The 72,089-nt window shown below is 36.1% G+C and overlaps 1 pseudogene; it reads left to right on the top strand.

Moving 5' to 3' along the window:
• Window positions 1-33,468: 33,468 nt before the first annotated feature.
• LOC122105846 lies at window positions 33,469-35,004 on the top strand (annotated as a pseudogene).
• The last annotated feature ends 37,085 nt before the right edge of the window (window positions 35,005-72,089 follow it).

Here is a 72,089-nt window from a genome sequence, read left to right on the forward strand (position 1 = left end):
ATCGCTTAGTTGATTGGTTATGGTTTCTTTGGGCTCCCATTCCTTCTGTTGGGTTCCATTCAGCATTCCCTTTGTGGTCTCCCTGACTTCCTTCAGCTCTTTGTTAATGGATTCCATGAATGCCTTTAGTGATCTTTGTGTGTTCTCTACCTGGTCTCTCAATTCCTGTATTACTCTTTGATTAGCTTCCTCCCGTTCGTGGGATTCCTGCAGATCTCTTTGAGTGTTCTCAGCCTGCTCACGCCATTCCTCCCTTTCTCTTTGAGTATTCTCAAGTTGTTCACGCAAATCCTGTATCAGTTTTTGAGTAGCTTCCTCATGCTTATGATATTACTGTATAAACTTCTGGGATGCCTCCTCTCTCTCCCTATCACGCTCATACAGAGTCCTTTGTACGTTGTCAAACTTTTCATTTATCATGTTTGCCAGCAGTGTTTGTAGAGCTGTTTGGGAACTCTCCTCTGGATTATTCATTATCTGTTCTAACCCCTGATTATCAAGATTGGGAATTGAGATACCCGAATTTGCCATTTTTCTTGTGTTTTTCCGGCTTACTCTGCCCATTTGAGATGAAGATAGCACCAGTTTTGTGCTAGAACACTATCTTAAGGCAACCATCAACCAAAGTTTGCATTTGTACAGTCAATAGTCTACAATCTAGTTCAACAGATACATCTATTCGACATCAAACAACTATATGTTAAAGGGCTTCGAACCGCAGAGAAGAATTTGGAAAACCAGAAATTATTAGGGTTAGGGAGAGATGTGGGTAAAAAATAGGAATAGATTGGTGTGGGGAGGCACAGGGAGAGTTAACTATGTCCTAATCACAATGCAGGAAATAGGTTGGGTAGGATGCAAGTAGAGAGAGAGTGAAAAAGAAGAAAGGGAAAGGGGAATGAAAAGAGACCAGAAACAAAAAGAAACGTAAAAATTAATGTTATTTTAGAGATTAAAGGGCCATCTATTTATAGAGGAATATGAATATGTTGAGAGAAAGGGAGGGACATAGAGGAGATGTGAAAAACTTTAAAGAAATGCTTAAAATATTATATAGGTATAAAGAGGTAGTACTGCTATTAATGAATTTAAGTCTCAGAGGTTTTGAATTGAGTAATAAGTTTGTGGATTAAGTGTGTACACAATGGGGGATAGGGTCTACTGGTTAACTACGGGTTTATCTGAGGATGTGCAGGACAAGAGTTAAGTCATATAAAGAAGAACAAAGAGGAAAAGATGGAAAGGATAGGAGAGTGAGAAGAAAAGATCAGAAATTCAGTAGAGCTAGACAAAAGACAAAAAGATAATTAAGAATGAAAGAAAAAGAGAAGGAAGACAAGAAAAGAAAGGAAAACACACATTCACGTATTCCTAAAATAAAAATTATAAGAGGAGAAAGAAAAAAAAAAAGTTAATGGAAAACAATTATTTTTTCAGAAGAGGCAAAAATTAAAGATTAATAAAAGTTTTAGAAAAGCAAAAAAAAAATTTTTATATATATATAAGGTAACAAAAGACAAAAAAAAAAAACAAAACAAAAAAAGAAAAAAGAAAAGAAGAAGAAAAAAAAAAGTTCTTTGATTTTTTTTTTGTGGGGGAGGGGTGGGAAGAGTCCTGTATCTCCCTTTTGTCTGTAACCAGAGTCTGGTTGGAGTCTCTGGTCAGCTTGAGGTCCTGTGGCTTGATTGGTTTCTTAAGTCAGTTTGTTGGAACAGGCAGAAAAATGCTCTGCTTTACCCAAGATTTTGAGATCCCCCTCCCAGGTTAGTTTACTGGGAGGGTGATCTGCTTTGAGAATCACAAAAGAGGGGGATGCAGTGATGAGGCTAGGTTCTGGGTAGAGTTGAGGCCTTTCAACAAACAGTAGCTTTTCCCTGGGGCTATTTTGTGAAAAAAACTCACAGCACCCAGCCTGGAGCCATTCTCAGGGTTTCTGTTTTTCAATTGATTGTGGTGGCTGCTAGAGGGAGGGGCAGCCTCTGGCTCTGGTTACCCGGTGAGGAGAGCCACTCCAATGGCTTGCGCCTGAGCTGGGTGACTTTTCCCTGGATGGAACTGAGTCTGTGAGGTCACTTCGCCGTTAAGTTCTTGTGACCTGCTAAATGACTAGTTTTATTCCAAGGCCTGAGCTGGAGCTAGCCGCTCCTCCGAGCTTTGTCGGTATCCAAGATGGAGATCACCGGTGCTGGGGGGGGAGGGGTGGCCTTCCCTCCTCTGCTCCCAGAGAAGGAGTGAGGAAGTGGGGCTTCTACTCACGCGGAGTCTTGGATCCCGGGTCATCTCTAGTCTGCAAAGTGCAGGATGAAGTTGTCCGCTCCTTGTCGGTTCTTGCTGGTGTTGAGTAGAATCCGCTCGCCTGCTGCGTCTGGCTCCTTCGTCCCGGACTGTGTCTTAGGTGTGCCCCCGCGGCGGCGGTGGTCGCTGCCGCGACCCTGCCGCCGCAGCAGCTGCTGGCAGGCGCTCAGATGTGTCTGCTTGGCTTCCCCTCTCTTGACTAACTCTCTGTCCTGTGATGGCACACTTGGTGTGATTCTCTGGCTTGGGACTGTTCACTGGAACTCTGAAACTGTTTTCTATGCAAGAGCTTGTTCAGATTCCAGCTTCTCCTCCGCCATCTTCCCGGAAGCCCCCTACAAAAGATTCTTAAAGATGTCCTGCACATAGAAAACCAACAAGACCACAATAATGGCCAAGAAACTGCACCCAAACTGAGAATCCAAGAACCAGAGGAAGAACCCAGTTTTCCCAGCCCCCAAGAAGGTGGATAACATGGCAGGAACTCCCAAATACCTCTCAGTCCTTTCTATCAACATTAACGGACTTAATTCTCCAATTAAGCGACATAGACTGTCTAGTTGGATTAAAAAACAAGATCCTTCTCTCTGCTGCCTTCAGGAGTCACATCTTGCCCGTAAAAACAAACACATTTTCAATGTTAAAGGCTGGAACAAAATCTACCAAGCAAACATCCCCCATAAACAGGCGGGAGTTGCAATCCTAATATCAGATGAAATAGACTTCAAATTAAAATTCGTGAGAAGAGGTAAAGAATGTTGCTACATACTAATTAAGGGATCTCTCCTTCAGGAGGATATTACAATTCTAAGTATCTATTCGCCAAACAATAGAGCACCGAAATTTATCCAAGAAACACTACTTTCCCTCAAATCCCACATAGATCCAAAGACATTAATTGTTGGGGATTTTAACACAACACCCTCCCCACTAGATAGATCAACTTGACAAAAACTCAACAGAGAAACTGCAGATCTAAACAGTTGCATAGATCAACTAGATTTAACAGACATCTACCGAATATTTCACCCAGCAGCATCAGAATACACGTTTTTCTCAGCAGCACATGGAACATATTCTAAAATAGACCACATTTTAGGCCACAAAGCAAACCTGTCCAAATTCAGAAACATTGAAGTTCTCTCTGACCACAAGGGAATAAAATTAGAACTCAACACCAAAAGCCACCAAATAAAGTCCAGTAACACATGGAGGCTGAACACGGAATCACCAGTGGGTCATGGAAGAGATTAGAAAGGAAATTCAAATGTTCACGCTATTCAACAAAAATGAGCACACAAATTAGCAGCTCCTCTGGGACACAGCAAAGGCAGTACTCAGAGGCAAGTTTATAGCTCTGAGCTCCTACATCAACAAACTGGAGAGATCTGAAACCAACAATTTAATGACACATCTAAACCTCTTGAAAAAGAGCAGCAAAATAAACCCCAATCCAGTAGATGGAAAGAAATAATTGAAATTAAATCAGAATTAAATGAATTAGAATGAAAAAAAATAGAAAGAATCAACAAAACAAAGAGTTGGTTCTTTGAAAAAATTAACAAAATTGACAGACCCTTAGCAAATCTTATCAGAAAAAGAAGAGAACACACCCAAATAAATAAACTCAGAGATGAGAATGGAAACATCACCACGGAAACAACCAAGATTCAGAACATTATAAGGGAATACTTCTCAAAACTTTATGCTAATAAGTTTGAGAACTTGACAGAAATGGACCTTTTCCTAGCAAATATTGACATGCCAAAACTAAATCAAGATGAGTTACACCATCTTAACAGACCCATATCAAGCATTGAAATAGAAACAGCAATAAGAGACCTCCCAGCTAAGAAAAGTCCAGGACCAGATGGTTTTAAAGCAGAATTCTACAAGGCCTTCAAAGCAGAGCTCACACCAATACTCCTCCAACTCTTCAATGAAGTTGAAAGAGAAAGTTCACTACCGAACACATTCTATGAAGCCATCATAACCCTCATCCCAAAATCAGGCAGGGACTCATCAAAGAAAGAGAACTATAGACCCATTTCTTTGATGAACATTGATGCAAAACTCCTCAATAAAATTTTGGCCAATTGACTTCAACAATGCATCCAAAAAATCATACACCACGATCAAACAGGATTCATTTCAGGGATGCAAAGCTGGTTCAATATACGCAAATCAATTAATATTATTCATCACATCAACAGGAGCAAGGATAAGAACCACATGGGTATCTCAACAGATGCAGAAAAAGCATTCGACAAGATCCAACACCCCTTTATGATGAAGGTTTTGGAAAAATTAGGAATCCATGGAACATTCCTCAATACAATAAAGGCTGTATATGACAAACCCACAGCCAGCATTATACATAATGGTGAAAAACTAAAGCCATTTCCTTTTAACTCAGGAACAAGAGAAGGATGTCCACTCTCTCCACTTCTTTTGAATCTAGTATTATAATGCCTAGCTACAGCAATAAGACAAGATGCAAACATAAAGGGGATCCAAATAGGGAAAGAAGAAATAAAACTCTCCCTCTTTGCAGATGACATGATCTTGTACTTAAAGAATCCTATAGACTCCACTCCCAAATTACTCAAGCTGATTCAAAACTTTGGCAAAGTAGCAGGGTAAAAAATTAACCCCCCAAAATCAATGGCTTTTCTGTATGCCAACAATGAGAAAAGTGACTGAAATTAGGAAAGCAACTCCATTTGTAATAGCCCCACAAATAATAAAATACCTAGTAATTAACCTAACCAAAGAAGTGAAGGACCTCTATGATGAAAACTTTAAAACCTTGAAAAAGGAAATCAAAACAGAACTTAGAAATTGGCAAAACATCCCATGCTCCTGGATTGGAAAGATCAACATCGTGAAAATGGCAATACTTCCCAACGCTATCTACAAATTCAAAATTCCAACCTCATTCTTCAAGGAAATAGAAGAGGCAATCCAAAACTTCATATGGAACAATAAAAGACCCCGAATAGCAAAAACGCTCCTCAATGGAAAGAACACTGCTGGAGGAATATCAATACCAAATTTCAAACTTTACTACAAAGCCATGGTAATCAAAACAGCTTGGTACTGGCATAAGAACAGACCTCAGGACCAATGGAATAGAACTGAAAACCCAGAAATGAACCTACAGACCTATAGCCAACTGATCTTCGATAAGGGAGCTAAAACAATAGAATGGAAGAAAGACAGCCTCTTCAGTAAATGGTGCTGGCAAAATTGGTTAAATACTTGTAGAAAACTAAAGCTAGATCCTTATATATCACCCTGCACCAGAATCAACTCTAAATTGATCAAAGACCTCGGAGTCAAAGCAGACACTCTGAAAACATTACAAGATGGAATAGGAGAAACCCTAGGTCTCCTTGGCTCCAGCCGAAATTTTCGGAATAGAGACCCGGAAACACAACAAAGAAAGCTTGGACAAATGGGATTGCATGAAGTTGCAGAGCTTCTGCATGGCAAAGGACATAGCTAGCAAGATCAATATAAAACCCACAGATTGGGAGAAGATCTTCACTAGCCATAAACGGACAAGGGTCTCATATCTAAAATATACTTGGAGCTCAAAAAATTAAATCCCCAAAAACAAATCCTCAGAGAAACAACTGCTCAATAAATAAGTGGGCTAAAGACTTGAAGAGAAACTTCTCTGAAGAAGAAAGAAGGATGGCCAATAGACACATGAAGAAATGCTCAATCTCCCTAGCCATAAAAGAAATGCAAATCAAAACAACATTGAGATACCACCTCACCCCAGTTAGAATGGCAAAAATCAAGAACTCTAACAACAACAGATGCTGGAGGGGATGTGGACAGAAGGGAACCTTACTGCATTGTTGGTGGGAGTGTAAACCTGTTCAACTACTTTGGAATGCAGTATGGAGGTTCCTGAAAAGACTTCACATAGAGCTCCCCTATGACCCAGCAATCCCACTTTTGGGCATTTACCCAAATGTTTACAAACAAGACCACACTAAAGCTACCAGCACAACTATGTTTATTGCAGCATTATTTACCATAGCTAAGATATGGAACCAACGCAGATGCTCCTCATTAGATGAATGGATCAAGAAAATGTGGTATATATACACAATGGAATTCTATGCCTCCATTAGAAAGAATGACATTGCTCCATTTGTTAGGAAATGGAAAGACTTGGAAAAAATTATATTAAGTGAAGTAAGCCAAGCCCAAAGAAACATAGGTCCCATGGTTTCCCTTATTTGCAATATCTAGTATATGTATGAGTCAAGTAGAAAAGGTCAGATAATGTGATGTTAGGAAAATGAACCCTTAGATACGTATTTAAATGTTTTTTCTTTCATGCATTTGTTTCTAATGCATTTATAAGATTATTTCTTTGTTGCTTTGTATGTCTCTCCCCCACAGTGTAACCCCGGCTTTCACTATATTTGATGTCTGTATAATTTGTGGAGGAGATGGGGAAAAACAAGTCGTTTAAGGATACAGGTGGACCCGTTGCAACAATGAGAAGTACAAGTTGTCATGTCGAAAACGAACTTTACAACTTTGGTGGGGTTGGTAGAATTGGGTGGGTGGGGGGGTAGGCTGGGAAGTGATGGGAAGGGTAAAAAAGGAGGAGGCCGCAATGCTTGATAAGAAATGTACTCATTATCTTGCCCATGTAATTGTAACCCCTCTGTACAGTGTGTTCACAAAAAACAAAAATAAAAAAATTATAATAAAAAAAATTAAAAAATTTAAAAAAAGAAAGTAGGGACCTGAGCAGCCACCAGTGTTGTGGGAATCATTGCTGAAAATGAGGTGTAGAGAGTGCTCCTCAGATCTAAGTCCCTAGTTAAAATGTGGTTTAAAACAACTAGAGCAGATTCTGTGTCATGCACTAAGCTCTGATACAGAACACCAGGTAGGTAAGAAAAAGAAACCTACAATAAACCTGTTTAATTGATACTTTCTATCTTTTTTTTATTGTGAAAATACTGTACAGACGGGTTACAATTACATGGGCAAGGGGCAAGGTAATCAGTACATTATTGTTGCTTCCTCCTTTGTTTCCCCTCTCCTGCTCCCCCCTCCAAAGTTGTAAAGTTCGTTTTTCGACATAACGACTTGTACATCTCATTGTTGCAGTGGGTCCACCTGTTTCCCTATTTAAATGATTTGTTTTTTCCCTTCTCCTCCACAGATTATACCAACATCAAATATAGTGAAAGCAGGGTTATACCGTGGGGGAGGTACATGCAAAGCAACAAAAAAATCATTTTATAAATATGTTAGAAACAACCGCAAGAAAGGAAAAGCATTTGAATACTTTTCTTGGGGTTCATTTCATCTAACATCAACTTATCTGACCAGTTCTGGCAATCCAAAAATTCATATTGATATTTTCATTGTACTAATAAATAAAGGAGCCTAGGCAAAGAAGTCACCAAAGAGAGGAAATATGAATTTTAATAATCATTTTTTCTATGATACTAAATAGTGGGAAATTATGCATGTCCCTCAGATTTGTAACCCATAACTTCATAAAAATGGAGGCGCTCCCAATAAAGAAGAATGGTGGCTCCTGGTGTTTTCTAAATTATTCCCCTTCATAATAATAAGTATTCTTTGGCAAATATACGTATACTTCATTTTGAAGGGAAAAGTGTCATTTCAATAGAACTTACTAAGAAATGAGTTTTAAGGACACTCAATCATATTTGCCCCTTTTGTAGAGTTACTGACAATGTCAAACCCACGAGCTACCTACGTACTGATGATTAGTCATGTAACATAATAAAAGTAGCTTCAGGATAGGTGTCAGGGCTCAGACTCATTCATGGTCCTTTTGACAGCAACAGAATAGGGGCGCTCTTTGTTCAAGCCCAGGGGTTGGGTAACATCCTTTTGATACCTACTTTCACAGTCCTAGGCCTTAGCTACATCACATCTTAAGTGGAAACATTCTCAGAAATGTGAACTGTACATAGTAAGGCTCCCAAGGTGTCCATCTAAAGCTGAGGATGCACATGTACAGTTGAGTGTGTGCCTGTGTGCATACATATGCTCCCATGTTCCTCGGTAGCCATATTTTATGGCTGTCTCCACTCTTTTGCTTTACTTTGAGATCATGGAAGGTTCCCTGTTGCTTTTTACTATTGCTTATTCCAAGACTGGAATGTCTCTAGAAGTTTCTTCAGCTTTGATGATGATGTTGAGTTTTATGCTCCTATATTATCATCTGCTTTCTCTCTCTATGAACTCAATTCATCTAATTAATACAAAATTTAAATTCTACTGAGTAGTTTCATGTTTTGTCCAGTAGTAAGCAGTGAGAGAATCATTGTTAAGAAGTACATGGATTGATTAATGAGCCTGCCAAATGTACAATATGTGCTCTTAGTCTTTTCATGGTTCTGACTAACACATTTTCTGTCACTTCAGAACAAAAAAGCAAAACTAGTCAGATTTGTTCCACTTTTTTACAACTTCTTTTAGTGCTCAATAGCTGTGTGTATTAGAAGTTATAAATTTTAGCAGGGACAATTCCTCAAAAATAAAACAAAAGGATTTCTGAAAAGGATAGCATTTCCCTATTAAACTTGAGTCATCTGCCAGAACATATTTTATTGGGTTGCTTTGCCATGGTATGTTCAACTGTGGTAGAAATTATGGCTTTAATATATTTTTCATTATTATATAGCATAGTTAGTAATGAACTAGTGTCAGCCCTTTTGCTAACTTCTTTTCATAGACCTATGATCTTAAATCTAAGTGGATAAGGTATGTGGAAGCACATGGGATATTCACTTTACAAAAATGTTACTCTCTAGAGCTTTTGCTAATTTACAATAGCACGATAAATGAATGACTACTTCTGTTTTCCAATGTTTCCCAATGATTATACATAACTGAATTATATAAATTTATACATATGTATGTACATACACACATATGTGTATATATATATATATATATATGCTAACACAAATAAAGATAAAGGCTGGAATTGTCTGATTCCCAGGCATAGGGCAGAGTTTAGTGTGGCATGATTTTGCTTTCTTATATATATATGTATATATTTTCTATGACTATCTAGTGCATAAAATTAGTGATTATAGATATAAAAGTATTATTTTTATGATAATTATTTCCATACATATGCCTTTATCTTTTCATATACTACTTCTAACCTGAATGTCTGTTATACAACTTGATCAATACTTTGGGTTGTTTTTTGTGGGCTTTTCAAATGGATCAGGTTCCTTTTCAAATGGAGATGTTCCTTCTGTAAAAATCGAATATTGTATGTAAAGAAGTGAAGCAAAAGGATGAGGTGAAAAAATGAAAAAAACTTATGGAAATGTCAAAATGGAAGCTGGGTGCTGTTGGTTCCCATCTGTAATCCCAGCTTCTCAGGAGGCTGAGATCTGAAGATCATGCTTGGAAGCCAGTCTAGGCAAGAAAGTCCATGAGCCTCTTATCTCCAATAAACTATTCAGAAAAAGCCAGGAAAATTTTTGACCTATTGGGACACAAAAGATATTTTTGGAATGTGGAATGATGCTATATCTTAACGTATGTGATGGTTTCATGGGTATCTACAGAAAGAAAAAAACAATTAAGGTGTATATTTAATATTTGTGTATGTTTGTGTGTTTATAATATATAACAGTACAATGTGAAAACAAAAAATTGAGAAGATTGAAATAGTCAATTGATATTTCTTTTCTTTGTTCTAGTAATAAAAACATAAAGTACATGCAAAGTTTATAGCATTTGGATGAAAAGATAAAAATAAAACTGGGACTTTTCTAAATTTAAGTTTTACTTTAATACCAGTAAATTTTATCTTTTTCATTGTTTTTCCTAGGAAGACATCTCAGGCAGATAAAACTACATGATTTACTCTATGGGATACATAACATAAAGGCACATAACATGGTTCCAAAACATCCCAAGTTGTTTGAGTAACCATATTGCTTAAGTACACGTTAGATCTTCTTTCTAACTGGTGTTTCATAAGAGATTAATGACAAATTGTCTTTAATATCTTGGAATATTTCCTGATATTGGTCATCAATCATAATAAAGCTCTATTCATTGCTTCATTTTACTCTGGCTTTTTAAGAGTTTGGTTATTTCATTTAATATTGTTTTATCATTTACATGGTTCTAGGAGTTCATGTCAACAAATATTGTTTTATATGATCACATACACACCGAGTATCTTTGATCTCCCACAGTGCACATAAAATATCTTCCTTTGATCTCACTGTGTGAATTTCTAGAGTCCTGCACAATTTGTTATCCAGAGTGTTTACTTGTAGATTTATTGGCATAGTCTAGCTACAATAAATGGAGAAAACATGCAGCCTTTGTTTCTTTGGGTCTGGCTTACTTTGCTTAAATCGAACTCCAAGAGATGGAAACGAGAGGGCTTTTTGTTTTTTGTTTCGTTTTGTTTTGTTTTTATTTTCCTTTGATGCTGCTTTTGTTTTACCTTTTGTCCTGGTTGTTAGTTTATCTGTCACTGGGAGGGTAAGGGGTACACAGAGAGGTTGGGTCAAAGGGTGAGGAAAAGCTGCAGTGATGCTTACTAGACACTTTTGAAAATGAGCCACATAACTTGTGAGGTGAACAGGAAGGAAAAATGGGAAAAGCAAAGGAAAGGATGACACTGTATAAAAATGTGCTCAATACCTGACTTACGTGGCTTATGTGGCTGTACCTCACCTTTACAATAACAATTTTAAAAAATGTACATGGTTCTAAACTCACATCAACAGCATTAGGAATTTTAATGAAGTATCTTTCTCCCCAGTACTCCCAAGGTAACCAATATTGAAAATGATTCATTTTTGTTTTAATTTGCCATTGTTTCATTTTAATATAGCCAAAATGTTCTACAATTTGTCTTTTAGTAAACAATAAAATGGAGACATGGCAGTCTACAGAGATAGTCTTCTTTCATTTAACAAAACTGAATAAGTCATTATGATTTTCTTTGTATTAATTATTCATTGTATAAATATGAATTCCTTGTGACTAAGCATTAATGTTGTTTCTAGTCTTTGCAACTACACACATCGCTGTACCAAACAGTATATGCTCAAGATGATTTTTAGTGTTACCTGTATGCCATAGGGTTAAATTTCTTGATATTAATGCTGGAAAAAAGAGGAACTATCTATCTAGGTATCTATGTATCTATCTATGTATCTATTTGCCTGTCTAATATGTAATATTATATATATATATATATATATATATATATATGTTTTTCACCTTACAACTGAGAATAATTTCCAGTTTTACTTGTGTGGTGTGAAGATTACAAATTCAGCACAGAACTTGTATAAATTTTAAATCTATGGATTTTTGCCAGTCAGAAAAGTGCTAATTGGCTCAGGTGTTTTAAGCTACACGTTTCTTACTGTGGCCCAGTAAAGCATCTTAGCATAAATGTAACAGCCACTTGAATTGATTTTGAATGTATGTGTGAAGTACTATCTTTATTTCTTTCCCATTTGGAGGAGATATTGATTTTTTTCTTTCTGACTTTTAGGAGCTATCTGGAAGGAATGTTAATTTTTTTTTAGTGATGTGATTTGTAAATAGATGAGACCTTTATACATGATTTTATTTAAGGAGTATTCTGAAGTTTAGTATCTTTCACTAGATAAGTGCATGTGTGTTCATGTTTATGTGTACTGACTGATACTTTTAAAATAGAGCAAAAGTAAAAGGTGATATAATAATGATGTTTTAAAACATATTGATACCATTATTTTCCGTAATTAATATGTGTTTCCAAATTTCTTTCTAATGCATGCCTGTAGTTCAGAACATTTCCCTTTTCTTATTTCTAAAAGTAATTTTGAAAATGACCAGCCTGATCACTTTACACCTCTGTGCAAAATCTTGCAACATTCCAAGGCTATAGAAAACAATGAAAAATATATTCTTCTCACAGTCAGGAACCTTTGCACACATTTGCTGTCCCTTCCCAATCTCAGGCTACCTCAATGTGACTTTAATGTGCTGAGATTCCCAGAGAAGAAATTGCTCTCTCAGCCAGGGTTTCGTCCTGCTGTTCCTCCTGCTCCCATGACAGCTCCTTCCTCTTCACCAGGCACTATGGAAACCTACCTTCACCAGCCTCCAGAGAGAACCAATATCTGAAAGAGACGTGTTGATCATCTCCATTCAGAATCAAGATCTCACTGATTTTTAATGAATTGAGGATGTACATGGTGGGCCTTCAGAGAGCAGGGTCCTTTTTGTATGCCAAACATAGTGCTCAGCTCGTAGTGTTACTGACCTCTCTCCCGAGACACGGAGGACAGAGTGATTATAAAGAAAGACTCCATTTCTGATTCTAATCAATGCCCAGGTCCTGGTCTCAGTTCTTTAGGTCGTAGTTTTGACAACTCTCAAGGGAAAATCTTGGATTAGATTTACTCTTGCCCAGTAGGACCGCACCACTTGAGCCACGCCACCTTCTCCACTATTTTTTTTTTAAATAAACCTATTTCTGAAACAGGTATCCCCAATTCTAACCAGGCTGGTCTCAAATATTCCATCTTCCTTTCTCTCTCCCTCAAGTGGCTGGCATTACATGGTGGGTGCCATGAAGCCTGCCTTGTTTAGAATGAAATATGCTTTCAACAGTAACAGATTGCTGATCGTTCTCAATGACTTCTCTGATGAGAGGTATCTTTTCTTATTGATTTATGCGGACATACTTTAAGTTATAATTACTTATATAAGAACTTATACATTGGTGTAGTAAATATTAATGCATACTGTTCATTTGGAAGTATTTGCCATTTACTTAGTTTTTAATTAAATTAAATTTAAAGATGAATACACCATTTTAATATTATACAATGAAAGTAAAGCCTTTGAAAAAGTGCTCTTTTTTTGCTAAATTCTGGAGACATTTCGTATATTTATGATTCTTTTCCAAATATGACTTCTTAAATGATCTTTTTTCTTGCTGTTAAGTATCAATAGATTGATTTTCACTGTTACCTTTATTCTCTAAGAGTTCCTAAGAAATTTAGATAGGGATTTATTTTTACACTATGAAATATTTTCTGCAGAGAATTAACATGCATGAAGTGATACACAGCAGTTTGTGCTTGATAAACTATTATGTATGTTAAGGGGCATTGAATGTACTATCTACTCTTATCATTCTTCCTCCTGTATTTCTTCCCCCTTGTTTAATTTATAGATATGTGTTTCAGTGGTCTACAAAATTATTTCAAGTACCTATTTGAAAGTAACTACATTTGTTCATATTGCTATTTATTACAGATGTACTGTTTATTCAAAGTGATACATTTCATTTCCATTTATATTAGCTTAGTTAGGCTACAGAGACATTCAAATTTTACTGGGTTAAATGAGGACATAAATTATAGTGAAATTGGAAATTGTTACTTATATTCAAAATGCTCACTTGTCCACTTGATTCCGTGGCATAGTAAAGAAAACTGTCTTTTTGTTGGAAAATATTTTTCTTTTGATCAGTTTATTTTATTATAAACTTAATTCTAATGATGATGTTGAAATCCATCTAATGCTTGCTTTTGATAACTGAAGATTACTTACAGGTAAGTTTTGGATAAAATTATCCCAACTACTTTCATTAGGAACATTTCTTTATAGTAATAAAATGGTTTATGCACACATCCTTTAAAATGTATCTGAGTACATAAATTTCTGCGATTGAATGTTTTTATAAAGATGATAGTAAAATATTTCCTCATATTTTAGGTTGTTATTTAGTATATATGACAAGGGTCTACGTCATGTTTTCTGTCTGACTTTATTTTAGGAAAACAAATGAAAATGCTAAGAAATCTGAGGGGACAGAGTAAAAGACACTATTATCTTTAAATATTTTTAAATAAGTTTTATTGTGAAAATACTGTATAGAGGATTACAGTTACATGACTAAGATAATGAGTACATTTCTTATCAAGCATTGTTGCCTCCTCCTTTGTTTTTTTCCCCTACCATCCCTTCCCTCCCACCTTCTCAACTACACCCCCCTATCCCTATTTAAACATTTTGTTTTTTCCCTTCCCCTCCCCAAATTATAACAACATCAAATACAGTGAAAACAGAGGTTATACCGTGGAGGAGGAACATGCAAAGCCACAAAAAAATCACATGGTACATTATAAATACATTAGAAATCATAGCAGAAAAAAAAAACAAAAAAACACTTGTGTCCCTGTCTTGGTATTCCTCTTTCTTGAGGTGAAAAAAAATTAGAAGGAATTAATATGTAGATAAAGAAAAATGGAGAATTTAGTATGATACATTGAAAATGTGAGATTAACACTGCCTTAGAGAAAGATGTATGTTGCCTTCTTTCATGATGGTGAATATACAAAAAAAAAAAAAAACATGAAGGGCTTAACTAATTTAGAACACTAAATAAATCAATATTACTACTGATTATCATGATCTATGGGTTGAAGCTACAGAATTTAAAACTATTGAGGTTTTTCTCTAAGTGTAAGTTGAGCTCTATCAGGCCACCCTAAAGAAAGGTTGTAAGATTATTCCTCATGATGCATATATCCAATGCTCTTATGAGGAGAAATGAACATCTCTTCATGCACTGCATTGTTTGTATGAAACTCAAGTTGGTATAAACTTATAAGATTTTCTATAGCAAGCAGGGAGAATTTTTAGCAATGCTTATAAAAGATGTGTGACAGACAAAACTGAAATTCTAATTTATTCACTTAGGTGTTTATTTTAAATATTGCAAACACGGAGAATAGAAGTGAGACCGGCACAATAATCACTGCTAGCACCCCTGTGAAAATTTCAGAATTAGCATACAGTATTTTCATCTCTTTTGCTTTTTGTCTTTAAATAGATAAGAAACCACTTAAAATAATTGCCAAGTATCATATAAATTTACCATTGGAGATTTTGGAATGCATTCACCAAGTACATACAATCAAAATAATATGTTATTATTGATAAGTCCCAATCATACTCCTTATTTCTCTCTGGTTCTCTCTCTTTCTCTTTGTCTGTCAATCAGAATATATGAGGAAATAAACCTCCAGGAAGAAGAAGAAGAAGCAGACTCAACAAAGAACTGAATATTTCAGACACCCGAATATGCAAATAAGAAATTAAGAGGTGTTTTGGTTACATGTAAAATAGCAAGAGAGAATGAACAGAAGAATGAACAAATGAACAAAAATGAGACAAGTATCTGTTCAAAGAATGAAATAGAACTAAAGCATAAAAATACTTTGTCATTGAATTTTAATTGAATGGAAAACATAAGGTAGAAATTCAGCTGAAAAAAAAAAGGCGGATATGACAATCCAATCAGTTAAACCTACACCATGTGAATCTTAACAGGAAAATAGAATTTGAAATGTGAAAGAATGTTTGGAAAAAAGAAAACAAAAAAAATGAGAATCTCAAAGAATATGAATAAAGGGCATGATAACTGAACAAAAATACTTTGAAAAGGAAAGAAAGGAGAATGTGAGAGGGGTAAATTTAGGGACAGTGTGATTATATCTAAAAAATAAGTAGTCTAATAAATATTCTGAAAAGATTATAGAATTTACACTCATATATTTAGATATTAGTTACAAAACTTTTCCTCTCCCACTCCAAGTCGAAATGACAGGGGAGGAAAAATAAATTAATTGGAGAAAACTGACAATTATAAAAAGATAGACTCCAATGTGATAACTAAAGCCACAGAGAATGGAATGTTACCAGTAAATTGTGCTATCAGAGTATTGCTTTATAACTGATATAAATAATGTTTAATATGTTTTTGTATTGTTTATCGGTATCTTACTATATAACCCATGCTGGTCTCAGATTTCTAATGTAGCCCAGGCCAGAAAGGAGCTAATGCTTTCCCTACCTCAGCCTCTCAAGTTGTTGGATTTTTATCAAATTCAAACTGCTGGAGTTAATTTTTGAGGAAAAATAGGAATTTATGACATTCTCAAATAATATGAATTATCCCAACTAGTGGTTTTACATTACAGCCTTACTAATTAAGATTTCATACAAAGCATTTCAGAAAGAAAAAAATGTATGTTTCAAAAACAAGTATAAAGTGTAAGTAGGAAAAAAGGATGGTAGAAAAACCAACAAAGAGACTTTCTGAAATAAATACCAATATTTTCCTTACTTCTGGTAAAAAAGATGCATACATGAACATATTTCAAAAATAATTATAGTTTGAATGTTTCCAACAAAATTCAAATTGATTAAAATAATTAAGTTAAAGGCACTAGAAATAGCATAAGTTGATAGAAAACATAATAGTATAGCTAAATTTTAAATATTAAAATGGTCTTACAAAATTACTAAAATAGATCCTGGATATCTGAGGATATGGATTTATTTAATTAATATTTCCCAGCTAATAATTGTTCAGTTTCACACATTTCTGATTTTATAATTCAAATATTTTATAAATGAATAAATGACTGAGAAGGAAATGTATATATTTGCATATCTACATTCCTTATATCCTCATGTGTTTTAAGTTCCTACAAGTTATAAAAGGATACTTTATTATATATATTTCAAAGACTCCAAGATTTCACTTTCTGCTTTCTGTACATTGACCCAGCTGCAGCTTAAATTATTTATTGGGAGTTAGAAAAATGTTAAAAGCAGGGAAGGGATAGATGGGTAGAGAGTGAGCTGTTGCTTGATGTTTTCAAACTGGTAGTTCATGTGTAGAAATTCCTTAGAAATGTTTAATGATATTCACTACTGTAGACACTCAAAGTACAAGTTTGCTAATGAAAGCATTTCCTTTAGCTTTTTGTTAACTTTTCAGGGCAAATAATAGGGGATAAGAGAAGAACATTTCATTATTTGCATTTCTTCATGAATTTTCATTTTTTGAAAGAAACAATAATTACAATTACATTTATTCCCTCCTTTTCCCTGAGTTAATAAAAACACACTTCAAAATATGAACCAGTAAATTTAACCATGATCCACACATGGTCAATATATTTCAGGTAATTTTATAGTTTCTATATGCACTTATTGATTTGATCTTCAAAATACTGTGACCTCCAATCACCAGGAAGGAAAGGGTCAATTGGAGTACACAGGATTCATCCAAGTGGGCTTTAAAGCACAGAAAGACAAATATTACCCATCCTCTTATATGCAGAAAATAAAATAGTAATGGTAATAATATTATTAATGGTAATAATACATATAAATGTAAAGGGAGAACTATTCAGAAGCACATATATCAGAAATATGCATGAAAATAACAGTGCAACTCAGGCAAATCTTATCTCCAGGGAGGAGATATGAAACTGAATTTGTTGGAAATATACTATATACATGCAAAGAAGTATCACAATCTTACATGCTAACACAACTTTTAAATCAATCATCTTTATCTATCCATCCATCTAGCTATCTATATCTTTCTATCTGTCCCTCTATCTATGATGAATTCAGGAACACATCCAGAGAATTACAATAGAATGAAATCACAGAACATGGTACAGAATAGAATCCTTTGCATTCAGATAAGCAAAACTGAAAGGGAAAGGAATATTTTATACAGAGGATGACTGAGGGATACAAGAAAGATAGAAATGTAGGGACTGGTTGCTGATGGATAAAGTACAGGTGATGTTTACTGAGTATTTACATAATTTATTAGATAATTTATAGTTAATAATTTATAATTATTACATAATTTAGTTACATAATTTAATGAAAGTCGTGAGTGTCTTACAAGAAGTCCTTGGCACTATGGTGCTGCAAACACACATTCACTGAGAGCTGGGAGAAAGATGAGGGATTGCACTGTTCAAAGACATATTGGGGTGGTTTGTAGTCATTTGGATGTTGTTGGTTTTTATGTAAATAAAAAGGCAAAGTTCTAATCTCAGAAATCCCAAAGTATCAGAAGACAGGAAACAAGCAGATTCACCAAGATATAGGGACTGACAGGTTTGATGCAGAAGATATACCATAGAAAGCTATTCATCATGTGAAAATCCATGAACTAAGCAACTTAGTCATAAACTAGGCAGAGACAGAAATAGCAAAATCGTTTCATCTATCATTGACTGCCAGGACACATCTAATGACAGAGCAACTCTAAATGATCACATCTGCATTATGAGATGAACTTTCATGTGAATTGTAGCCAAAGGTTGAATAATTAAAACAAAATAATGGAACTAAGGACAATCATAATTATTCCATTTTATTGTTTTGTGAAAGGAGAAGTGTAGTTTCTTTTGTGTATGTGTGCTCATTCCCGGACTTGAACTCAGCCCCTCATATTTGCTTTGCTTTCTTGCCGATGGGTGCTTCTCTACCTACGTGTGAGCTACAGCTCCAATGAAGACTTGGCTGCTTACTTAGAGATGAAGTCTTTCAGACTTTTTTGCCTAAGCTGGCTTTGTACTAGGATCATCTAGTGCTTAGCACCCTGGGTAATGAGGATTGCTGGCACAAGCTAGCAGGGCCTGGCAAGTCTGAGAGACTTTTTGTGCCAAACTTGACTTCAAATTAAGATTCTCTAGATCTTACAATCGTACACTTCTAGGCATGAGCCAATGGCACGTGGCTTTTATTTTTATCTTCTGGAATGATGCAAAATGCATTTAGTCTTTTGCTCATGTTTTAAACCTTCATTTTTTGTTTCTTTTAAGTCTCTCATGATGAATCCTTACTTTCTTCAGAAATTTTTCTGTTATGTCATTTCAAATAATGTCAGAGATTCTTCTGTTGTCAACAATTCATAAAGCCTAAACATTCAATATAAGATGATGTGATGTTACCAAAATGAACAACTATTATTTCTTGTCTTATGTGTCTGATATTCTTTAATGCTGTCTAAAATCTGCGTGTTTGCTTTCCAAAATATTATGACTCATAACAAATCCCCTAGCACATTGCTGAACAAGCAGAACACCAAAGCACTTGTTTTGTTTCCCGTGCATCATAGAGCTAAGTCTTGGTTGCCATCTTACAATTGACAATTACATTCATGTTCCTGTGTAAATGTCATCTAATTTTAACTCATATTGTGCCTTTGTGTTTTGCTGTCCTTCCCAATTCCTTGTAATTGAAAAATCAGTTAAGTGAACCTTCAATCTTATACTTGAAGAATGTATATTGAAAAAATGGGTATTTTATGACTAGAGGGTATTGTGGAGATAAAGCTAACACAATCTATGTGGTGTCACAGAGCAGATGAATGAGATGGAAAAATAAAGAAGGAAGAATTATGTTATAACACAACTGTGATGTCAAACATAATTCTCTATTAGATATTTTTGTTGGCAAAACTCATTATGTTATCACTATTATATGTACCTATTTCTAGGAGACAGAAAGGAGGATGGGTTAGGGAAGGAAAAGTTTTTTTTCAGCTTTCTGATGAAGATTGATTTTTTTTTAAATCTGAAGCTTATTTTTATTCTCATGGAGAAATATATATATATATTTATATATATATATATTAATCAGAGTAGTACCTGAATTAGGTGTTAAGATATGATCAAGCCAAAAACTAATATTAGATAATATTCCAGAAATAAAATATAAGTCAAAGTAATTTTCCTTTATGTAATTGAATTAATAATCCATGACTGAATTTAAATTTTTATTTGTTCATTTTATGATGGCTCTTTAAATTGACTTTTTCTAGCTGATGTGCCAAAAATATTTAATATCCCAAATTTCCCTATTATAGGACCATTTTTATTATCTAACTTTGAAATCAATAGGACTATTATAGACAAAATATGAATGATACTGAAATACTTGCAAACGTAAGTCAATTTATTGAGATCATCTTCATCTTAACGTAATTTTATAATTTGATATAGACTATTCATGTCACTCTGTTAAATATTAAGGAGTATACAAATAATTAAGGATCTAGAACTTATCTCTTGCCTATTTGAAATTGCATTGGACAGAAAAAATACAATATTCATCAATTTATCATTTGTTCAACAAATATTGATAGAATATAGTCTGCAAAATGATTGCATTTGGAAAGCATTCATTTTCCAAACATACCTTCTCATCTTCAAAATGTTGTAGCAGTCATAGATAGATAAGTTACAGTACATGGCTGGGCACTAGTGTTTCATACTTACGATCCTAGATATTAGGAGGCTCTGATCTCAGGAAGGATCAAGATTCAGAGCCACCAAAGACAGAAAAGCTTGTAAGACTCCATCCCCAATTAAGAAGTATTGAGTCAAAGGCAGAGGCATGGCTGCTCTAGTCCTGAGAGACAAACTTGCTCTTACTCAGCAAGAGTCAGAGACCCTGAGTTCAAGCCCCAGTCTTTGCAGGTTTAATGATATATTAATTAAGTGATATGCTAGGATATTATGACAGTACTATTTACAAAATAGGAACATGAATGGCAAGTACCTTACTGGCAGTGGGAGGGGAAAAAGGCAGCTGCACACAGGATTGCTCTGGACACTTCATTAAGAAGGAGACATTTAAGAACAGGTTGAAAGAGCAATGGGTTAGCCATGCAGATCTGTGGAAGAGGGCCAAAGAATGGCTCATAGGGAAACGTATAGCAAAGCTATTCTTGGTGGGTTTAAGGGACCTGTGGGGGTCAATGTGATAGTCGGGGCATTGTAAACAATTGAAGTCCGAACAGAAGACAGGAGAAGGAAGATCTTAAAAAGCTGTGAACACTGTGGTGACCTGATTTCCATTTCTGAAGGATTCTTTTGCTTGTGGAGTTGGTAGAAGACAAGTTGAAAAAGGGCAAAAAGACTATTGAAGTGAGGTTGTGGAGCTATGTATGCAGACAGTGGTATCAGAGATGGCGAGAAGGAATAGTTAAGCTTTTCCTGCCTTTTGAATAGCAGAGACAGTGGTGTTTCCTAGAGATAATGTTTGGGTTGTAAAGAAAAAGTTGAGTCCAGGTTTCTGGTTTTTTGATTTTCTATTAAACTTCTTTTTTTGTTGATTTTCTATAAAACTTCTATTTTGTGAGTAACTGAAGGATTGAGCATTGTCTTCTCCTGGTAGAAAGCAAAAGGCAATCACTGGAAGGATTTTGAAAAGGTAGATCAGCAGTTTAGACTTGGATTGGGGGGTTATGATTTCTATCCACCTGGAGGTAGTGATCAATTAGACAAATATGTCTGGAGCCCAGGTCTGGCCTAGTGATGTAAATTTAGAAGTAATCAGGGCCAAGGACTAAGCCTTGGTGCCATATTTGAAGATGCTGAAGAGAACTTGGTAGGGAAGAAAGGCTGAGGGGACACCTGGGAGATTGTAAGTGGCATGTGATGTGCTGACAAACAAGTGAGCTACAGTGCAGTGAACAATGTGTAGACCACCAGATTAGCAACAAATACTTTCAGGATTTATGGCAGAATGAGTTAATTAATGTCTGTGTGTATGGGGTGGGTTGTAAGTGTGGGAGAGACAGAGAGAAAGACAGGTATGGAGGTACAGAACAGAAAGAGGGTTGAGTTGAGAGATAAAATCCCTGATGCAGTATGTGTCATAGTCCCTGATTCTCTACCACCTTCCGCCCTATGTAATCTGCAGAGCTTGAGTGTGGGATGACTGCTCTTAACTATTTCTATCTGGTAACAGTAGAGTGTTAGGATGCCAGAGTCATGACTAAGTGACAAAAGTCTGTTTTAGGTCTTTCTGGTTAACTCTCCTTTTCTGGAATTCTCTCTTGCTGTCCTTGCTGATCTAGGTCTTTCTACTTCCTTATGAAGGGTAAAATATCTTGATCCATTCATTTATTAAGCAGCATCTGGGTTGATTCTATACAATGGCTATGGTGAATAGTGCTACAATGAACGTGTTTGTTCTGATAACTTTACTGTTTTCTGATTTGTAATGTTTGGGGTCAATACACAGGAGTGGAATTGCTGGATAATGGAGTTGTACTGAGTTGTACTGTGTTGAATTGGATCTCCATACTGTTTTCCAGCATGAGTGCTTATTATTGCTAGGTTTCAGAACTTTTTTATGTATGGCACTAGGAAACTAATGTAAAGGAATATTAGTAGATGCCCAAAGAAAATAGCGCTCAGCCAGTTTTTAAAAAATCTTTTTTAAATCATTTTTAATAAGTTATTGAGGGGTTACAATTACATGAGCAAGGTAATGAGTACATTTCTTATCAAGAATTGTTGCCTCCTCCTTTGTTTTTCCCCTACCATCCCTTCCCTCCCATCTCCACAACTACACTCCCCACCTCCCCGCCCCGCCTAATTTGTAAAGTTTGTTTTTCAATATAGCATCTTGTACTTCTCATTGTTGCAAATGGAAAGACTTGGATAAAAATCTTTAAATAGTTGTACAAAGTAGTGCTATTTAACAAAGCAGTTAATGAATAAAATGCATCTTGATCAATGTCACCTTTCAACATTCTCAATCTTCTCTCTCAATCCATCCCTTTACTTTTCTGAATTTTGCAGGATATACATTGAATTTGTTACTGCATTCAGTCACCTTTAAAGGAGAACAAGAAGAGTACTGAGATTAGAAAAGTTACTGCCCTGGTTTTACTTGGAATGCTAAATCTAATGAGAATATACTCAGAAATTTAGACTTGTTGTTTATGATTTTTTAACCTGATATTTGTTATTTTAAATCGGTTATTTTAAATCCAGAGACTATCATGAGCTTAATTCATTTCTATAATAGAAAATGACAAGCTATGTTCCTTGAACAAATTCCTAAAGTATTTTCACTGTATTAACTACAAAAACCTTCATGTCCTATTTTATCATGACTCTTGATATATGTGTTATAATGATAGCTAATACGTATATATGTCATTATTGTATAACATCTATCTATCTATCTATCTATCTATCTATCTATCTATCTATCTATCCATCTATCTATACACACATAGGCTTTCTATATGCCAGTCATTGCCCTGAATGCTTCATATTAAATCACTTATGTAATGTTCACAATAACCAAAATAAATAGTATTATTGTTTATATGCATAGAGAAAGAAGCATAATTTCTCTAAGCTCACATGAATAGCAAGAGACTATCCAATACTCCCTCAGGAGATAATTTATCTCATTGAATTAAACTATTTTTCTGTATTGTGTGAAAATTTTGTCAGACACAAAAGTATAGATGCATCTTTTATTATTTTGGCTATTTTTAAATTAAAGGAATATAAATTTCATCTCTTGTATGCTTCATTACTATATTTACAATTAACTACTTCCCTTGAAAATCTGAATAATCATAGTCAATCATGATATTAATAAAAAACCTGCTATTCTTTGATTTGTTTATGTCCTCTGACATCATGCTGGGTTTATATCTGGGTTTATATTCAAACTCTTTATAATTGCTTCTGTTTCCCTTTGTTTCAGCAATCTTAGCTGTAAAATGAGAAGGGTAACATTATTACAGTATACAGAGATTCATAAAATTCAATGCCTATCCTTCAACATTAAGAAAATTGAAGGAAGAGGTAGAGTTGGGATTGAATGGGATGATTGGGAATGATTGGGATGTTGAAAGAGGTGACATTGATCAAGATACATTGTATTCATAAACTGCTTTGTTGAATGGTAACTCCTTTGTACAACTACTTAAAGATGACTATATATATATATGATATTATAGCCTACATATAGAGTATATTTCTTATGTAAGCGGTTTTGTGCTTAAAGCTAGTTCCATGTCACTCTTCTGTATGTATTACTGAGCATATCCTCTAATCTTTTCCTTTTCAGCCAGCTGAGATTTCAACAGAATTCACTCCAAGCACCAGAACATTCTCTTACAAGATGCATATGATTTATTTCATTCCAACCAAGAAACATTTCCTCATTCCTTATTTTCCTGTTGTCTTCAGAGATCGGGGGACAGTTTTTCTGCCTCTTGAATTTAAAAATGTGTTGCTCCTTGGCTTGTGTGCATTACCTTTTGCTGTGACCTGAGCCAGCATCTTGGTTCATTCTGCCCTCTATCACCTAGGAAATGAATAATCAGTCAGGAATCAAGTGTCATTAGCAGACTGACTGATGTCTGGGTTGGGTAAATGCAATCACAAGTTTGGAGCCTTTCATTTCCCCAGGTTCTGGGGCTAGAACAGTGACTACCTACTTGTAAAAACAACACAAGTTCATTTTAGGGCGCATGTCAGTTGAACAGCACCAGGTTCATTAATGTACAAATGAGAGCCCTGGGGCCCATTTATCTCTCAAGGTGGTGAAAAGATCTACCCAACTTAGTCTCTACACTTTGATCGTGAGGATTTCAAATTGCATTATTAAGGCCAGCACAGAACACCTCCACACCATGCTCCAGGAGCCAGAAAAGAAGAATAATTTGACACGGCGTAAATTTGACTTCAGAGCTATCTTTCCACATAGAACCCAGGATTTGAGAGGCGGGCAGCAGCCCCACAGGTGATCAGATCACCAATTACTGCAGCTCAAGCCTGGCCACTTAGCAGGATCGATGGCTCTAAGTGCTTGGCAGGAAAAGACATGTCTTCCTAGTAGACCTGTTTTCAAAAGAAACAGAAAGGAGAAGTGAACCCTTTTCTGGGGGTGGAGGATGAAGGAGGGAATCAGACAATAAACAATACATGAGGAAAAAAGTAGATTTGCAGTCTCAATGGTGAGGAGCTGCTCTGGGGACACCAGCACCAGCAAAGACGTTTGGGTTTGCATCCAGAGGAAACCATACAAGTTTCTAGGAAAAAGTCTTTCCAAGAGAAATAGAAGCAACAAAGTTATCATGATGAAATGCCTGTCTGATACAGAAAGGGAAGGAGAAATATTGCACAGGAGCCCCAGTGGCTTAGGAACTAGAGATAAATATAAAGAAAATGAACACTAAATTCTTCTCCTGGTACAAGATCCACCCTCTGATTAGACAAGTATTTATACTCATATTTGTTCTGGAATGTTCTTTGGTTTTCCAAAGTCTGTCTATGATGTTCATTGAGAGATTCTCAACTAATTCACCTAATCAAAAGAAAAGCATCTTTTTGTACTTCCTTCAGCCATTTCAGCCCTCATGAAATCATGAAATACTCTTGCTGCACACAAAACTCATGAGCTCATGTTCCTCAGCCGTCAGCCTGTGAGGATATGGTCGTGAGCCACAGTATCCGGCTTGTAATACAGTAAAAACCATCTTTTCAGGTGTCATTGTTTTCATTATTAATGATGCTTAGGATGAATCATTTGCTGTATTTTCTTACCACCATGTATCATTCCAAACATAGTCATCAACTGGGCCTTTAATCATGACTAATTCAAGTTAATCATGTTTGATCTCTCACGTGGCTATTTTATGCCTTTCTAAATATCCTAGCTGCAGACCTGTGGTGATTATTTTGTAAAGGTTAAGGTTAAGGTTTGAATGTCCTGGTAGAGGTATTTTCTGCCTCAGGCCAGCCCTGAGGGCCAACAGCTGTGTCCAATCTCTCTCTTGAAGGAGGGTAAGGGTGACATCTTGATGTGTCAACTGCAATTTGAGATACAAGGATTTAGAGTCTCTAAGGCCCCTGGCCATAGACTTATCTATATGTATTTCCTTATATCCTCTGGTCTAAAATATTCCAATATTTCATCTTTTACACTCCCAGCCTGAACAGTTGTGCTATTTTGATAGTGCATAGAAATCTGAGTATGAAAGTGAGTATACACTGCACATCTCTGGTCTCTGCTCACTGGGAGGATTGTCTTTTATTGCTATGACCTAATAATTTGAAATCTATTACTGACAGACCCAAGATGTTACATTAAAGCTGCATGCCAGGGTTGCGTGATTAACTCTCCAGTTATCTCATTATAGGAAATGCTTCACAACAGCCAGGACTATGAGTTGAGGGAACACAATTAGTGTGAATAAAGCTAGTGACTGTGGAGCTTTAGCCAATGAATTCATTCATTGAACTTATATAGGTTCTTCAGTTTGTTTTATTCCTAAGTATGCCATTTCCATTCATTGGTAGGTTCTCCTTTGTATCCCTAGAATCATGTCTATTTGTCTGTGATCCAACAGAGGAAAGGCAATTCTTATCACAAAGTTACTTTATATCCATCATCTTCAATGCTCCCATGATTAGCTGAAAGTATACCACAGCTCACTAGCATGTCAGAAGTTTTCAAAATGATCAAAAACTAGTATTTAACATATAAGTATTGTTTTGGCTTCAGGGTTATATTGGATTGAATTCAACATCCCCTTTTCCCTTTTCTACAGACTCATGACTTGTAGATAGCGCGCAATTCAACCACAGATACCTCTGTCACTAAAAGACTGTCAGGTTACTTAGGCAAGACACATGGCTGCTTCATACACAGCTTCCTCCCCTGTTCTTAGATCATTCCAACTGGGCATCTTTCAAAGTTCATGATAAATGGGAGCTTTCGAGAGTTGTAGGGGTGGGGGCATGACTTAAGTGGTAGACAGCCAACCTAGTAAATAGGAGGCATTAAATTGTCTTCTGTTTTAGTACAACAAAAAAAAGTTGTATATGTTATCTCCAAATGATTCTATCAGCCCTGTTCCTCTTTCTTAGCACATATGTCATGCATAATTACCCTTGTATACATTGGAAGAAATTCCTCAGGATAGCACTCATCTGCAAATATTTACATATAGTGTAAAGATGCACAAATATTTACACATTTGCCATCCATAACACATACACCACTACATCACATCATCATTTCTATAGCCTGAATGAGTTGGTGTGGGATGATCATCGCCAAGCTTCCTTTAAACTGTGTGGAGACAGAGCAAAGGATTTAATAAGACCATGAGCGCAAGACAGCTAACATTTGCTGCTATCCACTCATGTAAAGGTTCAGTGCTTTTGAAATTCTCTATTGATACTGATAGTAATGGAGGTTTGCTTTGGTAATTCAGTGTCTACCAATTTATAGCATCACAAAGTCTTTCTTTTATGAATGAAAGCTTTCCTGACAAACTTAGGTCCTTTATTCTGGTATTCTAAGGCATTAAGCAAAAACAACAGTTGGGGCCTGCAGGTGATTTCAGATCTCTCCATTTTATAACTCTAGGGACAACAGCCAAGAGACTGTCTCTGATTTTCTTGGACAGATTGATTTGTGAGCGTCATGGCATTCACATTGCCAGTTTGGCTCCTTCTGTCATTTGAGATTCTTGAAGAGGAAGGGTTTTCTGGGCTCAAGTCACAAATGAATGGTATCATTTCATTTTTTTTTTTGCCTTTGATCCTTTTGTCAATATCCTGCTAAGACATTTTCAGTACCTTCTTATGTACCTTCTGCCATCGTTAACTTCCAGCTTTAATAGCACCATCCAATAGTGTCTTTGGACTAATTCCAGTGCCTCTTGGCAAGAGAATTAATCCTGAGGCCTGGCAAAATATTTTTCAATTCATACTCAAGCCTATATTTATCTAGGTAATATACTCTCAAACATATTGGCTTACTTTCTTTTAATTGTTTCAATTTAATTTTGAGATTTTTATGTGAAATTGCTCTAAGTACTAATTTGTTGCCTCTCAGCCCTGAATTCACCTCTATTTGCTGAGATCATTTGGCGAAGAAATTATCTTAGAAAAAAATTTAGAAAATATTCCTTCTTGGACCTGGAATAACAAAAAAACAAAAACCACTTTCTCTTTGTTGATCAGCAGGTCTACTGCTAAGCTTTGTCAGTGGGGGTGGATTCTGATTCTGGACTATCTGTTCTCCTTATACTCTGGTGTTGGAATCTGTACTGTGAATGTCAACACTGCTTGGCCCCCAGAAAGTTTGTGCTGGCCAGTCTTGCCTCCTGGTTTCTTAGGTGCCTGCTACCATCCTGGCAGGAAGTTTCCTGCTCATCAGGTTTGTAGGTTAGCTGTCAGCCAGCTCTAGTGATGGCCAGGCCAGGCCACCAGAGTTATCACTTCATTGGTTTCTTCCTAGCCAGACTTGATCCCACAGCTATGAACCAAGTTTGCTGTGGCATCTCAGTTAGTCTCTCCACCAATGCGATAGCCACCCACTCTTGTGTTCCTAGCTGTGTTCTTTGAGTCCAAAGACACTCCATAACGTTTTATTTGATTCTCCTGAAGTAAGCATACTAGTGGCCCTAATCGGTGTTTTCTATTAAAATTTCCAGATTCGAAACATGCATGTGTTCATGATGTGTCCGTACTGGTCTGTAGGTAGTACAGGATAGGAATGGGGAAGTATTAGGAGGCAGGTTCTGAGAGGTGTTCTTTCCAAATTCAGCCATCCTTTTCCTACTGGACTTAGTACAGTGTAACCTGGGATGCTCTTTGTGACTGTATATGCAGTGCAACTTCAGTATGTCATACCTAGCAATTTTCCAAGTTGGGTTCTTGCATTCACTACTTCTTTGTGAATATTTACCATTGTATCTCTGTAAATTTTAGTCACACTATTAAATATCGAGTTGTATTTACCGGGTATTTTATTTATTTTTAACATTAACTTATGAGGCTTAACACCTTTCCTATGCTTCCTGGCCATGCAAGTGTCATGTTAAATGTTTCTTCTTCAAATACTTTGCCTCTTCTTTCATTGGCTTGGCTCACTTAGTTGCCTATTAATTTGTAAGGGTTTAAAAAAGTATCCCATAAAAGACACTATTTGTTAGTGCTGTGCATACTTCCTCTTGTCTTTGGAGATACAATTTAGAAAAATATCAATACCTAGGTGCGAAGAAATAAAATTAAATTTAAAATTAAATTAAATTTAGAATAGAGCACACACAACTATAAAATTAATGTAGGATTTACATGAATTATGCTATGATTAAAGATTGGAAAACACAGTACAGAAAGATACTCAATAAAAATCTCAATCAAGCTGGGCGCCTGTGGCTCATGCCTCGTAATCCTACCTACTCAGGAGGCTGAGATGTGAGGATCATGGTTAAAGCTAGCTCCAGCAGGAAAGTCCTTGAGACTCTTATCTCCAATTAACCAACAGAAAACAGGAAATAGTGCTGTGGCTCAGGGGCAGAGTGCTAGCCTTGAGCTGAAGAGCTGAGGAATAGTGCCCAGGCCCAGAATTCAAGCCCCAGAACTGACAAAGAACAATTCCATCAAAATATCAGCTGGTCTTTTTTGGAAACCAAAAAAAAGCTAACTCCAAAATCCATTTGGAAACATGGCAATCTTGAAGATGGGTTTACCGTAGCAGACACAAAGACTTATTCTAAAGCATCATTAATTTATACAGTGTGATTTTGGCACAAGTTTTTATAAATGGAGTTATAAAAACAACAGGGTTTATCATATGAAGGCCAATGTTCTTTTTCATAGAGTAGATTCCATAGTTCCTAAAAAAATTGAATTGCAACTCTTTGGCCTCTGTTTACATAAAAATACATATATGCTTTATTTCCAAAGAGAAGTTTTGGAATTCTGATCTCAAGTTCCAAATTCTGATCTTGTGTTGGCATCTTATAGCAGAGTCTCTTCTATTCTGTGATTTTTCTCTAAATAGCACTAATTTAAGGAAGGTTTGAATAGATCTTTGCCTATAACTGTGATTCACGGCAGGGAGTTTTCTTTGAAGTCTAATGCATAATATTTATTCTTGCAGGAATTTCCATGCTTTTTATTGCTTAAATTGCTTCAAGACAGAATTTTAACATGTCAATGTCCAAAACTCAGTGTATTTCATCCACTACTTTATATACAAATTATTTCTTTTTCAAGTCATGACCATGATGGCTTGTCAGGAATTAAATGTAGATTCTCTCTATTAGTGTAGTGGTGTAATGGTAGTGAGTGGGTGAATAGGGGAGGCCATTTCATTTGATTAGCAGTGTTCTTAATGAAAACCAAAGTGGTTTGACAGGCTCATGTGCTTCCCATGAAAAGCATATTTAATTTCCAACTGCTAGTTTTATCAAGAATATTATTGTCCATTCACAGAACACAGCAAGAGTCTCTGTTAACAACATGCTTACTTATGAAGATATTGCTCGGTATTTGAGCTTACTGGAAGTGATCATCCTGCTCCCAACAGGAGAAATTGACAGCTCTGTGACCATGGTCATTTCTACCCAGATCGCGCCTCCTTCCCTGCTGATTAACGTAATTAATCTTAAAAATTGTTCTGTATTTTTTTCTGTAACTAAAAAAAATGCACCTCTGAAGCAATCCTAAGTGTATTAATTCTTTTAAGCGCCGTAGATAATTTTTATTTCTGAGATGATCTTTCCTTCTAAATGCTCACGTTAATCTAGAATAATTCCCTTTAAAAGAAAGCAACAGAAGTTTACTTTCCAATGAACCAAATGAAGGAAATCACCTGAAACGTGAGCTGCTCTTAAATTAAGTAAGAAATAAATTATGGAAGTTATTGAGATGTCAGTTTTGCAGAGGGCTTCTTAGTTTACAGGACCAGAATGGCTATAATTGGTGTAAGTGATTGCCCTTGTGTGAAGGGAAGGGTCGGTGGGATGCGATGTCCCAAACCACTGCCACCCCTTGTCATTTGTAGGTTATGATGTCACTCTTCTTAGGAAATTGACCAACGGTGACCAAGAGGGAAGTTTTCAAAGCTTAGCTTCTCCCAGGTGTCTGAGCAAGGGGGTTTTATAGGTTGTTAGGCATTTCTTCCCACTGTAGGACTTTCCTAATGGGGAGTACGTATTCTGGCACTCCTGTTGGGATGAGCAGACTTGAGCTAGCCTTCACCCTTATCCGGCAGAGCTTCTCCAGTCCTCCTCCACCCTGCATTCCTTTGCACTCTGAACTCCACTCACCAGTTTCCTTTTTGAGACTGTGACTGTTAGAAAAGGAATATTTAGGAAGATATAATGTAGCCTCATGACAAATGGCATCTAAGGCACAACATGCGCAAAAAGGTGTTATACTATTTTTCCTACTCAAATATATTTCTTTGAAACATCATAGTAATACTAATTACTATTAACTAAGAGCCTTATCATTATAGGGCAAGTAGACAAGAGAAGAAATTTTTTAAGGCAAGTGCCTAGACATGACAGATGTACATGGAAATTCACAATTTGTTCTCAGTGGGATTGTGATTTTTAGGTAAAGGATGATTATTAAAAATTACATATGATATTGATTATTCTGAGCACATGTTCATGAAATCTTACCATGGAAACAACAGGAGATCTTGTAACTATGTTTCATGAATGACTGATGAGTATAAGCAAGGAAGAATACTGTCCACAAACCAGTAAAGTGAGAAACAATAAAATGTAACTTATGGGTTTGTCTTTTTACTTAGTAAACAGCTGTAAATACAGCACTAGATTTCACCTACACAAGAATGCTTGCATTTTTAGATCCTAGTTTTCATCCCAGGAAGCTAAGTACAGAGATTGCATAGATAAATCAATATCTATCTCTACAGTATTGGAACAAAGCTATATGTCCAAGATGTTAATTCACAGCATGGGAGAATATTACCTCTTAATATTCACAATATTCCTAGCTTGGTCTTTAGAGGGAGTAATTGGGGAACTTCAAATAAATATTGTCATGTAAGTTTCACATATAGCATTGGGAATATAAAGCTGTCTGCTGGTTGCTTTGAAGGAGGTGAAGGAAGTCCCAATTTAGACACTATGGCCTGACCTACAAATATAAGTGCTTTTTTCTCCTGTACCTCCTGGTGTTTTGAGCTCTGTTGCATGGTAAAGAGAATTTTTCATAGGGAGTGCTAAAAGCTTGGTGCTTTTCATTTTTGTAAGGTTTAGAGTCTAAGAGAAGTTGTTTCTTAGAGTAAAAAATATTCTTTTCTTTTTCTGGGCAGGCAGCAGCTTCTTCCAATACCTCTATATACTCCATAGCTTGTGCGCCTCTGATGGGCTTCCCTCTCGTTCATTGACAACCTTTTGTTTATTGACTGCCTTAGCTGTTCTCAAGATGCACTATTTATTTCCTTTAATATTTGATTAGACGACTCTTGCTCTATTTTTCATTATTCTTTAATTTAAAAAACATATCTGATAGGTTATTTCCCCCAAAAAAATATTTATACCTTCTCTCAGGGGTAAATAATTTCAACATTTATTTTGAATCTAATTTTTACCCCAAGTAGTGTACTTGTGGCAGAGATGAGTGAAGTCACCTATATAAACATCCATGAGTGTGTTTAAAGTTTCATAACTCTTTGATTAAATTGAACCCCCAGCTTCTAGTCTTTTCACTATTATTGTAAGTTAATATGGCTGAAGGAATGGAGTGAACCATTCATGGATAGTGAATTACATTTCTATTAATGAAATTCAGTACGTGTGAGCAATGGTCCACTAAGATATCTGAAGATTCAATAAAAGAATAAAATAAAACACATTTATTTGGTCTTATCACACTGGATTTTTTCAGAGCTGCATGTGGAAAGTATTAGAAATGTATTGTTTTCTTTAATTAAGAATATAGTTTCACTTCTTGTCCTCCATCTCTCTTTCTCTCTTTTTTGCCGGTCGTGGGGCCTGAACTCTGGGCCTGGGCGCTGTCCCTCAGCTCTTCAGCTCAAGGCGAGCGCTCTACCACTTGAGTCACCGCACCACTTGCAGCTTTTTCTGCATATGTGGTGCTGAGGAATCGAACCCAGGGCCTCATGCATGCAAGGCAAGCGCTCTACCACGGAGCCACCTTCCCAGCCCCATCCCTCTTTTATCATATCCCTACATTCCACTGTTGGTATAAACAGGATGGCCAGCATTGCCTACCTGTTTTTTTTTTTTTTAATCTCTGATTGAAGTAGTCAAGTAAACTTGTGGTAGTCACTAAACTACGATGGGTTTTCTCTTTTGAAGCAGAAATTTGTATGTGCACATCATACTTTTGCAGAATTTATTAGAGCGATGTTACTTTTTGATATTGTTTCAAAAGCTTTAAGAAGTCCAAGAAGGCTGATACGTGATTAGAGATAGAACCCTTTCCTACCAAGTCTGAATTCTTGGGTTCAATATCTAATATAGAAAGAGACAGAGAGACAGCGTGGTAGAAAAGGGCTAATAAACACTGGAAGTAGATTCCTGGTAACCGGGGCGCGGGGACAGGGGCCGGCTGTGTGTACCTGAAGGATGGGGCTGGTGCTGAGGCCGAGAGGGGTGGCAACTTTCCTACTTCGTCCATTCTCCCAGCCCTAGATCTTCTTTGTGGAGCCATGTCAGAAGGAGTGGACTTGACTGATACATATACCAGGACACAGAGTTCAACAATACAGGTCAGATTGGCTTCCCAGTTGTCAGACGACAGAAGCAGCAGCGCTGAGCCACCACCTCTGTTGCCAGGAGCCATCTCCCCAGCCCAACAGCAAGGCGCCTGCAATTCTGTAAACCTGCAGTGGTCCAAGGAATAGAGGAGCAGCGGTCTGTGTAGGCAGCTTCTCCTGGTCGATCACAGACCTGCAGCGGATCCAGGTTATTCGCTCTCTAGGAGTCTATGATGTGGTGGAGTTGAAATGTGCACAGAATCGTGCAAATGGCCAAATCCAAAGAATATGCAGTCCACCAGTCATGGGAACCCCTGCCAGGAAATGTTCTTAATGGAGAAAGAGTAGGTGTGAGGCGGGCTACCCGGGAGCAGCTATCACAGGCTGAGGCACGGGCCCCGGAAACGTGAGTGCGTCTGCGTCCCGAGAGCGGGCACCCCTCCACGGGCTCCCCAGATTCTAGTGATTCTGCTGATGGACGAGCCACACCCTCGGAGAACCTTGTGCCCTCGTCCACTCCTGCGGACAAGCCCCCCAGCGTGCTTCCTTACTTCAATCGCCCTCCTTCAGCCCTTCCCCGGATGGGTCTGCCCTCACCCCCAATTCCACCCCCACCACCTCTCTCCCCAAGTTTTGGGGTTCCTCCTCCACCTCCTGGCATCCCCTACCAGCATCTCAGGCCCCCTCCTCCTCGATTACCGCCTCATCTTGCCGCACCTCCCCCTGGGGCCGCCCCACCTGCCCTGCTCCTCAATCCAGTCTTCTCCCCCACTCCAACCCCCAATGCTACTGTGGGGCCTCCACCTGAGATTTACATGAAGGCCTCCACACCCGATAACCACCATGGCAGCTGAGAGTCGGGGCCCCCGCCTTCCACAGTGAGTGAAGCGGGATCTGAAGAGATCATGAAACCGAACAGAGCAGTTTCTAGCAGTGCCATTTCCAAAGCTGTATCTGCAGCCAGTGCAGGGGATTGCAGGAGGTAATCGCGACACCGCTCACAGCCATTGCTGTTGTTTAACAGTCCCGGTCTCCAATGATGAGCATTGCCCAGTCCTCGTCTCCTGCTTAAAGTGCTGTTTAATGCATCATGGCCTCCAGGCCAAGTCCTCCAGTGTGGGTGCCAGGGGGAGCTCTTCCAGGAAAAGACATCGGGCCAGAGAGATCAGCAGAAGGCACCGGGATCTGCTTCGTAATGATGATCGGCATGATGATTATTGCCAAGAAAGGAACCCGGAGCATGAAAGACAGGAAAAGAGCAACATGTCCACTCCCCTGGTCCCCATAGAGAATGGTGTTTTGTCTGAGGAAACGAGTTTCTTCAGTTTTCAGCAGTGCGGTAGGAAGGTCGATGGAAAGACTTATTCCCAGAGGAAGTGGATCTTCCACGTCGGATCCAGGAGAGGGACTGGGTGTGCCAAAATAGCCCAGGGCCCTGCCCTCAGCCCTAGATTTGATGGGAACCAAGAGGGTCTGAACCTCTGCTAGTGTCCCATTTCTTTAACTCCTTGATCTTCCCACGGGAACCACGGGAACATTAACTACCTTTTGCAAAGCTACTGTTCTTGGTTTTGCCCTCTCACAGGTTGATGGTTTATTTTACTTTCCTCCCAGATTAAGCTGCTTAACCCTTTGACTCCGTGCAGCCCAAGCTCCTCAGTGTATTGTCCCTCTAAAATAGAGCAGTCCAGTAGGTTGCTTTCAGCTAGGAAGGCTGGCAGGCCAGTTACCACCCTCTGCGGTGATTGCCTCTTGCAATAACCAGTTCTTCAATGTTTCTTTCCCTAGAGTTCTTCCATGTTACAGGTAGGGCTCTTCCTCAAGAAGAAGTACCAGGAGGACTGGGGAAGGAGGCGGCTTGGGTGGGATGTGGCCTATTTCCATAGGCTCTTCTGTCTTCAGGTTTGATGGGAGCATGGGCTTGCATCTCCCAGGTACACACTTTTGCTTATTACCAGATAATCTGGCACTAGTACGCTGGTCAAGTCAAATGTGTTTTCTTTCCACCTTTTGACTATTGACTCCATACCTTCCACATTCTGCCTGGCAGTCCTTCCTACCTCTCATAAGGAAAGAGCAAGGAAGAAATGGAGCCCGGCTTGAGTGAATTCATCTCAGAGCTCTAAGGACCAGCAATCTGAAGGTCATTTTCTACACAGGCAAAAGGAATTGCTTGGTCCCATAACATGCAATTTGTGATGATGATGCTGGTGAAGGAGGTGTCAGGAGTAGGGTCCTGCAGTGCCCACATGGGGCATGACTTTTATATGTATCTGTTGGGCATATGACATCTAAGGTGAGGAGATGGGAGTGTGAGGCATAGGCCACTGGAGACCCTGCTGGCTCAGTGGGGAGAGACTGAAATGGACCGAACAACCCTTCCTCTGTTTCCAGCACATTCCTAATATGCCCCTCATTGAGAATTTGTTGTTGGGGGATTTAATTTTTTGAGTTCCAAGTATATTTTAGATATGAGACCCTTGTCTGTTGTATGGCTAGTGAAGATCTTCTCCCAGTCCGTGGGCTTTCTATTGATCTTGCTAGCTATGTCCTTTGCCATGCAGAAACTCTGCAACTTCATGCAATCCCATTTGTCCAACCTTTCTTTGATTTGTTGTGTTTTCGGGTCTCTATTAAGAAAATTTCGGCCTGAGCCAAAGAGACCTAGGGTTTCTCCCATTCCATCCTGTAATGTTTTCAGAGTGTCTGCTTTGACTCCAAGGTCTTTGATCCATTTGGAATAAATAAGTGGGCTAAAGACTTGAAGAGAAACTTCTCTGAAGAAGAAAGAAGGAAGGCCAATAGACACATGAAGAAATGCTCAACCTCCCTAGCCATAAAAGAAATGCAAATCAAAACAACATTGAGATACCACCTCACCCCAGTTAGAATGGCTATAATCAAGAACTCTAAAAACAACAGATGCTGGAGGGGATGTGGACAGAAGGGAACCTTACTTCATTGTTGGTGGGAGTGTAAACTTGTTTAACCACTTTGGAAAGCAGTATGGAGGTTCCTGAGACTTCACATAGAGTTCCCCTATGACCCAGCAATCCCACTTTTGGGCATTTACCCAAATGCTTACAAACAAGACCACACTAAAGCTACCAGCACAACTATGTTTATTGCAGCATTATTTACCATAGCTAAGATATGGAACCAACCCAGATGCCCCTCAGTAGATGAATGGATCAAGAAAATGTGGTATATATACACAATGGAATTCTATGCCTCCATCAGAAAGAATGACATTGCCCCATTTGTTAGGAAATGGAAAGGCTTGGAAAAAATTATATTAAGTGAAGTAAGCCAAGCCCAAAGAAACATAGTTCCCATGGTTTCCCTTATTTGCAATATCTAGTAAATGTATGAGTCAAGCAGAAAAGGTCAGATAATGTGATGTTAGGAAATGAACCCTTAGATATTTATTTAAATATTTTTTTCTTTCATGCATTTGTTTCTAACTCATTTATAAGATTATTTCTTTGTTGCTTTGTATGTCCCTCCCCCACAGTATAACCCCCGCTTTTACTATATTTGATGTCGGTATAATTTGTTGAGGAGATGGGGAAAAACAAATCGTTTAAGGATACAGGTGGACCTGTTGCAACTATGAGAAGTACAAGTTGTCATGTCGAAAACAAACTTTACAACTTTGGTGCGGGGGGGGGGGGGGGGGGGGGGGGGGCGGGCGGGGGGTTGGGGGGAGAGGATTGGGTGGGGGGGGAGGCTGGGAAGGGATGGGAAGGGTAAACAAAGGAGGAGGCTGCAATGCTTGATAAGAAATGTACTCATTATCTTGCCCATGTAATTGTAACCCCTCTGTACAGTATGTTCACAAAAAATAAAAATAAAAAAAAAAAACAAAAAACCTAATATGCCCCTCAGTCACTGAGGGAGATACCTCAGGGATGGAGAGTCACATTCCCATGGGGCAGAGGCTACAGGATTGGAGCTTGTTTCCCCTGTCCCCCCCCCCCCCCTCCTCTTCAGAGCAAGGCACCCGCCCAACTGGCCAAGTGTTAAGTGAGCTGCTTAGTGCTTATCTTCCAGAGCAGCTCCGGTGTCTTTTTAAAATGTAGAGAAAACCAAGTAAGGTGACAGTTTAAAGAAAACAGTATATAGAATATCAGAAAAAGGGTTTACCCTGAGAGTTATTTTCTCTCCATTTTTGTTTTGTTTTTACTCAAGGACCCAATTTTTAGTTTTATTTCCTGATAGCAAAAGGAAAAAGAAAAAAAAAACCCTAAAAAGGCCAAGTCCCTGTCTCCCTGTTGTCAGTGATTTGTTTGTCTTTCTGATAGGTTGAAAATCGTGTAATAAACTTGATGACGCTGTCAATCTTTTATATTGCATTGTATTTTTTTCCTTTTGTAACAAAATATATTTGAATAATAAGTGGGGTGTGAGCTGTTTTACAAAAATAACTGGAAGTCTTTTTTTTAGATATTTTAATACCAGTGTATGAATAAGCTTTGTTTTTAATTAAATACAAACCTAAATTTCATATGCTCATTTTGTTTAGTAGTTCATTATAGATGCATAGATGATTTAATAAGATAAACAATTTTACCTATGCTCACATAACATTGTATAATTTTTACTCGTGAAATAAACACAATTAAGTTCCTTTTATGCAAAAAGCACTGCAAAAACTCTTTGAATGCAGAAATGAATAAATGAGAGAAACTTTGCTTTCAGAGACTTAGTTGTTAATATTTTGAAAATACAAAATGTTACAAAAATTTGCATATATGCAGGTATTTGTCATAATTGTAGATGACATCGACCCATATGAGAAACCTTTTTTGCCACATTAGTCATGTTGTTAGCCATAAATGTGGATTATGTTAATTGACACTGAGATGTGCTATTTACTGGGTTCAAATCCATCTGCTAACAATTGATGTTTTTACCCTACACCTAGTATCTGTGGGTAACATAGGCAAAAGCATTTGTAGGTAGTCAAGAACATGGTATTATTCCACTAATATTTACATCCTATAAAACTGCAAGGGGGCTAAAACAATTGATGGAGGGATATGGAGACAGATATGTAATTTCCATAGAGGGCACATAAGCATGTGCACAAACTCTCTGATTGCATGTAAATGCTTCCATGTGTCCACAAGCTGATTATAGGGATAGAAATTAGACTACGGAACTGTTCTTTTCTGGGAATTCTCCACTCAGGTACACAAGAGTGCTGGCTTACAGCACAGTATATGAGGAAAGTTGGGATTCTATTCCTTCAGGAAGATTGGTGACAGATGCAGTGGGAGAAAAGAAGATGGATTCAATACAAATATTTCAAGAAAGTTGTCAGCTTTTGTTACTTTTGTTTAACGGCCTCAGGGGAATGGAGAAAATGCTAACAAAAAGAAAGCTGTAGAAATCAACACAAAACAAAGAAAGAGGATTCTGTAGCACCATCATCAAGCGCTCCTCTGCACAATTCCATTAATGAGAAAACCATGCTTAATTAGTAGTAGCTTAATGTAGTCTTCAAAAACTTCCTTGTGCTTAGATTTGGAATCTGTCAGTATTCAGATCTATTCTGTACAAGTCAAATAAAATAATAGAATAACTGAAATACCCAGAGAAGTATAAAAGATTTGGAAATAAGTTGACTATTAAGAAAGAAAATCCTGCTTCTGTTGAAACAATGGCGAACATGAATTAGCAAGTTAATACCTCAGTTTCTCTTCTAGTTTTTTTCAATTATTACAGAATGAGTTCTTATTTGGGTTGCTCTTTTTAACAGTAATAATATTTAGGCTTTATGCATGCTTGAATATGTATTTGTTAATTCAGTATTTTTCTTAAGCTAAGCTTTTTATAAATTTGAAACACCAACAACAAAAATTGACTTACTAATTGTAACCTTCTGTATGGAATTTTCACAATAAAAATTGATTTACTTGTTTCTTTTAATCTGAGAGGAATGCTCAGTGATAGATTGTTAGTCAGATAAATCAATTTCATATTTTCAGGACCCAAAGATACTTACACTTCTACTGGCTTGCATGCACTGGACTATGCAGCTTCATAATTATTTGATTGAAATAGAAAGTTGTATTTTGGAATACATAATTTTTGTCATAAAATACTAATTGAAGTGTGATATACAAAAAAAACACATGGCATTTGAAGAATTTCAGAAGTTAATCTTCATATATATGTATACACACATATATACAGATATGTATGTGTTAAGTATGATATATGCATATTATTACGAGAGTGTAGCAGCTCAGGTTTTTTTCCATTTAGAGCAGCAATTGGCTATTAGTGAGATTGTGATTCTTAGATAAAGGATAATCATGGTTAAAAAGTACATTAGATGTTTCATCATGAACTTTTCATATGTACATATAATTCATTTTGATCACGTTTTCTCACCCAACCTTATTTCCACCTTCCACTTCCCATAGCTCCCTAGTAGTCCCATTTTTATGGCATGTTTCTCTTCTTTTCTTTTGTTTTTCAGGTCTAGTTTCTGCACATGGGAAAAATGTGGTATGTATTTGTCTTTCTGAGTTGGCTTTATTTCACTTAACATGATGATCTCCAGTGCTACGTATTTTCCTACTAACTGCATAATTTCACTGTTTATGACTAAATAATGTTTGATCCATGAGAATGCTTAAAAATCTAATTTCAACCAGGTAGTAGTGCCTCATCCCTATAATCCTAGCTACTCAGAAGGCTGAGATCTGCAGATTGCAGTTCAAAGCCAGTCCAAGCAGGAAAGTTTATGAAACTCTTATTTTTAATTAACTGCCCCCAAAAAGCTAGAAGTGGAGCTGTGGCTCAAGTGCTAGAACACTAGCCTTAAGCACAGAAACTCATGGACAGTGCCCAGGCCTGAGTTAAAGACCCAGGAATAGCACCCACACAGGGAAAATGCTCAGAAGCCAATGTTTGCACTGTCTGTGTGTTGCTTAGAATGCCACTTCGTCTACTCTGAAAAACATAAGGAGTTTCAGCTACTTAATTAAAGTTTTTTTTTATTGTTGTATTGAAATGAAACTCTGGAAAAAAAATTAAATGTTTTCTAAAACAAAATGTACATTAGATGTGACACGTCAATCTCTTCACACTGTGAATAAACAAAATAGGAGAATTTAACCAATGATATAGAACATGAAAAATTTCCAAATAATACTAGCAGTTCTCTGAAGAAGTCTACTATATAATTTAATCATACGGCATGGAAATAAAAGATTCTACAACATTGATTTTCCTGCTTCTAGGCCTAGAACTACATATAATTAATTCACTGTTTTGACACCATTCAGTAACTCTATTTTGGGGACGTTTATCAGGGCTTGAAATTACTTCAAAATGCAATATATATTTAAATATAATCTTAAAACATAGTTTATGAGAACTATTCATTCACTCTTCTAGTAAAAGACAGCTATCTTAGAGTTTAACAAAATCAATACCAGTTGAAAAGGGGAAAGAGGGCAGATGAATGGACAAAGAAAAGGCAGTGAACAAAGCCATGGTGTTCAAGGTAGAGGTTAGAAAGGGAACCAGGAAAATTGAAGGGCATGGGGCATTGAGGAGAGCTGGGAGGAGAATGGTGAAAATGGTGATAATAATCAAGAAGCACTGTATTCACAAATGGATTCATGTGGAATCGAAACTCTGCAGCCACATGAAGAGAAGAATGTTAATTTGCTTGATACATGAGAGACTGATTTGAAAATGTACATTTGGTTTTTGTCACCAGAGACTCGATAGGCAAAATGAAATGTAATTCAATGTATTTGTTACAGTTAAATTTGAAACAGATGTTAACAGGAGGAAGTGTTCACCAAGAAGGAAGTAGTAGTAAGTAACATTGTGGTCTTTTATCCATTTGTTTGATAAGCATATATTCAAGCTAAATGCATCATTTTAAACACATACATGCATACATAATGCATTGACTTTGTGTTACAAAGCTGTCAAAGTACACTCTTCAAGTAACTGGATATTAACACAAATTGAAACATCAGTTCTGTACAAGAAACAAGGGCATTTGTTGAAAATAAGCATTTGAAAGTTTTCTGAAATAAATCCTCCAGAGTAAAAATAATTATCCATACCTGTTCACATTATTCCTTTTAGACTAAGGCATTTCTAGATGAAAATTCAGAAAACACAAAGATATATATAGATAGATACAAACATATAAATCAGTCACAATAAGAAATCTATAAGTAATAATAAAATACAGCTAATAGAATAATATATTCTTGTGAGTTATTTAAAACTTACAAATTATTTTGTAAATTTCTATGCAATATTTTTAGGCATAGATAACTAAAATTTAGTTAAGTAGAGAAACCACTGTTTTGCCAGTTAAGAAAAGTCTCTTTTGCCTTCCCAGCTCCTTATGTCCATCTCTTCTACCTGCCCAGAAGTTGCATAATTCATTTTCCACATCGCATATACTGAGTATCATGACCACATTTGTTCATCCTTCCTCTCTCCATTTCTGCATCCCTTTTAGCCCCTCCTAAAATGACTCCCCCAAAGGCAAAAACAACAACAAAAAAAACAAAACAATTTACATTGCTTAGAAGTACATGTGATAAATGGACAGGCCATTTTCTTCATTATGCCACCATTCCAAACATGGTTTTATCTCTTAGACTGTTCATCCTTGAGATGACTCCAGGTTTAATTGATGTCCATGTCCACAAAAATAATATCTAGTGTCATAAAAGGCATAAGCAAAAATTCCTGACACTTTGAAATGTTTTAAAAGAAATATTTATTTTGCCTTAAATTCTAGTTCGTTTATTTAGTCAATACGTACTTGTTCAATATTGACTTTGTGTTTTCATTGTAGATGTTTTGGGTCACTCCACACATTCAGAATCATTTCAATTGTCAATTTTCTTCATTATAAAATGAACATCTGTTCTTACTGCTTATAATAAATAGTCATTATGAAATCCTTTACTCGAAATCTGGTCAGTGCTTGTTTTCTTCATTCCCTGGCATAAACTTAGTATAAAATAGTTCTTTATTGCACTATTTTAATAATATGTATTATGTAATAACACATAGAGAATGGTTTTATATCAGAGAGAAACATTTTGTGCTCACAATAGTTTTACAAGTGATTTACGGTACTTAGTTGAAGATATTAGACCTGAAGGAAACAAAGTCAGGATTGCATTCATGAATTCTTCTCAAATATTTAGAGTAAAACAATATATGAAGAAATAAATACTATCTTTCTCTTCAATTGATTAAGACTTATTTCAAAGTCATAAACAGAATGGTAAAAAAACAAATAGAAAAGCACAGAAGAAAGATTCATAGAATCAAGATACCAGGATTTGGTGTATAAGGGTTTTGATATGCAGGTGAGTAGGCACTATTGCAAATACAAAAAAAAAAAAGGTAATGATTACATTTTGTTGTCAATGGAAATAACAACAATGCTATTCATTCTCAATGGGCTTTGTCATTATATGAGGAATTCTGGGTATTTTATTTTTGTAAACATCCACCATGCACTTAATAAGTCCTAGCTGCTCACTATTGTTTTCTACCTTCCACTAACTTGATTTATGATTCCACCCTGTCTCAGATACTCCACACACTTCCTATCTGGTAGAAATTCCACATGCGTCTAATCTACAGCATTGAGATCTCTTAGCCCATCATTTATATTACTTCCAGAAAACATTTTATTCAGTGCTGTATAAGGTGGATTAATGTCCAGCCAAAGATGCCTTTATCCTAATACTTGGAAATTGCAAATATGCAATACTATATCATATGAGATGAGGATGTAAGTTTGAAGATGTAATTGAATTCACCTGGTCAGCTGATCTTAAGGTGAGAAGTTCTTTCTGTATCATGGGTAGGCAATAAAAATCACGAGTGTTCTGAAAAGTAGAAGAGGCAGGCTTTATATTCACTGTGGAAGGACAGCTGGAGGGCTTTTGCAACCATGATTAGCTTGGAATTAGAAAGAAAGGAGAATCCAGTCATTCAGTGTAACCTGGGAAAGGTAAGGAACTAAATCTCCTAAGCTTCTAGAAGGAATAGTCCTAGATACTCCTTTTCTACTTTTGACCTTCAGAACTGCACAACAATAATAAAGGTAACCTTTACTGATTCATACTACCATGTTTAGGGTAATTTGTTGCAGCAGTGTTGGAAATTCCAGAGAAATTCAACCCTAAATGTCCTACCCCAATTAAAATCTTGTAGTAACTCCTCATTAGACAGGAGGTGGATAACAGGTTTAATGCATAGATGCTTAACAACAGGATCTCTGGGATAAAAATAACATTTGTAGCATTTGTTAATTCTGTGGTTTCATTTCTCCATCTACAGCCAATGTCAAGCTACCATCCTGTATGAACTGTAGCTGGAGCTGGAAAGAAATGTAACGAATCACTATTTACTTTTGACTCTACAGGAAAGACATTGATATACACTCCCCCCCAAAGAAGGAAATTACTAGAAATGTCAACAGCAATGTTAGTCTTAATTTATTTTCTTATTATTTACTTGCATACCTTAAGTGATAAAAAATACCTTAAACAACTCTTTAGGCTATTTTAGTAAACAACTGTTTAGGAAACAACTGGCAACAATTTAAATTGTACATCAGGGAGTAAGTGAACAGATAAGTTGCCAGATGTATGGTATACTCAACAAGACAATGAGAGAAAATTTTTTTCTGCATATGTGAAAATGAATCTCAAAATAAGTTTGCTAACTAAAAGAAACCAAAAGTGGATAACATACTCAACACAAAGTTCCAATGAGTAAAAGTTTATGACTAAAGAAAGGTTTTACAAGCCTGCTTAAACAAAATTCTGGATAAATTTCACTCCACTGATAAAGCTTTTAAGACCATCCTTAATGCAAACTTTCTCTCGGCCTCCAATTGTAGTCTGGGCCATTTTCTAATCTCTCATGCTCTTTGCATAAGCTAGGTTTTCTTTCCCTTGAAATATTTCCCTTTTATCTATCTTTTGGAATTCCACTGATTATTCCTAATTCAGCATAAGTAATATTTCCTTTGTGAAGTCTTCCCGTAATCAATTTGCCTCCTACACTTACTCAAAATTTGAAAAAGCATAGAGATAACAGATGGGTTTTTGTGCTGCCAAAAGACCTTTTAGGTTCTTTTGTTGTAAAAAGAATAGTGTTTATTTCTTCTGCTAGTTGAACTGTAGGAAGGGCAAAAAGTTCTCTTTGTTTTGTGTTTTCTTTCTTAGTAGGTCCAACATCAAGTATAAGCAGAGGCCCATACAAGGTACTAGAAATTATTTGTGGAAACAAAACAGAAAGTGCCAAACTCATACCCTTAATATGCAAGCAAGCTACCACAAAACAAAGATTCTCAGCACGTGAGACTGGGGCACTCATCAGACCAAGGCCAAATTCCAGTGGGAGAAAATGAAAAGATTAAGAATGAATGTAGTAATTTGGTAAATGTGTGAAGGTTAAGGCCACAGAGACTGCTCCATTTTTTTTTCCTTTGGTGCCAATATTGTTCTAATAATTCAGCTGTCTCAGGGAAAACCCTCATACTCCCTGTGATATCGAATAGTAACCACCTTACTGAGAATTAAATATTGACAGAGACAAAATCCTGTCTTACATTCCTTGAATAAGCATCATTTAAAATGAAATAGGAAAGAATAGGAAACAAAAAATTGACCTTTTATAATTACCGATTTAACCAATCCTGCTGATATGGAAATGTTGATATGAAATACTAAGGTAAGATTAGAAAAAAAGAATGAAATAACTGAAGCTAAAAATATCCAATTCACAAAAGTGATATAACCATGGCAATTCAAGTACCAGAGTAAAACCTAGGAAACAAGAGGGAAGATTTCATTAGAATATCTTTGTGGGATTGCTTAATTTAAATAGTTAGATGCATGCAAAAAGACAAAGAAAGAAATGGAAGGAAGGAAGGAAGGAAGCAAGGAAGGAAGGAAGGAAGGAAGGAAAGAGGGAAGGAGAAAAGAAAGTTTATTGTGAGTAGGAAATGAAGGAGGAAAAAGGGAAAATAACTTAGGACACTTGCACTAATTAGTAAGAGAGTATATTGACCATTTTCCTTTGTTAAAAAAAAGCAAAAGAAACAAAACAAAACAAAAAAACCCCACCCAAATCCTAAAGAACACATTGAAAAACATCAGTTTTGAAAACACTGCTAATCTTGTAAAATGTAAGCCTTTATCGTTTACTGAGCATCACATTTGGCTTATATCAATTTCTGTCAGTAAATATAGAGAAGATTCATTTTATCATTCACTGTACAGTGTTGTTCTATTGTCAGCATACTCTTAAGCTTTCACAGATATAACTATTATCCAACTGTGATGAAAGACTTCAATATGGGACTTCAAGGAAAATGGATAGATTTTTGAGAGCATCATGTTAAGTGCAATAAGCCAAATATTTGTCTTGAGAAGGGCAGCTATTATGTATTCTCTCTCATATGTGGGGCTCTAGCCCTTAAAAATTGATGACAGGGATGTGAACCAGATTCTTTTTGGGAGTAGGTACAAGCTGAGTGCAAGGCAATGGGAAATGGTATGGCAGAGGTGAACTTGGTCAAGTACACTATACATATGTATGAAAATATAACAGTGAACAATATTGAAAGTGATTTAAGAAAAGGAGGAGGAGCCTAAGGGAGATAGAGAGATTACTTTTAAATTACATATGCATATATGGAAATGGCACAATGAAACCCCTTTGTACAATGAATATGAGCAAATTTAAAACTAAATAATTGACATTTTTAATATTTTGACTTTCATCAATCTGTAAGAACGGTTTTACTCTGCCTCTAATCTCTAATGTTTTTGATTGTGTACTATTACTCTGGGTCAAACCCACCACTGAGGATTGCATCTACCTATGTGGTATTTGTTTTCACCATTTCCTGAGTTATCAGATCATGCTGCAAAGACAGACGTAGTATTAATTGTATAACAGAAAATCAACATAATTTATTTGGGAGATTTTTTTGGGTCAATGTTCTTCTTTCAGGCACCCAAAAGTCGGATTTACCAGTTAAAACAACCAATTAATTCCATTTGCCTTCTCTCCAAGCACAATTTCCGGTCAAGTGTGGTAAGCAAACCCTCCCTTCCTTCGCACTTTGTAGGATAACAGGATTTCTCAATACTTCTCTCTATTTCTTTTACCCTTAATTGTTTCTGTACAAACTTCCCTAGTATCACTTTTATAACAATAAAAGAGGTTTATTAGCATATGTTAATTATGCAAAGTGGATTTCATGATGACATTTTCACACATTTATGTAAATTACTTTGATCCTCGTTGCCTGTCCTCCCACTGAGTTGTGCTGCTCCTAGAGTGATTGTGTTATATCAAGAACAAAGCCATGTGTTTGTTTTTCTGTTCTGTAATGTGCTATCTTTGTTCAGGTACATAATACTGTTTCCATTTTCACCTGGGCACTCTTCCCTGTGTAGTTAGTTATAGGTGACACATTTCCAAGGACGAGAGAAGTTGCTGGAGATTTGGAAAGCAAGTGTGAAAATGATAATAAAATGCTAGAAAGGTCTTGGATGTGGGACCCAGGGGCTCCGTCTGAGGAATGAGCTGTGTGTTGACGCCACTCAGGTCAACGTGGCAAGAACAGCAGCTGGCTGGACAGACTCATGTCCTTCCTCTAGGCACACTGGGTCCGGTGCACCAGGCAACCATCTGCACATGCTGGAGTCCAGCTCTGGGGCCCAGCTACCCAAGTTTCCTTCCCCAAGTTCTTCTAAGGAAGGCAAAGTCAGAATTTCCTAACTCCATTCAAATCCAAGTTAAAAACACATAACTGGGCTCATTTTCCTAAGTAAACCATCATTGGCATATTTCTCTTTATTACATTTTTTTTCAAATGCAATATTATTTTATTAGCTAATGACAGTGTCAAAGATTGTAGTTATTATGACGTTAGCAGTAGAAAAAATGCAATATTATTTTTATTAGCTACTGACTTAGTGTCAAAGATTGTAGTTATTATGACGTTAGCAGTAGAACTAAGGGTTTTGTTCCTTTCTCATTTATGAACACATGAATCAAATGGTTTTAAACATAGAAATCAACATGTATGGATCTAACAGGCTTTCTATTTGGATGAGATGGTGTTTTTTTCCTTTTGTGCCAGTCCTGGAGCTATAACTCAGGGCCTGGGTACTGTCCTTGAGCTTTTTCACTAAAGGCTAGCACTCTACCAATTGAGCCATTGCTCCACTTCTGGATTTGGGTGGTTAATCACAGGTAAGAGGCTCACAGACTTTCCTGCTCAGGCTGATTTCTAACTGTAATCCTCAGGTGACAGCCTCATGACTAATTAGGTATACAGACTTGAGATATCAGCAGTCCGCTTGAATGAGTTTTTGAATAGCTCAACTTATGTAGACACAGATCCCCAACCCTCAAAAAGGAATTTATATAAATGAACCCTGAGATTAGCACATATTGATTAGAAAGATGATTAGAAAGAAGCTTGTATTTTTCTTTATTGAATTTTAAGTCTCCCTTCATGGTCATATACACAAAAGGAAATGAAGATACTTGAAAATGTAGAATGCCCTATGTTAATGCCCTATGTCACTCCACTAAGAGTATGAGCCCATAGACCCAAACTATATTTAAAAGCTAATACATTTAGTTAAGCTTATCTTTCCCATCCTATATATTTCTGCAATGAGCTTTTCATCTCTTATGCAAATTGTACCTATATAAAATAAAAAGATAACCCTGTCAAAAAGTAGAGGTAAGTCAAACTTTCTTCCTGAGAATAAATTGCAAGAAATTGTAGAGTTTCACTCCACTGAGGCCAGATATGTAGTGGCAATGGTTCATATTTTCTCTCATCATTTTATCAATAATCACATACAGGGTCTTTACATATAAAGAAAAATAAAGTTGCTGAAATGAATGAGTATGATTTCAAAATAAACCAGTTGTCTTAATCTAGTCTTTCCAATGATAGAAAAAAGAAAATGAGTCTTCTAACTTTATAAAAGTGAATTCATAAAAATGAATTCAAGATTTCAAAATAAGAAATGACTAGTGTTGTTTCTGTTTTCATAAACTTGCTGAGTAAATGTTTGGTCAAGCCCTCTATTTATTGTGTATCACTTCTTCCCTAGGTGTGGCTAATAGGTCCTAATTTCTTGGTGCAGATGAGACTGATCTGATTAATATAGTGTTTTCACACAGTATTAACTATAGTGCTTCCACACTGTGCTAACTATAGTGTTTTCACACTGGGTTAATCACAGTTATCACCTGAAAGACAGGCAGGATGGTTTTGTCTATGGAGAAGAGATTTGGGATTTAAGTAACTAGCTTGTATGACTGGAGTAGATGTTGATAAATTTGACATTTGTCAGGTGGGACAGCAGTTGCTGGAAATTCAGGAAGGATTGTGGGTTTTCTTTTGAAGCATCCCTCCTCCTTCTATAATAAAGACTTCCTCTTCATTCTCCAGTAAATAATGCTTGATGACCACAGGATTGATAAACAAGTTTTTCCTTATAGGTAACTAGATTAAAAATCTAATCACATTGACAAAACACTTTCACAGCTACATCTACAGTTGTGTTTGACCAAACAACTCGGCATTGTAGCCCAGCTAAGTTAAACATACACCACCATGTAAACAGGAAAACTAGTGACAAACAGGAAATACAGACCCCCTCCCCCATCCAGGCTTTATGGTGTGAACCATTTTCTCCACACTTTTTATTTATCCCTTTGCTGTTGACTTTCTTTTGCTGTGCAGAGCATTTATAGTGGCATACCATGATGTGTGCATTGTTTTTCTTCTGTGTACTTGAGTACTTTTTTTCTTTAAAGTTTTGGGGGTTATAGATAAAGAATCTGGACCAAGACCATTAACAAACAATGTTTTCTGCATTTTTTCTTCTAGTACTTCTGTAGTTTAACGTATTTCATGAAGTTTTTAATTCATCAGGCAGATTTTTAAATATTAGAAGAAAATGCTTCATTTAGTTTTGACCTTCCATGTCAAATTTTCAATAACAGTACATACTGTAAAATTTGGTAATTTAATTTTTTTATTGTAAAGATACTCTGCAGAGGGATTACAGTTACATTAGTAAGGTAGTGAGCACATTTCCTGTTGAGCATTGTTAAGTAATTCAGCTTATCTCTGGCTCAGAGTTTTTGTGAGATAAATGGAGATGATAACACCTTATAAGTTGTTTGTGAAGGTAAAATAATGAAAACATATATGATATAATTTTTTCTTTATGAAAAAGTTAAAAGATAAACACTAGGAAAAACTAAAAACATACTGAAAATTTTTAATACTTAAAATAAACATTGAACAGTTTAAAATGAGGATGTGCTAAAACATAAGCAAAAAGACTAGAATATTGCAGTGCTGTTGTATTTCCTAGTTTATAATTTATAATATACACTATGTTTATGTATCCTAATGATGCATACTATCTCTAAAACTGATCTTAAACTGAGTGTGTTCATGCTAAATTATCAAAAGCTCAGCGTACAGTAATACTGTGTGTGTGTATGTGTTTGTGAATGCATACGCATGCACATGCTAGTCCTATAACTTGAACTTGGGGCCTGAGCCATTTTTGCTTAAGGCTACTGTCTACCACTTGAGCCACTGCTCAATTGGATACAAGAGTCCCATGAACTTTCCTGCTGAACCAGGATCATCGTATCTCAGCTTCCTGAGTAGCTAGAATTACAGATGTGAGCCAGTGGTTTCTAGCTATATTTGTATCTTATAAAATGATATCACATACCTTAAATATGCACAGTGGGAAAGGATAGCGCACTTATTGTTGACTTAAGTCTCTGAATGTCAAAATTTTCCAAACTAGTTTAATAGAACACAATAGACTCTCTTTCTCATCAGCTCTCTTCATCTCCAGCACTCACATAAGTGCACATAAAGGCCTGAAAAGGGTTTGGGAATATGGCTTAGTAATAGTGTTTGCCTAGCATTCACGAAGTCCTGTGTTTGATTCTTGGTATCACATAAATAGAAAAAAGCTGAAAATGGTGCTGTGGCTCAAGTGGTAGAGTGCTATCCTTGAGCAAAAGAAGATCAGAGACAGCGCACAGGTGCTCCAGGACTGGCCAAAAAAAAAAAAAAAGATCTAAAAAGGTGTTTCTGGCGGTATGCATAATGCATAAGACCTACAATTCATGTATGATATCGTTGAAACTCAGAGAAAATATATGATAGTGGTGGTTAAAAATATAATATGTTAGCTAAATCTTTATGGAATGCATGACGCCTGGAAACTGTAGCCCATTATTTTCAATAATCATGATTCTTAAATTTTAAACTAGAGATTGGGAATCATAGTTTGGTAATTCCTGTAATGTCAAGTTTAAACCTTTCCAGTATTATAATATGAAGTATCATTAAGTTTTAACAGTTTTACTCTGTTTAAGGAAATAATATTCAAATAGTACCATGATTATTTTACTCATAATAGCATATCTCCTTAGATGTAAGTAAAAGTTATAGCCTGTTTTAAAGCTAACAGTATCTTTTAGATAAAAGGGAAAAGTTTATTGAATGAAGTAAAATTATATTTAGTCTTTACCTAAAGCAGAACTTGTATTATGACGTCAAGAATGTCATGTAACTAGTTTTTTTGTTATATGAATTGTTTTTATACATCTATAGTGTGGTTTGGTATAATTTGTGGAGGGGAAGGGAAACAATTGTTTAAATAGGGATACAGATACAGGTGGACCCATTACAACAATGAGATGTACAAGACTTTATGTCAAAAAACAAACTTTACAACTTTGGCGCTGTGGGTGGGTGGGGGGAGACGGGAGGGTGCAGGGTGAGGGTGGGAAGAGATGGTAAGGGGAAACAAAGGAAGAGGCAACAATGCTTGATAAGAAATGTAATCATTACTTTGTCCATCTAATTGTAACCCCTCTGTACAATATTTTCACAATAAAAAAATAATTTTTCTTTTAATGCCAATTTGTAAGTTAAAATTACAAGATCAATGTCTAATTATGTGCAGAAAGGAGAAACATTTAAAATGTTAGGGTCTAAGGATTGTAAACTCTACCTCCTGAATCTTGCAATAATGTTGAGGCCATGGCCTACTTCTTTCTTACTCAAGTTCAGGTGTTGGTTCTCATGGGGACGCTCTCAAGCATTCCAAGTTCAAAGCACGGACCAACTCATGCAACAAATAACAGTGAAGCACTTACCAGAGGCTAAATATATTCCTGAACCAGTAAATATCTAAATAAGAAGCACCAAAAAGTTTTTTTATATTTTTTATTGTGAAAATACTGTACAGAGGGGTTACAATTACGTGGGCAAGATAATGAGTACATTTCTTATCAAGCATTGCATCCTCCTCCTTTGTTTCCCCTTCCCATCCCTTCCCAGCCTCCCCCCACCTCCCCCCATCCTCTCCCCCCCCAAAGTTGTAAAGTTCGTTTTTGACATGACAACTTGAAGAAGCACCAAATTTTAAAGGCTGAAATTTGTAAATAATTTTGATACAAGAATGACTATTAAAGAAAGTTGAAAGTCCTAGAGCTGGCCCTGAGAAAGGAGTTCACAGGGACTTCTGGAGAGAAGGCAATGATGGAGCATAAGAAACTTATGCTGAACACTGAGAAATGAATAACATAGAAATGAATAGAAATAAGTAGAGCAAGTTCATTAGCAATAACCTAAATGATTGACACAGAGGCTCTATGAAGGCCAGGACAGGAGAATGTAAAATGCAGGGAAGTTAAGGAGGAGAGGCAGATAAAGAATGAGGTGGGAAAGGTAAATAAATATTGATATGACATTCTTATCTTAAAACTTCAACCACAGTCCCTTGACTTATGGCTGCAGCTGATTCATCCTATATTTTGAATAACTTATTTACGGTTTTAAATATTTAAATATTGTTATAATGCACCTTTCCAAGCAAGACGAATCTAACATCAAATAAATACCACTTTGACCATCACAACAGTCTCAGAATTGTGTGGTCTTATTACCTCTTATGAGCTTTATGAATTATGGTTTCATTGATGCATTTTACTTTGATATATGCCACAAACAGACACTGCCACTCTTTTGCTCTAAATACTCATCTTTTACAGCAATGAAAATAAAAGGCATGTTTCATTTTTAACATTATTTCATTTCCGTAGTTTTGGGTAGGTCTTTGTTGCTTTCAAGTAATACGCCTATCTAAAGATCTTTGTTAATATTTCCTTCAGCTAAAATCTGATAAGCAGTTATCTCTGTTTTTGTCTCATAGAAAGTTTGTTTTTCTGCTATTTTGCTGAATTTGAGAATACTGCTTAATTAAAAATTTGGTATAGAAGTGCAAAAGGTACAAAGGATGATGTAAATCTTCTATGTGACAAAAACTAACAAACATTTGGTTCTGATATTAATAATCCAAAAATATTGTCATCAAAGATTTTAAAACATTGAGGGAACTAGGCTGTTACTCGTAAGGTATAGCTCTTAGGTATAAGTAGGTTCATTTAAACACAAATCTACCTCTCTTAGGTTGATAGATTTGTAGCGAATGGAGCAAGCTGTAAGGTACAGGGGAAAACAGGATTTCTGATCTGGTAGCAGCCTGCCTGATTCTACAAAGTGGTTTTTTAAACTATAACTCAACACGTTGATATACCTCTGCTAATCAAGCAAAGATGTGAAATGAGTAATGCTTAAGCCATGGCCCAAATATGCTGCGCTTCAGTGTCCATCATACCTGTCAGAAAATAACATACTTGCCTTGATTTGAGGAGTATGAAAATCAAATGAATAGATGGTGTCATTACTCCTTATGATACCAATTTAAACAAAAAGAAAGCATTTTCTTCCTTTAGAGAGAGGTATTTCCACTTGTGAACTTTGAAAAGAATGGAAAAAATTTCCATCACCCTGTCTTTGGTTAAACAAATTCAAGAGGGAATAGTAGAGGGGAAAACATTGTGAATTTTAGAATCCATATTTATCTATTTTTCAAGGGGAAATACAACGAATGTAAATTTTATCCCACTGGGAAAGTGAATATTTTATGTTTAACATGTTTCTCGCAGAATTCCTAAGTGTGTGATTCTTAGCTTACTCAGGAGCAAATACACAGAGACTTTTAAAAAGTTAGATAAATGGCTGTGTTGCTGTTTAAAGAAACTTGTTTATAATAGTACGTAAAAATACAAGTCAACTGTCAAATAAAAAGAATAAAGGAACACAAGGGCAGATAATTGGCTTCTCATTATAGTAGTCTAAATTTGTTCAATATACATATGCAAAGAACCATAGAATGCAATCTGCATCCCATTTCCTCAAGTGACCGTTTTGCTGGATTCTTGCTTTCCTAGTGATTGATAGCCTTTGCTATGTCTCATTTCTTCTTCACACCTTGTGTTCCTCTTTCTGCTTTGCCTCCTGCCGGCCTGCTGACTAGGTTCTCAGCCCTCTGGGTTCTCTTGCTCAGCTTCAAGAAATACAAACAGAACCAGATGTTGTTCACTGTGAACTTTCTGTGTAGGCTCAATTTGTCAATTTCTGTAAAAAAGCACTTCTGTCAAAAATCTGTCTTATGATTTTCAAAAAAGAAGAAGAAAAAGAAAGGCATTTGTTTAATACAAAATACGTCTGTAAAAAATATGAAGTAAATCCACAAATACTAACTAAATCCTAATAACCAGAAATAAATTTGCAGAATGCAGTGAGTTCACTACAAAGGTGACATAATACACTGGCTGATCTCTCTTTGTATGGTGTCTCACCTGGGTCATCTAGAATGTTGTGATATTACATACAGCAAGATCTGCTCTATTACTCTTGATTTACATTTCATAGTGCACATGTGCAGTACCTTTTCCAATCATGTGTCGAAAGAAATTAATATCATCTTCAGGTTTTAGCTATTATGAATAATAATGGTGAGCAATGAAGAACAGATTTGAGGATCCAGATTTAAATCGTATTTTTCATATATCGAGATTGCTGGACCCCATGGTAGTTCCAGCCTTTAAGGAATTGTTATATGGTTTTCCATAAGCTGTTACCTCTTCACTATCCCATCCAGATTTCAATTTCTACAACTTTCCTTTCCTCTCTTATAAGGACCATCCTAGTAGCCATACCCCCTAGTTTGCACATATTTTGCATTTTGTTTGTTTTCCATACCACCTTGCACTTTTTTTTGGCTTGTCTACCTATGGACCACAGTCCTTATAAGTCTGCCCACAAAGGGGCAAATGTCATAAGACTTTGATTATTTCTGAGACCACTTTTGTCCATTTGGTCCTTTCCAACAATTCTTCACCCTGAGTAACTGAATACAGGTGTCTACTACTACACTTGCCCTTGATTTTTCTTTGATGCAAAAGTAACCAAATGCTAACATATGTACTGTTGTACACTAAACTAATAATTTCCATTGCCATGATTTATTATGAAAAAACTTGGGAAATCCGTATTTGAATTTCCTCAAAGATAGAATTTTCTCATTTACTAGCATATGGGAATAGTTAACATTTAAAAAAAAAATCAGATGTAATACACCAGAGAATAAAACAGACAATACCACATAAGATATTTAATAGTTTTTTAAAAATAAATCAGACATACTACATCAGAGAACAAAAGCCTGGCATTTTTAGCTCACAAAATATGTTTTACAGTCTTGAAGAAAAATAAAACACTATGTCTGATGAACTAAGATATCTAAAAATCTACTCTCAATGCTCCTGATTATTATCAGGGTAGCTTTTATGGAAAGAGTTTGTAAAAATTATTAAGGATAATTTCATGTAAAAATAGATTCCCTGTCCATAAAAGCTGATTTTAGTCTTCCCTCTCTAACACAATGCATGTGCTCCAGCGTAAATATAGATGGCCCATGATGCTCTTATCCAAATCCGTACAACTTCCTTACCATGCTTAGATTGGTTAAAATATATTTAGGCCAGGATAAATATGGAATCATTTTTATTTCTTTTCTATTTCCCTTCTCCCAGAGGGAAAGCCAGTTTATGAAGTCAACTGTGCTCCGTTGACAACATCGGATTCCTTGGCTGGTTTGCATGGCCACCACCACTCACTCAGAATCAGACATGGTTTCCATGACCTCTGTATTCCGCCTATAATGTATGCCATGAGTTTGTTTGATTTCCCTAAGCTTCACTGAATCTGCAGCTTTGAGAACAACATTTATTTCAACTGGAAAGCTGAATAAACACAATTTTACAGTTTTAACAGGAATCATTTATCAAATCCATTCCATTAAAAAGTGGGATAATTCAATAGAATATTTATGTGTTTCCTTCATTCCTCTGATGTTAGAAGTGTCAATAACATTTCAAGGCATGGATTAGTTGTAGACATGGGATTTCACTGGATAAAATGTAAGTCTCTAAAAATCTTCACATTTGTTGCTTCTGTCATTTCATATGTTTATATCTTGTCTCCATCTAGTTTTCTAGTATACCCAAATTTTGGCATGTTTCCCTAAGCACAGTATGTATTTTGAATAAATATGTGAGGGAACTAAGTTTGGAAAATAAACTTAGAAAAACCTCATAAGTTCCTGATCATTTTGAGCTAAAATAATTCTATTGTGAATTGGGGGTGGGGGTAGGGAAGTTTCATGGATTTAAATCTGTTTTGAAATTTCTTAATTTATTGCCTTCACAGATCTGTATTCCTCAAATAAGAAGAATATCCTGTCAACTAATGTAATATAAAAAAAAAAAAACATTGTAAATAGATTCCACGAACTCTTAAAAGTAAAGATAGCCCATAAAAGGCAGACCATAATTCTTATTCCAAGTTTCCTGAAATATGAGCTCCTGGGAGATGAATGAAAGGCAACTCTTCCTTCAGGCAAAGCAGAAACTCCCGGTAAGAAATACATAGAAAAGTTCTGAGAGCGTTTCATTTTTTAATCTCCTAGCCTGTTCAAAATAGACTAATATAAACACAAACTGCATGTATTTTGGTGAAATCACTGAAGTATTGGGCACCCTTAAACATTTATCTCCAGCAGCTATATACCTGTATTTGATATTGAACATCATAGATCACAGAAGTGACAAGAGAACACTTAAGGGTCCAGTAGCCATGCAAAAAAAGAAGAATAACTAACATCTATTAGATGAATTTTAGGCCAAGATGAATAAGCAAGAGAGGAGAGGGACACAGAATTAGCTGAGCCTTAGGTAGTTGCTGAAGAAATGTGTCTATGATTGCCAGGAGTTTGGAAACATAACAACACCTGACATGGATCAGATTTCTGTTTATATTAGACACAAAAGATCTAGGATTCCTCTTGATACTAGCACACAGAGGAGATAAGCACAGATAGGACTAGCTCATCAAGGAAGAATATTTTAATGGCAAGTATTTTCAATTCTGAAGATGACAATAACCCTGGTACATGCCAAAATCTGACTATATCAAACATTAGAGTAGTAGATAACAAGTTAGACATTAAACAGATGCTCATACATCATTCCCTTTTTTTTAAATGAAAAGAACATAGACCAACTGAGAAATAATGTCCCCTTTGCTTCAAAATTTCAAAAAGAAAGTTGGTTCAATGCATAGTTTCTCCCTCTGCTCTGTAAAAATCCTACTACATATTTTTGTTTCTTTTTTCCCACTGCTATAGAATGCCAAGCTAACCAACAGCTCCTATCGATTTTCATTCCCTTAAGTCATTATGTGCTGTTCGGTTTCTCTAACTAAATGCAACTATCTCGTATTCCAGCTTCCAATTTTGCCCTTCCTGGTTAATTCTAAATATTAAAGGTGCATTGACCCTTCAAATGCATAGATCTGATCTGAAAAGGCAAACTATAGAATGGAGAAATTGGATATTGCACCCTGAATATATAAGACATTCCACAAACTTACAATAAGAGAACCAAATTTCTCAATATGGTATGTGGAAGATGCAAAGATACAATTCACTAGCATGTAATGGCATAATAATAATAATGATAATATAATGTAGATATTTAAGGGAAATAATTAAAATATAGATGCTCAGGGTGTTTAGACAGGGTGTTTAGAAAATGAAACTTGAAAGCATAGTACAATGCTTCTATGTACCTACTGGTGTTGCCAAACTAAAATCCTCTTCCACATATGTTGCTTGTATGAATACACAATGGTACATTTGCTTGAGGGACATTTTGGCCATTACAACTAAAGATAAAAACACACATTGTTTATTACCCAGACTTCTGAATTTTAGATAACCAATTAAAAGATCTTAATACTTACATTTGCACATGTGTACATAATTATAATAATTACATATAAAATGTACAAACAAGCTAAATACTTTCAGCCAATGAATGCATAAGGGATCTGTTTTATAATAGAACAGAATGCTACTTATTGCTCAAAAGGAGCAGAACTTATATATACAATTCATATTAAACTAAAATGGTATGCTGAGTGATAAAAGCATCTTTAGACAAATTTGCATTTGAATGAAAGTCAAGGAAAGGCAAAAATGTGATTGTAGCAAACAGAGCACTGGGTACCAGGAACTGGGCATAAAAAACTTGCCATAAAAAAGAAAGAAGGAATGCTTTAGATTATAAAAAATTATATTCTGGTTGTGATGATGTATTTGACTTTTTCAAAATTTATAAGTGTATACTCTAAAATATATACTTTCTTCTATCTATAAATTGTATCTCAATAAATCTGACTTAAGAAATAATATGACTATAACATTGTTTGAAACTCCAGTGAGTCTACATTATTTGAACTGAAAACTTACATTGCATAATACTATATGCTTGCCTCTCAGTATATAATTTATTCTGGTTAGACTCTAAATTCTTTCCTTTTTACTAACCAAATCCAACATTCAGTTAAAATTTCTCAGTTTCCAAAATGGTCTCTTCTTGTCTTTTACGGGAGCCATGTTTTAAATTTATATTCTAAATAAAATGTAGAACTGCAATTTTCTCTAAACATTTTCTTCTCTAATTATAATCAAGTCACTATGAACTCTCTTTCATTTCCACTCAATAAAGGTAAATGCATAATTTGGTCCCTTTAAGCAAATTTTGTGCCATTCAAGTTAAAATGGTGTTTTCTGGGTAATATCCCAATTAGTGGTGCATTTAAGCTTAGCCCATTTGAAATTTATACTTATTATCCAGAATATAGGTGTCTTTTCCTAAATATCTCTCCTAATTTTCTCTGAGCTGTAAAGAAAATATTTCTAACCAGTGGTATTAGAAAGGGGAAGAGTCCTGAATTTTCCTCAAGTTGTAGTGTTTTTTTTCCTTCTTATTTTAATTTTATTTTTGAGTTAGCATACCTTTCTACATGGGGTATTTTCATACAATATTTCCATATAGGCACATAGTGTTCCTTGAACACGCTTGCCAGATCCCTCTACCATATTTCCATTCTTACTCTACCTCTTCCTTTTTCAAACAGGGTTTGGTGAGTTTCATTTTACAGTCTTCATGTATATAGATCTATATTTGTGTGTAGTTTGATCTTCTGCACCTCTTACCATCCCATTCTGATTAAAGATTGTCCCTCATTTACATTCATATTTTATCATCATCATCATTTTATTTCTGTATTCAAAAAATCAGCAATATGTAACTTGTTTAGTCGGATTTAGCATAGGATGGGAAAATGTTGTGGTCTTTCTTATTCATCCCTCTTATCCCTGGCTCACCTCTGACTCAGGATCTGTTGCTGTCCCACGTATGGACCTTTCTGTCTGTGATAACCTCATTTCCCATATTCACAATGGCATCCTGCTGTGCGGTCCAGGTGTAGGGCATCCTCCTCATCCAGACCCCAAGCATCTCCTTCATCATTAACTACATCTTCTACGGAGTCACTACTCAAAAGGAAAAATATCTAAATTTAATCATCTGAGCCCTTACTGTGAAGCTTCTAAAAATAAAGAATCCAGGCTGGGATGTAGCTCAGTGGCCAAAAGCCCTTGCGTAACAAATACAGTGTCCCAAGTTCAATCCCCAGTGAAGACCCAAAAATACAGTTATAGAAAAAAATAAATACAATAAAGAATCCACTTTTAGACTTGAAGTGTCTGAGATCTGTTCCCTCAAAAACTAGATTTTTTTAAGACAGCTTTTGAATCAGGTGTTGTTAAACTCTTAGAATTTTAAAAGCTGGAAAGTGTGTCTCTTCTATACTTTTATCCTTAAAAAATCCAGTCTTCATCAATGTAATTATCTTCTCTTTATGAAGAATAAAGCAGGAAACAGAAAATAATTTATAAGTAAACAACTATATTGTCAAACTTTCTGTTTTGTGTGTGCTTTATTCTTTCTCCTGGGGCATTTCCAGGAAATTTTATTTTTAGATATCCTTATAAGTAATATTGATAAGAAAACCAAATTTCCAGTGTTGGCTGCCAATTCTATGTTCCCTGTTGTGAATGTTTTCTTCCTGTCAGAACTTGCTTACTGAAAAGCCATTTTAATTAATGCCACCCTGTGATTTATTTTTTAATGTCCAGGGTATTTATCAATGTTTTTATTTGACAAGACTACCAAGTATTTTTCCTTTTCCAATTCATTTCTAATGAGAGTGCCTTTTATTGACAATATTGATCATGTGATGTAGAAAGAGCAGAGATGAGCTTGGGCAGGCTGGCTCATATAACCATCTCTTGCAGACATGCCATAAATCCCTTACACATATATGTCAATGGGTATTGAATACAGAATTCCGTCTTGCTCATGTGATAAAGTGGGCTGTTAGGAAAACAATGCTGTGTTTGTTGCTCCATTTCGAAGTCTATATCACCAATTAGAACAGCTACTGGATCTGGTATATTAAATGGAATCTGAAATTTGTTCTATGCCTATATGTTAGAGAAACCTTCATCCCCACGCCGCACAAATCATATATTTTCACTACTTTGTAGGAAATGCAAATACTTTACCTGAGGAGACTGATGTTAAAATCTCTCCATACAGGAATGCATTTGACAGTTTCTAATAGTGTTCTGTTTATTTTTGTTTAAGTAACATGAAGGTATTTTAAAAATTTTATATATGTAAAATAATTTCATCATGAAATAAATTCATGAAGTAATTTCATCCTGAAAAAAGTCAACTTTTGTTTGACAATGATGGTTATCACATATATATATATATATATATATATATATCCATCTTTAAGTTTTCTATTTTAAACTTTATTCCTTTTTTTCTATCTTATATGTGAATCAGTTCTTCCATTATTTTTAAAAATTTTAATTATTATGGTATACATTTCTTTGGTCTTTTGTTTCCTAATATTAGTATAGAGAAAATAAATGGATTTTCATATATTTATGTCCCTGTTACTTTGTGTTATACATTGCTACTATATGATAATGCTAAATCTGTTTTTGTTTAACTTATGAAAATATCCAAGGAAAAGTGGAATACTTTTTGTCTTTGTTCTATCATTTTACTTCTTTGATGCTGTTTATTCCTATCTTGAACATGCCAAAAATTTTGTTAGAAGAGCTTAATCTAAAATCTATATTTATTTTTTCATAAAAATATACTTATGTTTTGAAATAAGACAGATAAAGATTTAAGCAAACACTTGTAAAGTTTTCATTGTTTCATGTTCTTTGACAATTTTGAGATAGCTTTTATTGTGAAGGTGATGTACAGAGGGTTATGGTTAGTAAGGAAATGAGTGCAATTCTTGTGTTTCCCCTCCCCCTCCCTTCTCCCACTATCCCTTTCCCCAACTCCCTTCCTCCACAAGTTATAAAGTTCATGTCCAACACACTGTCTTATGAGTATCACTGTTGCATTGGTTCACCCTTTGTCCCTTCTCTCACCATATCTGTGATTCCTGTTCCCATCTGCAAATCAGATACACTTTTAATACAAAAACTTACATAATACAAAGACAAACTTCTATAATACAAAGGGCTTCTCTCCATTCGTAAGGACATGGAGAGACTTGGGGAAAAATCATATTAAGTGAAGTAAGACAGACCCAAAGAAATATAGGCTGGCTGGTTTCCCTCATTTGTAATATATGTCTAGGATAGCTCTAGTAGAGGATCTAAGTAGTTATGTACATATGAGCTTATAAAATGATGCTAATCGAAAGGAACTGCTTTCATTTATCGTGCTTAGCTATGTCCTTTGACATGCAGAAACTCTGTAGTTTAATGCAATCCCATTTATCCAACCTTTGAGAATTACCTTCTTCTGTGTCTGAGGCCAAGACTGTCCAAAGTTGGGGCACGATGATTAAAAAGCACTTCTTTAGGTATTTAACTGTAAATATAAGACAGAATAAGATCCAACTAAGTCAAATGAACTTGTTTCTCAGGGCCAGTTTGCCTGGTCTCCTAAAGAAGAAAAGATAAAACAAATTGAGTGCTTCAATGTCAACGAGGTCTATCAACCAGTGTTACAAGCGTGTATGTCTAAGACACCTCAAGGTTATAAAACAAATTCCTAAAAGTTCAGGTTTATTGCTTCACACCGAGTCACTGTAAAACCTTTGAATCCCATGGGGGACCTTTTATTTCAAAATCAATGTTGGAGCTGTTTGAAGAGAACGAAGCTTTCCCTGATCCAATGCCCAGGCAGTTAGAGGATTACGGGCGTTTGAAATAAACTTCTAAGGAGCTTTTCAAAACTTGAAGAACAGTCATAAAGGCACCTTTTATATAACATCCACAGAAGCTCTATGCCAGTTGAAGTACACACAATTAACACACAGTCCTTTAGGGCTTATATGGGCATTGTGCGAGAACGCTTGTTCATTTGAAGTCCAAATACATGCTCAGGTTTGTGATGGAATAGGACAAGGTAGAAATGACAAACTGGATGTGCCTTCAACAGAGGTGGTCGGTACATTTCAGTCATTTCCAACATGCTGGGAAAGAGGATATCCACTTTAAAAATATTCTCCCAATGTAACTGAGTGAACTAAAATCTCCACTCAGTCTTGGAGTGAGATGTGTCATCTCCCTTTTCCCTTTGCTGAGGATAAAGTCCCTTCTGCTTGTTTTGCTGTAGCACTGTAGATGCAGAATATTAGAGTCTGACTATTTGTGTTCTTTAAAAATCCTATGATGAAGACCTGACCCCCTAAAGTGATAGAATGAAGAGCTAGTGCTTTGGGGAGGTGTAGAGAACAGGAGGACAAAGAGGATTTCAGAGATTTGTCTGGCTCCCTGGCATGACCTCCCATAAACATACGAACTACAAATGACAGCAATCTGCAACATGGAAGAGGGCCTTCTGTAGAACCTAACCAGAATGTGCCATAATCTTGAACTCCTTTCCAATCTCCAGATCTGTGACAAACAACTTTGTGTTTATAAATTATCCAGTATAGTGCTTTTTGTTAGAACAGCTCAAAATACAGTGTGCAATCAGGCTTTTTTGTTTGTTTCGTTGTTTTGTTTAACTCCAAATAACTTGGGACTCTTGAAATCATGTTACAAGACAATTTTACCTTAATTTTAGGTTCTCTATCCATAGATTTGATATAGTACCTCATTACTTATAAGTGTCACACAATGTAACACTAATATAAATGGTCATTTACACAGTACACATCTGCAAAATTAGAATATCATTAATGGTTTCTCCTGTGAACTGGCTTCTTGGCTTTCATTATAATCTATACAAGATAACATAAAAACCAATAATATGGGGTCTGATTTCTCTTGTTTGGCTGTTATTTGTATGGCTAACTGTTATGTGTAAGTTGACATTACTCAGTGTTTTTTTGTTCTTCATAGTTCATGCATTAATGCTGAAGCAGCTTGAAATTATTCTTTTTTGGTCTGGTCTGTTGGATGTTCTGTAGGGCTTCTGTACATGAATGGACAGTTCCTTCTCAAGATTTTGGCAATTTTCTCCTATAGTTTATTTTGGTTTTTTTATGTCTTTAGCTTTCACCTCTTCTCCTGCTACTATACCTATGATTCTTACATTTGGCTCTTTAGTGTGCCTGATCTGTTTCATGTTCCTCTCATATTTCTTAATTATTTTTCTAATTCTTCCTTTGATTGTTCTAATACATCTATTCTATCCTGGAAGCTTGCAAGTTCATCTTCAGCTTGATTTGCTTTACTGGAAAACATCACCAATTTTTATTTGACTTACTGCACTTCTCATTTCCTGAATTTTATTTTTTTTAATTTTTATACGTTTATTATTGTAAAGATACTGTACAGAGGGGTTACAGTTACATGAGTAAGGTAATGAGTATATTTCCTATCGAGCATTTCCTGAATTTTAGTTTGACTCTTTTTCAGGGTTTCTATATCTGTATTTCCTCTACCCAATTCTGTGTTGTATGCCTTATTTCTTCAGCTTCTTACTTGTATCCTCTTTCTATCCACTAAGTTTTTCTACCTGTTCTTTCTCATTTTGCAATTCAATCTTGTCATCACCATTTTCAGTTCCTAATCCAAGCTATCTTCCGTTAGTAACTGTTACTGTGCTGTGGTTCTTGACCTTTGTCGATGTCAAATGCATGGTTTATTCATATCTGTGGTCTTGTGTTGAGATTTACATTTCTCAGGTCAATTCATTGGTTGGCATTTCACCCACTTGTTGGCCTTTTGGAGAAGACTGCCAGGGTTTGAACTCAGGGCCTTGAGCTTGGTTGACTAGAGTTCAACCACTTGAGCCACACACTTCCAGTTCTGCTTTTTGCTGGCTATTTTAGGGAACTAGTCTATTGAAATTGTCTATGGTGTCCTCAGATGCCCCCAATTCTCTACTTACCGGTTTCTAGGCTTACAGCCTAAGCCCCCAGCTCCCAGCTACTTGTTGGCCTTGGAGTAAAGGTGCTCACCTTACTCAGGCAGGCCATGACTACAACATGGAGGATGGCATTGTGGTTCCCCTCGCTGGACTGGACCATGGCAGACCCAGCAGGTCACACCATGCTGAGGGCACCTGGCCCCTCACCTTTCATACAGAGGGCATCTTGCTTTGGTCTCTTCTTGTTCCTTGTATTGCATTGATGTTATTTGTGGCTTGAGGGCAGGGTTGGCTGAGTGTCATTTTTTCCTCCCAGTCCTATGCCACTTCCACCTTAGAATATTCTTTCCTTCGTGCACTACAAGCCACGCTGCTCACCATGTGTGCTTGTGAGTATGCAAAACAGTCAGGCTCTGACTTTCTGGGAAGGTACCCTGATCATGCTGATCACCAGTTCCTGACCAGTTCCTGACTCCATGGTGTCCTGTCATACTGAGCAAGTCCCAAGCCCCTCCCCGGACTCTGATGCTTGTGGGAGTGGATTTGTTCCACAACTGCATCTACCAACCAGGCTCTCATGGAGGTGTGTTTTGTGGTAAGGGACCAGCTTCCCCTCCTCCAAGAGAAGAGACCAGAGCTACAAGCAGAGTCCAAGGTTTTCTGTGCCGCCTTTTCATTTTACCACACGGCCTTAGTCCTCTTGCTGGGTGATCTTCAGTTTTGTTTTTCAGAACATAGTGTTTCCTTTGATTCTTGGACTCTTCTCACTCATGGATTGTGAGGGAAAAAAAGCTTCTAGTTCTCTATTTTGCTCTGCACCTGTGCTTATTTATTTATTGAGTGTGCTTATTTATTTATTGACTGTACTGGGACTTGAATTTAGAGCCTCATATACTTTCTTGAATTTTCCACACTTGAGTCATACCTCCTTTTGACAGTTGGAGATAAGAGTCTCCAACATTTATCTGCCTCAAATCACAATCTTCATATTTCAGCCTCATGAGTCACTAGGACAAGTATGAGTCATGGGTGCCTGGCTGTTCTTATTTTATTTGGTGAGAAGCTTATAATTAACCCCAAAACAAAATAAACTTTGGATCTCAAATTACCAGTGGGCTTTCTAAGTATTTTCTAATTCTGTGCTTATATGAAGTAAGTCCTTTCCTTTAACTTTTGTAAAGATAAGATGAGGCTTTGTTTCTAAAAATTACAGCTCTGCCTTTCTCCATTAACTCCTTATTTATCCAGAATTGCTTTGAATACATTGACATGGCCTCCAAGGTTTTTGCTTAAAGTTTTTCTAAGAAAGTATTTCATCTGTTTTGCTTTCCAGCTTTTGAACTTTATAGATTTGATAGCCCATGAAAATTTTCAATAGCTTCAAAAGACATTTTTGTATTAAAAAAAAATCTCAGCTATTAAAAATTAGAACAATTTTTAAGACTCATCCAATGAATCAGACCAGTAGATCAATTAACTTGCAACTTCCTTCTGAGTCCAGATAGCTCATTCAGTTGAGTATCAGACTTTTAACTTTCTACTTAAAAAAATCGGAACTTTTCTATACTTCATGTACTCAATGTTTAATATATTTTATGTTGATATTATTTTAATCACCTCTAACTTCTAACAGTAATGAAAATATAGTGGATTTTAATTAGAATTTGGAGAATTTTTGTGTTATTAAATTTCTGTAAAAGTGAAACTTTTACCTTATGATCATTGAATTTGATTTAACCTAACTACAGAATTTGCTTAAAGTATAGAAATTTTGATATTTCTTTTGATAAACATTAATGATAAACACTGAAAAAATAAAATTTAAAATCAGAGTTGGAAGAAGGTTTCTTTCTCAAGGACTTCATAGATCTCTCAGTGATTATTATTTAATAATCTAATTATTTAATCTCTAATTTTCTTCATTATATATAAATCATGGAAAAATTAGTACATGCATTTAAGGAGCTAAATATGTAAGAAGCTCTAAAATAAGCAGGATTACTCAGTTTTTAAAATGAATTCAAATTATATTACTGAGAACATTGTGTTTCTCATAAAACCTATTTTTAATGCCATATCAGGTGACAACTTGATTATTTCCTCCTTCAGGTTTATTGATATCAAGGAATTAGAAATGATCCTACTTTCACAAAGATTTGTTACTTAATCTAAAAAGTCAATCACATTTCTTGTGACTAGGAATTATACTTTAAATGCCTTATAAGACTTTCAAAAGATGACTAATTATTCTTTTGATTCCTTTCTCAACTTAGAAGCAAGTTATTTAACTTGCAAAGCTCAAATTTTATGCATAAAATAAAAATAGAACTAACAGAAATTTAGTCTTGCTGATATAATGTACATTTTAATATATACTTTTACCTTATTCATTGTTTAAGTATAGATGAGTCAAAATCAAGGAACTGTATTTTAATTCATTAGGTTTAGAGAAGATTACTATCAAAGTGTCTAAGTGGCAGAGTCAAACCTTATCAAACAACCCAGACAATGATATTTATTTCTTGCCTTCTGAATTCAAACTGAAATACAGAATATGGTTTAAAACAGAAAGTGGACTGATTTTTAAGGATAATTTCCTTGATTATACTTTATTTTCTAGAGAAATTTAATACTATCCCAGGATCTAGTGACATAATTGTAATAAAGGCCATCAAATATCTATTTGGTAAAAGTTTAATTAAAGCCTAGAGTCAGAGAGAACTGATAAATATTTTCTGATTATATTAGGTAACATCGATCAATGCTATAAAAATATGTGACTTATATATTATAAAATATAATTCATTTATCATATAGTAATCTAATACTATTTATTATAAACATATGATTTTAACATATATTATGCCTTATATATTATGGTAACATGTAATATCAGCCATTGTTAAATTTATTTTGTATGTATAAATGTGCTTTGTATGTATGACATATATAACACATGCGTTAAATTTGCCTCTGTCTACTACAACTTAGTTGTGGAATTTTTATGAGAAAATTTGGAGGCTATATATACATGTAAGTCTTTAATGCTAGTCTAGATTCTTTTGATTTTTTTCCTGAAACTGGTATTTGAACTTAGACCCTTTCCCTTGCTTGCTGGTGCTTTACCACTCTGGCTACATTTCTACATTTCCAGTCTTGCTTTTTGCTTGTTATTGTGGAGACAGTCTCATGGCCGTTTCTGCCTAGGCTGACTTCAAAGCTCAACTCTCTGGATCTGAGTCTTCTGAATAGCTAGGATTATAAGAACCACTGGTGCAGAGAAAGCGCTCTGGTGTTTCTGCACATAACATCAAAACATTTCCATTGTCTTTCTTTTGAAATTTTTGGTTAAGCTTCCCAAGGCATGACCAAGTTTTATTTTTCTTGAAAATGAGAGTAAAGTTTCCTAGGAAAAAATTGCACTTTTAATGGACTGAAAGGGAGTTATCTTTAGGATGAGAAATACATTGATTTTTTTTCACTTGGTACAAGTTTCTATTGAAGTGTAAGGAGCTTGACACAAAACTTTCTCTTCAGGATCAGCTTATGGGGCAGAATAATGTCCTAAGGTTTTGATCTTTAGGGAATCATTTACTGACCTGAGAAAATTAGGAAACTCTTCTTCTAGCATTATTTATTCATACATTTTAAGCTGCAATGAAATCTTCACCAAACCTTAGGTGAATAGGAAACTTACAAATCCATCTTGTGTCTGGGCACCAGTGGCTCATGTGTGTCATCCTGGTTATTCAGGAGGCTGCTCAGAGAATCAAAGTTAGTCTGATCAAGAAAGTGCTCAATTAACCAGCGAAAGTAGGAAGTGGAGGAATTTCTTAAGTGGCACAGGACCAGCCTTGTGTAAGAAAGCTAAGGAATAGTGCATTTTCACTATGTTCAAGTCTCAGCACTCTCTCTCTCTCTCTCTCTCTCTCTCTCTTCCCCCCCATACACACACACACACACACACACACACACACACACACACACACACACACACCCATCTTGTGACATCCATGACCTGGTGAGCCACATAAATTAGTCACCTTTAATTTGAAACATTTTTTCCACTTGTTATCTCTCAGAGACCTCATGTTCTTTTCCTCCATTAGGTTTGCTTTGCATTTTCCCCTTGCTCAAGGCTTAATGGGTACCTACCATTGCCCCTATAAGAACTTGAGACCTTGACATTTTTTTATGGAAAGTGAAGTTGAAGTCAGTCTTTGGTTACTTCCTGATGATATGGTGCATAATTCTACATCAGGACTCTCAGTTCTTTGTTTAATCTTACAGATGTTCCAATTAAAGTGCTTTAGAATGGTTGAATAACCAATGTTCAGATGACTCAGTGTGAAGATTATGTTATTAAATGTTTGTAGCTGTGTTGTGATGTTTTCAACATGGCATTGGTTTTCTATTAGGATATTTAATGTACATCTGTGTACTAAATTCTCTATTATACGACCTTTTCTCTATCCATTGGTTTTCTTGCCTTTACTCTTTGGCCATTATTTATCTTTCCTATCTAAAACTTTATTATGCAAATTACATGACCTAAATACACATTTGTGGGGTTCTAAGCTGTTATAAAAGACTCTGCTACATACAGTTAAGAGAAGAAAATATAGACCTCATCTGTGGGCTTTGTCTTACTGGAATGAAAGTGAAAAGGCATTGATGGAAATAAGACATAGGAAAAAGGAATCGTGAGCAGTCAAGAGGAAAGGATCCTAGGCACACATGATAACCAGGGAACTCTCATTGAGCGGATCACCAAGTCTACTCTCAAAGTTCTTGACAAGACTTTGGTAAGTATGAGTAAGGAATTCGGGTGACACTGGATTTGGGAGGAGGTTGTGCTTTTTTTTTACTTTTAAAAATTATTTCCTTGTTACGGATCCGATATTATCTATATGGCAGGAAAAATGTAGCAAGAGTTCCTTGTCCCCTAATAGACTGCATAAGTAAAGTTCAGCTAAAGTGGTATAAAAGTGTGCCTCAAGTAGTTTTCAAAGCTGAACATTCCTCTTCGGTAATTATTTAAAAGATTTTCTAGATAACAAGCTTTATAAATATTTTAGAACAGTAACCACTCTTTTCTCTCTGAAGGAAGAAATTCAGCATGTTCTTGATTTCAAAAATCACTGGTTTTCCCAAAATTATATTGTCAAATATCTTCTCTACTAACTACTGATTACATATAGACATTACCAAATCCCTTTTATGTTATAGTTTTGGTTAAAATATCTTGTTTCTTTTTCTCATGTGTGGGATCTCTTATAACCAAAATATCCATCTTCAAAACAAAATGAATAGGGTCAATAGTCTGAACAGCTTAGTGTGTGTACACACACACACACACACACACACACACACACACACACACATGAGCATAGATAGATATACAGACAGACAGATAGATAGATAGAACTTTCTAGCTACCAACCCTGTCAAGAAATTTTTTCCTTGGATTCAGCCCCACACTGTCAGTACAGTAGAGAATTCATGGAAGAATGCCTTGCTCCTAGAGGGAAAAAATGAAAACCCTCTGAGGACTGTCTTGGAGACTGGTACCAACTGAAGCAGGTAAACACAGTTTACTATATTTTTTTCCCTTCGTTAAAGCATCATTTTGCTCTAATCTTTTATAAGTGAAAAAATTACCCATCTTCTGAATATTGATAACTAATTCTGTTGCTTTCCGCTCTAACAAGGGATTTTCTATTTGGAAGAGTTTAATTCTTTTTCTTAAAATAGTTTTGGAAATTGAATATACTTGGCAGGAGAGGTTATAAGGCGACAGTAGATGGAAACAATATTCTATAATGCAATCTGTTAGGTGTCTTTCCAGGTTCTGTGTGTCTTGAACAAAGGATGAAGTTCAAGGCGCACAAGAGCTGAGAGAGGAACAGATTAATTGAAATGAAAGTAAAGGAAATCAGGTGGGCAATCCCTCTGCAGCTGGGGAAGGTCCCAGGCTGAGCAAGGGAGCTTCCAGGCCTGAGGAGGGGCACCTCAGACAAGTTCAAGTTGCTCTGGACTGATGGCAGATGTGGAAAGCCTCTTCACAATGGACCTTTTGTGTTGCAGGGGACGATTCTATAATAGTGTTCCAATTGCACATGTCCAATCCCCTAATGCTTTGTATCATAATGATATTAATTAATGTTATTTGGAGCATAAACATGAGACTTTAATTATATGGATCTCCTGAATATTTACTTAGGAACTGCAAAGTCAAATACAGTAGTATTCACGTGCAAAGGGGGATTTATTTTTTGAACAAGAGTCCTGGTTCCTAGGATATGGCATCCATTTGTCTAGCACAAAGAACATTTGATAGTACTTTTATATATTTTTCTGGAACTGGGGCTTGACCTCAAGACCTTCTATTCTGGCTCAGCTTTCCCCCTTACTGCTAACACTCACTCTCTAACCATTGAAAAATACCCTCCTTTTCCTATGTGTTGCTGGTTACTTTGAGATAGGAGTATCAAGACTTGTCTACTTGAAACCACAATATTGGTTTCAGCCTCCTAAGTAGCTAGAATTATAGGTATGAGCCACCAGTGCCAGGCATCAGTTCCTTTTGATGGTCATAAGTTGGGAGTTATGGAGGCCTTGGAGATATTCTTCAGATAGGAACAGATTGATCAGCTGGTCTTAAAGTGATGTTAACCACACCACAGAACCTGTTTTATCTGCAAACCTCAAAATAACTTTAGTGCCATTTTGAATGATTAAGAGAGCCAAATATTTCAAGTGGAATGTCAATTTGAAATTCTTAGCTAGATATAAGAAGTTTAATCTTTCAAGAATCCTTCCTCCTGTCTTACCTCACCTTGAATAAACGTGTGTTTAGATGTATAATGCGGGATGTCAGTTCAATCATCATTACATACATGGTCTATGATTTCTCTTGCGCTATTTGCCATGATGATTTCTATAACCTTTTCTCCCTGCACAGGGTAAAGCATGCATTTTTGAATATGAAATATTCCATATGAAATTTGCAATATGAAATTGATGTTTAAATATGTATGCAATATTCATATGAACTTACATATAAAACATAGAAGTTTTACTGTTTCAATAAAAAGCACATATGCTATAAACCTTTGCCCTGTTTCAGTTATGAAAATATTTTTATCAACCCACGGACTTATTTTATAACTCTTCTCAATGTTTTATCTTGAAGAACAATTACTTTTCTGATTCTTTCCTAAATCACAGACCTTTTTCAGTTTAGCTCTTTTGAAAGAAGCAGTCACACTATGTGTAATTATTTTCAGCAACATTTTGTGTGATATTTATCTATGTGATTGGATATTTCAATATACCACAATTATCTCACATATTCCTATGGGGATCGACATTGGAGTTATTTCCAATGATTATAGGTGAATATAAGTATTTCTGTTTAGAAGATTTCTTACATATCTCTATGTTGTTCAGCCTGGACTTCACGTCTCTCCATTCACATATTGAAATTCTAACCCCACGCTTCAGATAGAATATTGAAGACAGAAAGACATTAAGTGAAGCTTATGGATGCTCTCTACCCCAACATACCTGGAGTCTTCATTGTGTTCATAGGGAGATATTAAAACATAACCACAGACCATTTATTGGCACATGAAGAAGATGTTGGTCCAGTCTTCAGAGAGTCTGGAAAAACCAACTCTGCAAGCTTCCTGACTGTGGGCTTCTGGCCTTGCAAGCCATGAATAAATTCCATCCCATTGCTGTTGAGGTGTGATACTTGATTGTGGCAACCCCAGTTACTTAAT

Source organism: Dipodomys spectabilis, unplaced genomic scaffold (assembly GCF_019054845.1).
Source record: "Dipodomys spectabilis isolate Male_0828 unplaced genomic scaffold, ASM1905484v1 ptg000034l, whole genome shotgun sequence".
In the NCBI taxonomy this organism is placed as follows: domain Eukaryota; kingdom Metazoa; phylum Chordata; class Mammalia; order Rodentia; family Heteromyidae; genus Dipodomys; species Dipodomys spectabilis.